General features: G+C 44.4%; 1 protein-coding gene across 4 annotated transcripts; it reads left to right on the top strand.

Moving 5' to 3' along the window:
- The first annotated feature begins 17,822 nt into the window (after window positions 1-17,822).
- phactr4a (phosphatase and actin regulator 4a) lies at window positions 17,823-57,658 on the top strand. 4 transcript variants are annotated; one of them, XM_030120626.1, is made up of 17 exons: window positions 17,823-18,194; window positions 18,766-18,903; window positions 25,055-25,146; window positions 28,511-28,555; window positions 44,054-44,224; window positions 44,327-44,407; window positions 44,683-45,843; window positions 46,590-46,961; window positions 50,104-50,238; window positions 50,626-51,205; window positions 52,016-52,251; window positions 54,059-54,221; window positions 54,297-54,352; window positions 55,638-55,699; window positions 55,812-55,949; window positions 57,341-57,417; window positions 57,494-57,658. In XM_030120626.1, exons 4-17 carry the CDS (start codon window positions 28,543-28,545, stop codon window positions 57,507-57,509), a joined length of 3,261 nt encoding a protein of 1,086 aa, XP_029976486.1. In that variant the 5' UTR covers window positions 17,823-18,194; window positions 18,766-18,903; window positions 25,055-25,146; window positions 28,511-28,542; the 3' UTR covers window positions 57,510-57,658. The 4 variants fall into 4 exon arrangements, with proteins under 4 accessions (XP_029976486.1, XP_029976487.1, XP_029976485.1 ...); XM_030120627.1 differs by lacking the exons at window positions 17,823-18,194; window positions 18,766-18,903; window positions 25,055-25,146 and adding an exon at window positions 25,490-25,679; XM_030120625.1 differs by lacking the exons at window positions 17,823-18,194; window positions 18,766-18,903; window positions 25,055-25,146; window positions 28,511-28,555 and adding an exon at window positions 33,036-33,267.
- Window positions 57,659-72,089: the final 14,431 nt, after the last annotated feature.

The raw sequence follows: 72,089 nt of genomic DNA, 5'->3' as shown, positions 1-72,089 counted from the left end.
AGCGGGGGATGGGTCACCAGCACCAAGGAGTGTTTGGTTGAAGGAAACATTCTGGCTCATCTCTTTCCTCAGTGGGGCAGCGGTGACGCTGGGGACCAGCAGGAATGCTCCAGCAAAAAGCGAAAAAACAGGAGAAAGGAGTTAGCATCGATGGCTAATCAGCTAGCTGTGGCTAATCAGCTCGCTCTGCCTGCATGCAAACAGGAGACCACGACGTTACTTGCAAATTATCTTTGTTTGCTCTCTGTGAGCTTACAGCCAGCTGCTCCAGTAACATTAAAAATGTTTTAAGTCACGAATACTCACTAGCCGTGATCGAGTCGATGCCATTCTCCCTTCTGTTGCTGGCCTCTCTGCGGCCATAGATGGCTAAACCAGCTCGACTGGAGGCTTCCGGTCGAGTATCTGGTATGAGGGCACTAAAATGTAATGGAAACACACAGGGACCAGGACTGGACTAGGAAAGGCTGGGCTAAGAGGGGACTGGTGGAAAAGCGCCATAATTTCCCAACACCTGCACAAATCCCCTATTTGACCCACACCTCAACCCACCTAATCCCACCTGTCTCCTCAGCCCGGGGGCCGCATGCCCGTCTGGAAGCCACCGTGCTGCAGCCCATTAAAGAGCATTCGACGGGTGCGATCTGCATGGTAATGACGCCCTTCATTTGTACCGCCTCCTTAAACGCTCGTAAACACAATTAGGCGGCTAATCTTCAAACGTGTTCACAGCGGCCCCCGGGCAGCAGACGGCTGAAGTCCCAGACATTACCATCTCATCAGGGTTTAATGCGGCACCTCCTTCCCTTCAGGTCGACTTTCTCCACTCTACACCATTACAATGACCGTATTCTCAGAGGAATGTAGATTCCAGCGGGCGAATTCCACCTCGGTCCGAACACTAACATGTCATCACTGTACATGTTGCGGGGAGGGAAGCGATCCAACGTCCTTCGGCTGTTTATCCTCTTCATAAACAGTGCAGACACCTCCACCTTATCAGTGTCCATTCCCACAAATTCCACCACCTTTGTTTTATTTTTCAGTCTAAATATATCTGACACTCTGCAGATCTTCCAGTTAACTAATTATAGCTTTCAGGAATCTCCCATCAAACTCGAGACAACTGCCACAAAACAAGCCTTTTCCATGATGCACGGGCTCCGACCCTGACTCTTATCAGGAGGGGACGCCCAGGTTGACGGCCTTTATTCAGGGTGACAGCAGAGGGGGTGGCTGGAGGAAGGGTGGAATCACTCTCCACCAAAATATGGCACAATGTGGGACTGATTGCACTAGAATTAAACAATGTCACTTTTTTGTTCTTCTAACAAAGAGCATGGAGTTTACCATTCATCATCTCTGAACAGGACTTTAGTCTTTAGTCTCATTGGGGAATTTGTTCTTATTTTTCCCTAGATTAGCTAATAGTTGCCCCTCGGTACATGCTGTTCTTGGAAGATCATCTTTAACTGAATAATTCCAACAGAAGAATTCTTTGTGCTCGGAACAGGAAGCCAAGCAAAACCCGAAGCCAATGTGATTAATACCTGAATAAAACCTAATAAAGAGGGACCAGATGCGGTTTGGTCGGTCTAATCTAAAATACTTTTTTCTTGATCACCACAGTTTTTTGTAAATTTCATGTTTAAGGACATATTTGGACTAAAAAAATGAAATGATCATATTATTATTGAAGTATTGAAACTTTGTTCAAGTGGGATGGATGGATGGATGGATGGATGGATGGATTATGGATGGATGGACTGATTAATGGATGGATGGATCGATTAAAGTATGAATGATTGGATTGATGGATAAATGGATGGATGGATGGATGGATGGATGATGGACATATAACAATATCCCAAAGTTTCTCTTTCTACAGTTCATCATACAAAATTGCAAAAACTGCTGAATAAAGTGAAATCTGCCAAACGATATGAAATCCAGTGCATCTCTGGGACTTTAATGTCAACACTGCTTCACCAGCAATAAGTAACGTTCACTGCTGCTGACCTGAACTGATCTCTCAAAACAAACGGCAACATCTGGTGCCGAGTGCTTCCCCTCTTTGACCGTCTCCGCGGACACAAGGGAGAAAGCCACATGAATAATCTTGCACTTGAAATCGTTAATGTTCATAGTGTATTGTTGTCTTTGCACATGAGCACACATTTGTTCATGTTTTCTCTTGAAACTGGCAATAGTCATGTAAGTGGAGTCTAAGACAGGTTAGTTTCACTCTACCCGTGATGTGTAGTTGCAATAGTAATCATCTTTTTTTCTACACTTACTTTTGTTCCAGTCCCTCAGCGATACCAAGAGGAAACATTGTAAAAACAATGCAATAAATGTTTACGTATTCTCAAGGATGGAATGATTAGAGCGCTTTGGCCAACAGTCATGGTCGCTGTCGCGGTACGGAGCTTGTTATGTGGTTATTACTCACACATTTGTTTGTTATGACACAGTGGAGGTTTATTTAAGATGGCTTTGATTGAGTCACAGGTCTTATCGCTTCCTAATGCTCCTCTGCAACGCTGCTGGAAAGTATTCTCTGAGGACATCAGACGAAAATAGTGATAACTTGAGTTTACCAAAACATGAACCGAATAGCCTACACTCCTTTCTTTGAAATCCAACTTCCTACATGCCCTGTCAAGGAGCTCTTGTGAACCAGCATCATGGAAAGTTTGGCTATCGATAATAAATAATAATTATTAAAGGCAGTTTTACATTATGAAAAGAATTGAAATCTGATATGTATCAGATGACCTCAGGGCAACACCTGCTAACATGAAATAATAGCAAATTTTTTTATATCAGTCTCATAAAACACACTGAAGTATTTATTAGGAATTTGGATTAATAATTAAATTAATAACAATGACTAAATTCGTGAACTTGACAGTTCTTGATGCCCAAGAGGTTAATGTTTCATTTATCTTTGTGTAAGACAAGCGGTGTGATTAAGAGGCAAAGCAAACAAAACACTTGGACTCTATAAATAATTCAGGTGTGTGTGTGGGTGTGTGAGCGTGAGTGTGAGAGAGAAAAACATTTGTAGAGAGCAAAAGAGAGAGACAGGCAATCAATGAAGTGTGTTTGAACTTCAATTCAAAATGCCTAACTAAAAAAAACTCCAGCTGGCCATTTAGGGGAGAAGCAAGATGGCCGCCTCCGGGACAGACCGCATGGTCAAGCCAATAAAGGAGGATTTCCCTTTGTTGAAGCCATCTGTCTGCATCTGTATTGCTAAACGTCTGGAGTCGTTGTCTTTGGTATGATATGTGCAAATCCGCGACTTAACAAGTTAGTAAGTAAAGATTAGCCTGCAAGTGTCAGTGTGAGGCAACGCTAACATTACTTCACAGGTGTGTTAGATAATTCTAATATTAGCAGTAAAACTCGGTCACAGGTAAGAAAGTCAACACATCTTCCCTAAAGTCAAACAGCTCGGTGCATAGCAGTGTTGCAAAACTGACCTCGATCCAAAGAGCTGGTTGGTTAGATTTAGGATGAAGCTTCAGTTTGCTGGTGCTGTCAGCTCCCGGCTCTCAGGGCGCTGAGTATCGTGTCTGATCACACTCATTGTCCATTTGGTGTATTCATGCGTGGATATTGTGTTCAGTAATGAGGTGAATTGACTCTATGATGATTAAATAGCTTATAACACATGATTTGCTAGGCCAGAAAGTCATTGTGTTCTTTATGATTGCATCTCCTCAGCTGGTCCACAGCAGTTCTGATTCATGGATGCTGTTATCAGATATTTCTAGTTTCTTATTCCTCAATTTTTGTCTTTGTGACAGCTCAACTTCAACTTAAATTCATTGATTTATTTATTTTATTTATTTGTGTATTTATTTTAATTGCCAAATTTAGATTGATATGCTATAACGTTTTCCTTTCAGAAAAGTTTTGCATTTATATTGCAACGTTTTATAAGTGAGAGTGTTAAGGAGTCATGACGCTCCAGAGAGAAATGTTTTTGTCCATCTACTTGCGCATGTATAGAAAAAGTATTTATTTGAGCTGTGGTCCACATGCACAGTAGTAGAATCTCTGCTGTCTACATGGAGACGGAGACTGAGGGTTTTCAGAAAATTACATTGTTCCCTGTTTACACAGAGATGGAGTCAGATTTTCGTCAAAAGGTTCCACCTTGGAAGACATTTTCGAAAATTTTCAGGGCCTCCAAGCACCGTTGTCATGAAAACAGACACCCGAAATGCATCAAATATTTTTGATTTTCACTTGAAAACACTGTGGTGTAAACGGAGCCTTGGTGAATCACTGAAGCTTAGTATACTTTATTGAGAATCGATTTAGTCTTCATTTCTCTATTAATTTGACCATCAAGGTTACCTGAGTTCTTAAGATACAACAAGTTGTTGTTTACACCAAGGAAGTTGTGTGTTTAGGACCCCGTACAACACTTCAAAACCGACATGATGTAAAGAATTTAATTTTTATGTTCCTTTCCACCCCAAGTTCAACTCCTGGTCCCACTCATGCTCTATATTACTCCACAAAACCTCTCCAGATCCGTCCCTGAACAAAGCCAGATCGCTCCACTGAAGGGTTGGCAGCTGATCGTATCAAAGGGAAAATATTTAGCCTGGGTTTGGTGGAGAATGAAGCCTTTAAAGCTTCATTCTAACAGTGAGGTCAGACTCAAAGCTATGCAAGGCTTGTTGGAAAAAGGAAGCCACTGGAGCACAGAAGCCAGAGTGCACAGACTCAACAATGTCCTCAATAATAATGAGCTGTACCACTTTTGACAATCTCCTATTTCTGTTGGACCAGCTGATCGGCCAGCCGACTGCTGATAGCACATAAGAATATGGCGATTCATGTTATCCACTATGTGAAAACAGTGATTCTTTTGCTTCGTTTTTTTACCCCAAAAGAGTAAAAATGTTTCTGCAGAAAAATGTTTTTCGGAAAATGATGAATTTCTTTAGGAAAATCCAAAATATGATGTTGAGTTGAAGACCTGGTCAACCATTCATCCCCTGATTGTCCATTTATTATTCAGAGCTCAGAAACACATATTCAAATCTTTGCATATAAACATTTAACTGCTTTTTCTCACAGTTACCTGAGCAGATCTTTTGATTTCCCTTTAGTCTTTCAAGAGCTCAGGAATTCACTCAATCTCCAATAACACATATCTGAAGACCTACCCATCATACCCATTCAAGCCTGCATGTGTTAACCCTTTATGGAGCATTTTCAGGGCATACCAAACATTCCAGAGTCTTATCTAACACTATATCAATAATTAAAAGTCAGTGTAAAACACCCTGTTTAATCATAACAAACACACTTAAAGGCATTGTCATGACCAAAAACACACATATATTTGACTACCTAAAGCTTAAATGTCTTTAAAAAGGACATCATTTTCGCTGAATATTGGTGAAATATTGGACACATTGTTCTTCAGCAAGGTGCAGTTACTTTGTTTAAAAAATACTTTGAGCAGGCATGTTTTGCCATACATTTTTAATTCTGTCTTCAAGGTGAAAATATCAATTAGTGAAAAGAAAAGATTGAAAAAAGAAGTTTTTTTTCCAAATGTAAAACAACAACACCCATCTCAATGTCTGACATTATAATTTGATGAATTTATTACATGACTGGCCTCTCGTAATAAACTGAGGGCAAAGGCAGAAGATACTATTTTATTTCTATAGCACAAAACACAGAACAGTCTTCAGAGGAAGATCAAGTGGAAGAAGCCTGCAGAACCAGAGATGGAGACTTTCTAGAACTCGACTCAGAAGTGGAGACTTTCTGCTGTTCTGGTTGGTGTTCGGGGATAGAAATAGAAAAAAGGAGAGAACAGACAAATGGACAGTGGGGAGGGATTCAAAACCTGGTCCAGGTGGGAGGTCTGGATTAAGACCCTGGTTCCAGTAGGGGATCTGGATTCAGACCCTAGTTCCAGTAGGTGGTTTAGAGTCAGGCCCTGTTTCTAATAGGGGATTGGTATTCAAACTCTGATTCCATAAGGAGGTCTGGATTGAAACCCTGGTTCAAGTAGGGGATTAGATTGCAGATCCAGGTTTCAGTAGAGGATCGGGATTCAAACCCTGGTTCCAGTTGGAGGTGGTAGCTTTGGGCGCATTTGATTACTATATGATTTTAAAAGGTGATTCAGTTATGTGACAGTTCCAGGTTTCATTTATTCCACGATATGACGACAAGTTTCTGAGTGATTTCATCCTGAACTCACCCCATTAAAAACCCAGACAAAGGAAGAATACAGTCATTTTTAATGACTTCTATCATTCCGCAGCTTGTTCTTCGCCCTCTTCAAAGGGAATCAGCTGAAGTGTTGTGACTAGACCGTCAGCGCCATCGCTGTTTGATGTTGCGTTGCATAAATCTTCTGGAAGCGTTTGTTGAGTACAGTCACATCTCGGTGAGCAGACGGCGTGTCAGCGCCGGCAGACGGAGCGACTGACCTCTCCGGTTTATTTGTTTAGAGAAGAAGCCTCAGTACTTTTCCTCGACCCCTTTTAACAAGTCGCGCTAATGTTCTGTTTGAGTGAGCGGTTTCACGTTGCTTTCATGTGGCTTTGGCTAAACTGCAGGTAACGTCTGACTAAACGATCCCGCTGCTCGCTGGATTTGACGGTATTAACAGGAATCGGGGCCGATCTGTGAGCCTCAAACTGCTGGATAAGATAACAAAAGGAGAGTATTAGCAAGTTGCTTGAGGGTTGCATCACGAGTGATTTCTATCACTTGAAGCTCGTGCGCTGTTTTCAGTTTTCCCGTCACATCTGAGATCCTCCTCTCTCATCTCTTGTCAGTTGATTAAATCCCCTTCGTCCTCACTCTCTTGCCGAACTCTTCCTTTATGTGTCTCTGTTGCACTGGCAGCTTTCATCCTGCAGACGGCAGGTGCTCAGACTGTCCTTCACACTGCTGTAAAGTCATCCATACGCTTATTCCAGCAAGGACGGAGCCCGAGCTGCAACCCATGTGAGGAAACCGGAGGTAACGGCGTGTTTGTGCTCTGTCGGCTCTTTTTTTTTTTTTAGCTAAACTGGAATGAAAACGTAAGATGTTTATTAGTGTCCATCTTTACTTGTTTAGGTTGCTTATCAGTATATTTTTGATATTTTCCTCACTACTATGAAGCATTTTGTTTAACTGCCTTGTGTCTAAATGTTACAATAGAAAAAACATGCAGGAAAAGAAAAGAAAACACACGCCAAAAAAAAAAAAAAAAAAAAAAAAAAAAACCCAAAGGGACTATACGTTGAAGGAAATGCAAAACAATTATGCAAAAACTGATGACTTCCTGGTATTTATCATGAAAATTACATTACAGAATAACAGAGAAACCTTCAGAAATGTTAGATTTACTACACATATAGTGTGTTTATATACAAAATTACAAAAAGTATTGTTTTATTTACCTATATAATTTGTTTAAATTGTCCTATCTCAGCTAAAAAGTGTCATGACTCCCAGTCCATATTCTCTGGGATTTGATCGTCATATAGTTGAGCCGTCTGGAAAAGCAATCCAACACGGTCACGTGTCCTTGGGCTCGCCATTGTTCACGTGTATGTTCTCTGCATGTGATTTCACTGCAAAAGCGACATCGTTTTAACAATTTCTCTGTAAACAAACACTGTTTTCAAAACGTTATTGTGTCAACGCAACACTTTTCTGAAACGGAAACACAAAAACTATGCATTTTCACTTGAAATGTTGTCATGGAAACATATAAACAGATCGCTATGATATTAAAGCCGCAGGATTAAATCAGCATCATTAAATGGCTTCTCGCCGTCGCTGAAACATTGCGATGCACCATAAACACGAACTTGACTCCGCAGACTCGATGCTTTGAGTTCGACTCGTCCCCTCATTGCTTTTTGAAGTGTTTGACCTCCCGCCGCTCTCAGGCCACACCGTGAGCATCCTATCGAGCGCGGGTTTGAAAACTCATTTGTTTCTGCCGCTGTGGGATAACAGCACCATCGGTTTCAAGTGTCTGAGTGCTGATTGAACTTAATGAGCCTGTGCGGTGATTGCGGCGTCACTTCGGGGGTGCGCCACGGGTCCATGCAGGTCTTTAAAGGCCCGTAATGAGGTTGATGATCGTGAGTCACCCTTAATCTGTTCTGCAGGATTGCTGCAGCTTATCTGGTGTTCGAGTGAGATCGTGATACGCCGTAATCAGCCTCTGCGTCCGCGCTGATGAGCTTATTGTTTTCCTGTCTGCTTCCTGCTGGGCGACACGAGGAAAGCGTGGGCCGCGCTATTATCTGGCCTGATGTTTCCCCTCCCTGCTGTCTATAGCACACATTTCTGTTGTATGTTGTTTTTTTTTTTTTCTTTTTTTAACTTTTTCCACTCTTAAAGCACGGTCAGTTGTCATTCTGAATTGAGGATTTAAAGGGGAGGTTTTCACAATTTAGCTGCGACCCGACCTAAAAACCTGCATCACTGCTTTCTAAAGAAATCGTGTGAATTAAGTGAAAATGCGTCATTTCTATTTCAGAAAATGTTCTGAAATGTTTTGAAGACAATACTGTTATCATCTTGGGTCACTAGTAGGGGCTGTTGGTTGTTTTTTTTTTTTTCAAATAAAACTTCACACATACACAGAAGTATTTGCTGCAGTCGTAGCAGCATTTCACAAAAGTTGCATTTTCTCTTGTTTCCATTAATATGGAGTCAGTGTTTCAGAAAACGTGTTTTTCCCTTGTTTCCATGGAATCAGAGCATCTCGGAAAGTTGCAGTCCTCGCTGGCCGTTGTGAAAAACAGACACACAAAACACAACAAGTTTTCAGTTTTCTCTTTAAAATGTTACATAAATACTCAGCATTTCTTTCTTTTTTTTGCTTATCTCACCTATAATCATTCAACCTTTTAGCTTTTTTTTCTAAACACACGTTTCTTCCCTTTCGATTTCTGATTAAAGCAGAGCAGATTCACTCATTCTTTCACTTCCATTCATTCCACCCTCAAAGACATTACAGAAAACATGTTTTTTTTTTGTTTTTTTTCAGACTGACAACCTTCCATTGTTTTTATTTCCACGAGTTTGAGTGGAACAAAGCACGAAGCTCCTGTGGTGCCTTGAAATGTTTTAATAATCTGCACTTTGACAGGTAGACGAATGATCTCATCCCTCTCATTCACCCACAACATTTATCATCAGACCATCCAGTGCTGTCGCAGGAAATGAACATCTAAAACGAGACGACACAAAAGCTGAGCCACAGTCCGACGCACTAATAATAGAACAGAAGACATGGGTGTAACTAATCAAACAGCGTGGCATTGTGCAGGTTCTATACAACGTGCAGAATGGCCAGACGATCCGGCATATTTATAGTTTGACTTTTCAGGGTGCACAGATGCCAGTTTCCTCTGTTTGTTCACTGCTTCTAAGTTTAATACGAGGGAGGGCTGTGCGAGATCACGCCGCTGATTTTTGGGAGGAAATGCACCCAAGAAAGAACATTCTGCATGATTCAGCCAAATCTGCTAAAAACAGAAAAGAACGTGCTCTGCTGCATAGGGTTTCATTCTCTTTTCGGCAGTGTAAGTCATCGTGAGTTGTGAAACTTTTCAGGCATGCATCAGAAAAATGCAACATTGGCAGAGATTTTAATGCAAAAGTCTGCAAGAAAACTATAAAATCCTGAATGTTAGGACATGGGCGTGGCTCCGTCAGTGTGTCGTTTCTATATGGGAAAATTATATAGCAGGTTTGAGCCCCCATTCTACTACTGCAGGTATGTTGCAGAGTGATTTGAGCAAGGCATCAAAGCCCAATGGCTCCCCACGGAGCGCCTTGCGTGGCGGCTGTAAATGGATGAACAGACTGTAGGTCTGAATCAACAAACGCGGGACGTGATGGTAAAGTGTCCTTTGTGCCAGTAGACGGTATTCACATGAGGTTTTCCTTGAAGATCAGAGCGGCGTGGGAGCTCGAGCTGGGATTTCTGGCTCTTTGAAGGGAGCCGGCTCATGAAGAGTCGTTTCCTTTCAAAGAGCCGCTCAAAACACTGGCTCCTTGGCGAACGTCACATGATCTCTATTAGAGAAGTGCCAGAGTCAGTCCATTATTTTCTGACATCTGACTCTGCTACTGTTGGTCCTGAGTTTTCCTAAGATGAAGCAAGTTGTTTGTCGTCCCGGATTTGACAGAGATGCTTTTCTGACAAATATTGCATTGTGCTGTACCTTGTTTGTCATCCCCAGAAAAGCGAATCCAGTTGCTGCTACATGTCCTTTGACTGGGCATTTCATGCTTTCCTGTGTGTGTCTGTGTATGTTTTCCATTGTTAAAATCTCTGATAAAGCGATCAATATGGTGTATTAACTGGTTTCCATGTTAACTGGTGATGGACTTTAGCATTTCCTGATTCTTCTGCTAGTAACAACAGATGTTGAAATCAGACTCATATAAGATCTAACACGGCCTTTTTTAACATCCACCAGCAACATGGGACATGAAATAAAGTAGGTCTCCAGTTAAAAGGGAAACCAATTAGTCCGAAACACCCTTGACCAATAACATTTGCCTGGTTTTAAAGTGGCGACTCCCACGGGACTATGCCCAGTAAGGGGTGTCCTCTTCCCTGAGTCACACCTAAAGGTGATCACAGACCCTGTAATCTATTAGTTTTTGTTTGGACCCAAAGTTTAAGGGTATATGTTTCATTTCTTGTTTTCTTTTTGAGATTCTGACTTTATCTCTGGTTTCATTCTCCTTCACTTCCTCTCCTGGTGTCAGATTGCTGCCCTGATGTGTTTCACCTGTGCCTGAGTGTGTGATCCGTGGTTTATACTGGGGTTTCTTTTGAGTGTCTGGTTGTCGGTTTGTCCTGTGTTTCTGCATGGATTGCCTTCCTGTCCCTGCATTTTCTGAGGCTGTTGGTCTTCTGTGAGCTCCAGGGTTTTGGATTTTTTTCTCTTTTGCTCCTAATATAATGACGATGCCTGGCAGTTTGAGTCTTCCTTGCAGCACTACCAAAGTCTTTAAAACATATTTTTGGTGACTCTAAATCAGTACAATAGACGTATTAATGAATTCTCCTTTTGACTCAATAGTCTGCTTTACTTGGAGAATGTGACTAGTTGATGAGACTGTTGGTTTTGTCTTTGGTGAGATGTGGTTTGATGCTCCATTAGACCATTGCTATCTTAATATGACTGGAAGTGCTCGTGTGCTGGACTCCTAAACTGTTATGGAGACTCCTTCATTCCAAATAATGCATTATATTGGAAGGATGTTGAAGAATCTGCTTGGAACTTCAAGTTATCACCTTTAGATTAGTGGTAAATATTAACTAGGTAGTCTTAATATTATGGCTGGTTTGTAGACTGGGCCTCTTGAAACGTGCACGGGTAATTGCTCCCATGTCTAAGCCCTTGCGGAGCCTGGTGGCAGACTCCACTCTCTCAGCTTTAATGCCAGTCATAAAAAGCTGCTATAATTAAACACAGTTGAGCGGGTGGGAGACCTCGTCCGGGTGGCGGAGGGTCGGACTGGGTTCACGCTAAAGGTCGCAGACGGGATCGCTTTTGTCTGACTTGGCCTTCGCGGCCTCCTCCAGTGCAGTTAGTCAGCAGAAAAAAGAAAACACGTTGAGACCGTCAGACTGGGAATGCGTCCGTCTGCTATTCTCACCGCGGGCAGCAGGGTCGCACCACGTGTTTACTTCCTCGCTGCAGCAAAAAACAAAGGGCTCATAAATGAACTGAACAGCTTCACTATCAGGTCTGGCATCTCGTGCCTTGTTCTTGGATAACTTTAAAAAAAAAAATGTCTGTGTTCCCTTCCTGTTTTTCCTATTAGATCCGGATGTAAATGGCAGAAAACTTCTTATGCGGTGGAAAGTTTGGAGCCGTGGTGATGAGAGACGCTCAGATCCAATCTGCTGGTGCAGAAGCAGAGTCTTTACCAGTCCAGCAGAGGGCAGACAGAACCAGGGCCTCTGAGAGAGGCCGGCCCACGCTCTGCACTTCAAACACCCAGGAGAGATCACAGTATTCAAACTTTTACTGCTTCTTCTGAAAAGATAAAAACACTTTTTGATCCCTCACACTTGAAAGCACATAATAAATCTGGAATGGATACGAAATAAATTTTACAGAGGGATTTTTTTTTTTTATTATTTACATCAAATTTCTGTCTACTTTGCCACTGAACCCATTTCATTGACTCGAACCTGAACATACTAAGCTTGTAGATTTTAAACTGGAGACCTCACTTTTTTTGGCATCTGTGACAGGCTACCTTTTTTAATTTATTTATTTTTCTGCACCTGCAATATTATATGATTGACAGATTTTTTGTTTTTTTTACACCTGAAGTAGAAATCTACTTTAGATGGCGAGACCGCAGAATAAGACTTGACAAATGTGCAAGGCAGCCATGTGAAGTTTGTCTTGTTTATCTATTTTGCATTGTTTAATTCATGTATGAGTGGGTAGAATAGAAGGAGATTTACTTGCGTTTGATATCACCTGTAACCAGTGTCGCATCTTCTTTTTTATCTAACTAAAGCCCTACAAGTTGAAAATGGGAATCTTTCTCAGTGCTTTGGGTGTGTGTTTACAGGACAACGGTGCTCAGAGCCAATGAAAATGCAAGTGTTTGAAAATGGATTCTAGGGAGGAACCTTTTGACAATGCTCGGCTCCTTTTCTTTGGAAACGGAGAAAATAATGCAACTTTTTTTTAAAATATTGGAACTGTGCATACTTACATAAGGTACATAAGGTAAGTAGTTCTTCTACACATGCTCAGCAGATGGACGATAACAGCAATGTTTCCCTCCAGAGGGCCAACGCACTAACTGCATCGTTTTCATGTATTTGGACATCATTTTCAAGGTATTGTCACATAAAGGCGAAACCTTTATGAAACAAAAACGCACGAACGCTTTCACTTGAATCGTGGTGTAAACAGGGATGTGCTGAGCTGACCTCACCTGCCGATCCGGCGATTCACGCATAAAGCACACACTCTCACACTCCGCTGCCCTTGTAGCACAGTTGCTGAAGTCTTATTTAAACATTTTCAGAAAACAAGAAAAATCCCAGCGACTAAAACGGCTGAGTCAATGAGGTGAGAGTTACTTTGTACTCCCCTGTCACACAGTGAACCAGTCACACTCACATTCACACTGAGGGGCAATTTAGGTCCACCAATCACTGCTCCACGGAGCATCCCCTTATGACAGCAAAATAAAAATAAAAATAATGTTAAGCCCATAAACACCGATCAGCACAACAGGCTGGATTTCAAAGGGGCCATTTGAAATTCTCTTTCAACAACTAAAGTTGGAGGCATAAATTTGTCAAAAGTTATCAGAATAAATTAAACCTTTGAGTCAGTGAACATCTTCATCAGTGTGATCTGACACGTCCACACCGTATAAAACCAAGTTAACAATCCCCATCAGCGCCATGGTGTGTCTGTTTTATAGCACAGAGCAGCCGCCGTGTTTACGGACTGAAATATCGGAGGACGACCCCGGCGGGGGTACTCTGGACTATTCCCGCCCAGGACGTAAACCCAGAGCCACCGCTAGTAAGGAATCTGGGCGCTGAGTGACCGTACGGCTTGTGTTGTACCATAAATCTATGAGACTCCACTGCTCACACAGATCTCTGAGATACTTGGTCTTTAAACGGCTGACGGCTGAGCTGGAGGCTAAATCCGCATTGCTCACAGCTCCGCCTTTCGAACCACTTTGGCGAGCCATCCAGGACTCCTGCTTTCGCTCACGCCGTGTTTCCACCGGACGCGGTGAACGCGACTGCATTCGCGCAAATGAAATCGCTGCTCTGTATTTGGCATGAAGAAGTGAGCTTCGGCTGCGGGCGAGGCGTCGGCATCGTTCTGGATGCATGCTACCCTACGGAGGCGGTATGAGCTCGGTGAGTTCCACTGTCTTCTGCAGGAGCTGCGCCTGGACGACGGCCGGTTCCAGCGCTACTTCAGGCCGACGCTGTGTTTCCACCAGCAGCGGTGAACAAAAGAAATCGCGCTCGCCGTGGCATCACACCAACAACTGCATGCCCTACATCAGTACGTCCATGACAGCCTCCTGGCTGATAGACTGTCCTGGCGCAAATTCGCTTGAAAAGTTTAATTATTTCAACTTGAGAGACGAGCGTCGAGCGATGAAGCGGCCGATGGCGATCCTCGGGCGGGGAGCGGCCAGGGGGGTTCTCACCTCGGTGTGGGGATCTCCCCGGTCTGGCGGGGCTGGGGGGCCGGGTGCTGACAGGCCAGTAGTCGTTATCGCTGGAAACCTACGACTTCTCTTGGTGTGGACGACCTCAGTGGTGGTGTTCTCCATGGTTTCAGCGCCATGTCTCTGTACTGTTAGCAGCAGTAGTAGGAGAGTGTGTGTATATGATGACAGTGAAGGTGTGGCTGTGTGTGTTTTACTGTATTACACGTTTTTATTGTATGTTTGTTTTAAATATTGCGAAGCACTTTGCGTTGTTCAATATGAAAAACATTATACAAATAAAGCTTCGATTTGATGTGTCCTTCGAAGTGGATGGAATGAGGTTTTAATTTATGTTATATGGATTGATTTTATCCATCTTATATTTAGTGTGGCTGTAAAGCACTCTGAATCTGAACCGGCCTTGTCTTGCCAAATCAAATCAAATCAAATAAAGTTGCATAAACTTTGAAAGTAAAGCATACACTTGTTCATAATCAGAACTGATCAGCCTGCAAACCTTCAAATCACTGCGTGCACGTGTCTGCAGATGTGAAAACATTTGCTCCAGGCTAATTTCATAAGTCAAGCTGGTACTATGACTCATGAAAACACTGCAATAAGCAGCGGTGTGAAAACAATACTTCAACGCTGAATAAAAACCCATCAGCACGATAACGTCCATTAAGAGCCAATTGAGATTTTTAAAATCTTTTTTGATTGAATTACTGAAGTTTGAAGCATTATTAAACAACACTGGATGCATTTGACTCTTCTGCAGAGTATAAAAACACAAACAATCAGTTTAGTAATGTCAAAATAACATTGGTGTCTCGGCCACATCTCACTCCTCACACTACCTCCAAACGTTCACCAGCGTTCCAGTGAAAGTGAGTGCAGGTGTGCAAAAATCAAAGTTTACAGAGTGAGAAGGGAAATGGCCGTCTCACACCCACATGCATCTGGATAGAGAAGCATAACATACCAGGCAAGATGGCTCTGGCTTGAACACCCAGTACAGGTTCTTTTGATGGTTTGTTTTCCTGCGTGACCACGCCCATTTTCTGCGTCAGCTGTTTGACAGTTATTGTTTATGTGTGAAAACTCCAGGCTTGATTGTACTTCTTTTATTTTTCCGTGTAAAGTGACTCAGAGATCAACGTCAGCTGTCAGCAGGTTGCTGGAACTTTTGTTTGTGCTTGTTGTCTAACCATGGTGTCGTGCAGATCTGGATGAACTCTTCCTATTCTGATATTTCTTACAGGATTTGTTGTTAATTGCCTGCCAAAATAAGGCTTTGCACACAGCTGAAAAACTGTTCCCATTGGATTCCATGTTTAATTGAGGTATTTTGAACCTCCTGTTCTCACAGTGCAGCGCCTAAGGTGAAGATTTTACTTTGTATTCTTGTAATACGACTCCTCATCTTTCAAAATCAAGGTGGAACACTTCCTCGATTTTTTTCTACGACTGGAAATGCAAGTTTGGTGCAATCTTGATTGCAAAAATTGCTCCTGACTGACGGATATATACTGTATATTTGGGATATATTTAAATGTAAATCTGATGATGAAGAAGCAATTTTATTTCTGAACAAAGAAGTCATTGATTACAGGTTTCATAATTAAACTTCACAATCTCAGTATGATAGTAGTTAATTCAAGATGATGCCCAAAATGGCCACAGATGACTACAACTGCACACTGATTGATCATATAATAGCTCCATATGACCTGTTTTATTACTTTTTTTAATCATTAGTGATGTGAAAAGTAAACATTGCACTGGATTTGGACCATTGATTTGAACCATTAAGAGATCAAACATGTGAAAATTACCCTCATCTTGAGGCAGGTTTGATTGGCCAGACACACCACTCAATTTGAACATTTCTCAAACAACAGAAGCTCAATCTGCGTCCACACTATATGACAGACCGATATCTAGAGAATGAACAATCCCAATGTGAAAGAAGTTTCATCCTCCTTTCAGCGCTCGTAAACATATTCTGCCAAAGACTCTTTTACACTAAACAACTTTGTGATACCCAAAATACCCAATCCCACAATCCACAGTATAATTATCTCTGACGATTTACCTGGTCCCATGCTTAGATGGCTCTTCAACACCCGATTGCTGGAAGATAAACTATTTTTAAATTATATGGTTATGATATGGCAAAATATAGTTATTATCCAACATAACAGCATGAGCCTGATGGAAAAGAGATGAAGCGTAAATGTCATATACAGCTCATAAAAGACAGTAAGAGAGAAAAACAGAACACAGACGAGAAGGAGAGGTGAAGAGACGACCTGCTTGATGCTCATTCTCACACCAACTCAGGAATCAGGGAACTGCTCAAAACCAAGCATGAATCAAACAATATAATCAACAAAATGATAATAAAATCAACAAATTCCTTCCAAATCAATTGAAACGATGGACAGAAAAATCAGTCAGTGCATCATGTAACACAGAAATCAGTTGAAATAGATAAACACTTCTAGATTTTATGACACAAACCTTTATGATCCAGATCACATTATCACCCCATAGAAGCTGACGAGCGTCAAAGGAATGCCTAACTACAAAAACTGTGTTATTACCAAAAAGTAATGTAAGGTGCAAATTAACGATGAGAATAAGAAATAGTGCAAATCGCAATCAGAATAATAATAGAAAACCAAAATAGAAAGATCTAACTGTATGTACAACATAAATCTTAAAATATAACAGAAACTATAATATATACAAATATGTACAAATATGTACTTAGTGCAGCAGAGTGAATGGTTTATAAAGTGTCATTGATTTCTTATGGGGGTTAAAAAGTGACCATGGTTGCAGGATATTATGTCCAGGGTTATTGCACGTATTCTGTACAGTAGAGTTGTACAGTCTGATGAAGGGCCTGCGCTTTCCTGCACTGACGGCGTCTCAGTCGGCCACTGAGGGAGCTGCTGAGCTCCTCTACCATCCGGTGCAGTGGCACCTCTCACCCACATCTTCCACAGAGTCCAGTGGGCGGCCCGGGACAGAGCTGGCCCTCCTGACCAGCTGGTTGAGTCTCTTCTATCTAGTATTAGAGTTCACTTATTTTATTAATTCTCCCTTTATTTCATTTTTTTAACTTCTACTTTTATGCCTTTCATGGCTTCCCCCCATCATTTTAATGTATTTTCTCGTTAAACACTATAAATTGTCTTATTGTGTCTGAATAGTGTGATTGAAATAAATATGACTGGCCTTGTCTTAACTTGCCTCTCTAAATAAATAAAATAAAAAAATACAAAAGCTAAAGATTTGATAGTAATTTAGATGCCTTCATATCAAATAACAAATAAAACAAACTAGTCCTCTCTAAAGACATAGAAACACAACCCAGGACATTTAAACCATCTTCAGGCTGTTTCTTGGCCTTATCTGCACGTCCCGTGTTGGTCCGCGGGCCGTGTGTTTGCCCCCCGTGATTTAACCCCCGTGATTTAACCCCTTCACCACCAAACCACAACAACCCCAAAACACCGCGGTCACGTGGTTTCTGAGGTGTGCGCGCAGTGCGCATGCGCAGAACTCTAATCCTCCTCCCAGCCAAGTTACCGTGCGACACCTTTGGACTGGCGAAGTGTGGGGAAACGCTGGTACTCGCTGCTTTTTTAACGCGTGTCCCGTCAGCCGGAGCGGTGTCCGGACGATGCAGCTGTGCCGCAGCGGCCCACGGACGTTTTTAAAAGTTCCATTTTGAGGGTTGAGCTCGGGTCCGGGGAGGGAGGTGGAGTGGAGCTAGTTCCGCCTCGTCTGGGTGATGGACAGCAGCCGCGACAAGTGTCAAAACTAACCACCGCTCCGACGCGAACAAGGAAAAAAAAAAAAAAAAAAAAGAAACAGGCTGAGGAACTCCGTCTGCGGCGTCTCCACACAGGTGAAGCGGGTCACTGTGGGGGGGAAAAGAGGTGAGAAAACTTTGTTCACCATGTTTCTGCGTTAGCAAACAAAGCTAAAGCTACAGTAGCCACCTGTTGCTGCCTCCTGCTTTAACCTCAGCGCGAGGATTAGCATCGCACACACAGCCACCGAGATCTGTTTAACTGACAAATCGAACTTTATGAGGAGAAAAAACATGAAAGAATAGGATAGAAACAATATGATCGAGTGTATTGAAGTCGTTGAGAGTGTAGACTTTTCTGAGTCACTACCTGTGCCGTGGTGTACCTGTCTGCTAGCTCCTGGTTGAACATCCGGGAGCAAACCATCAAAAATAAGTTTCTGGTCATTCTTATTTAAGTTTATATTGATCTGATTAACTCTTAATAACACATTAAAACCTGTTGCTGTGGGTTTTGCTCGTGTTTTTATGTGTATCAGAGCTCTTAAGGTGTCTCAGGTGTCATATTATAAGGTGATACCAGCAGGACCCGGATGAAGCTTCAGGTGTGAATTATTTCTCTCTCTCTCTCTCTCTCTCTCTCTCTCTCTCTCTCTCTCTCTCTCTCTCTCTCTCATTCCTCTGCATTCCTGTCACAGGCCTGTCTACTTGTTCTGACAGGCAGCCGGGCTGGAGGCAGAGATCTACGCCCTGCTGGGACTGCACAGGCTCAGAAACGAGACAAAAGGAAACTGCACTTTATTGTATTTGTTCTCGATCGGCTGCATTGTGATCAGGTCAGTCATGCTCCTCTCATCTCTCCCTCTCTCTCGCTTTCCCTCCCTCCCTCCCTCTTGTGCAGAAAGTCTGTGCATGTGTTTGCAAGGGTTTGTAGGTATTTTGGACGGTGGGAAAGGCAGACCTAACCTTGTTTACCAGGCCACAGGGAGGGTTGATGTTTAACTTGAAGCCAAGGAAAATAGCTCGCTAAATCAAGCACTCTGGAGTGGGTCGATCTAGTTTAAAACACACTAGATATGCTGTGCGAGTGGTTTTCTGCTGTCCTAGCTTTCTGTGGCGATCACAGATCTTATCTGAAAATGGCAGAACTGGTATGATCACTCTGTGACAACCGTGCATAAAGGTGCATATTTAGGGGCTCTTGCCGCTGTGATAACTTGTACACTATTGTGTTTTAGTGTTTGACTGTTAAACACAATACAACATTTTCATGATTTTTTTTAGGAATCAGATGTTCTCCCCCTATTTTCTATCAAAAATAGGCAGAGACCATCATTAAAAACTTGTGAGCACATATTATCTGGAATGATTTATAATGTTCTTGTTGTGTTTGAAACTTAGTTTTCCACTGAATTCATCATTATGTTTCAAGTTTGTGTTGTTTAAAGCTTAATATTTTTCATCCACGCTGCGTATTTGATTTAGTTTGGAAGTTTTTTGGTCTGCCATGATAGTGAACTGAACACTTCTACTGGGTGTTGTAGAGTTTTTTCGTAACACTAGTACATTGTTTAGTATTTTTTGTGACATTTTAAGGACCAACAAGTCAGTGATTAATCCAGGAAATAGCTGATGCATTGATAAGGATGATGTTTGTGGATAGATAACAGTGTATCTCAAAAGCACAGAAATAACATGAAATTTATTTTAAAAATGTGTTTTTTATGCGAATACAAGAGAAGGATTGGAACATATTTTCAAAGCTGCACAGAAGTGTGATTTTATTAGAGGAGAAATGCTAAATTTTGTTATTTTTGACCCACGCTACCTGAATTCAGTATTTTGATTCTTGTAAGTTTTTTTTTCCTATTTTTTTCCTTCTAAATAAAGTAAATCAAGATAGTTAAAAGAATGATGGAAATAAATTTAAATTCTTTGCATAACAAGTTGGATATCCACGAATTATTCCTCATTTTAGGATTAATATATTTAATTCTTTTTGGCACTTTCTGTTAAAAAAACAATCAAATCTGTCACAGATAATGTGAATCTGGTTAGAAAATATCTGAGGTCCACAGAACATTTTGTGCAACATTCTGCTACTTCTTCTCTGGTCAATTTTGAGAATATTTGTATAGGTATTGAGAAAAAAACAGACATAGTTTCAATGTTTCTAGTGGGATGTACTGAGTTTGCTCTCTCTGGAGTGAACTGCATTAGTGTGCTTGGCTTCAGGCTCTGCAGAATGAACTTGGCACAATGGGTGATTGTGCTCCTCGGGCCTCCACGCAGCTCTTTATCCGATGAACTGGGAGTTCTTAATGAGCTAATTGGGAGCTTACAATGAACAAACAGTGCTGTGTGGAAGTTTCTGAACTTCCAGCTGATTTTAAGCGGTGGCTGGAATAGCATAACCTGAGACACACACGGATATATCTAAAGAGGAAACTGTACTTCAGCAGGTTTCCTTCAGGTTGTTGGACTTTGGTATGGATTGGATTTTATATTCATGCCATTAATCACCGCGAACTGAGCGGCGGTGCTGAGCTGTTCCAAGTCTGGACGTGCAGCATTTTTCAAATTTACATACATTTGCATTCATTCATTCGGTGGCAGACACTTTTGTCACAGATTAGATGCAGTGTGAGCTTCAGGAGATAAAGTGCCCAAACACCCATCCTCCAGATTCAAGGGGAGCTCTGAGGCTGGTATGAAGTTTTCCCGTTTTAATCCACAAGCATGTCGACAACAAGGTGCCGTCAACATGGCAGCTGCTGAAATTGCATTTTATCAACGGTTAATACTTTAAACAGTGTTACACTCCTGCAGTAGATCCTAGTGTTGTTGTCAAGACCCAGACCAGAGCATCCCAAGACCAAGGCCTTAAAGAGACTGAGGCAAGACCAAGGCAGAACCAAGGCTTTGAGGGGCCAGAACTGAGTCAAGACCATGACATTAAGGGACCACGGCTGAGACTGAATCAAGACCAAAACTTTCAAGACTCAAGACACAACTAAGATTTTAAAGGGCAAGGACTGAGTCAAGACCAAGACATTAAAGGAGCATTAAAGGGGCGGAGACCGGCTCAAGACCGAGACCAGAACATCTTGATACTGACCCCTCGTGCACACTGGATGCGTTCCTGCTGCAATCCGGCTCCGGTCCGGTAGACCGCAGCACTGTGATTCACACCGCCTGCGGTGTCTCTACAGTCCGCTGGAGAAGGTTGCCAGATCTGTCGTTATCCCCCGTAGACAATATGAAACCCGTTTTACTCACTAGAAAGCAGCCCAAACCGCCATCTCGGTTGAAAATGCACGTTAAAACCGTATTTGTATGATAAAAAACACGTCATAAACACATAATCATTTCATCAACACGTCCGATGTGTTAAAAAAAGACGCTTGATTTGGAACAAATCCGCCCAATCTGGCAACACGGAGCTGCTCCGGTCACAGAGCTGTTTTGAGCCATTTTGGTGTCATTTGACTTTTCAGCAGTGACGAAGTACAAAACCGTTCATTCTCCTAATGCGTATAATGACTACATCACGTTGTTTGTTCTATATTCTACCAGAAGAAGTAAAAAAATAGAATATTAAGGCAAAAACACGGCACAGATTTTATTTTGAAGTCACTTATTTTGGAACACGTATCGCGTTTCCTTCCAGCACCCAACTTTCTTCGGTCTGAATTGACGCGGTAGGGCTGCGGCATCCGGAAAAATAGGATCTTCGCGGAAAGAGACCGGAGCTCCGCAGAGACTCCGGAGCCGGACTGTGGCCGGTGTGCACCACAGCATTGATTTTAATGACTATGGATCAGCTGTCCGGACCGCGGCTGTTCTGCAGCCGGACCACATCCAGTGTGCATCGGGGGGTGAGTCAAGGCCATGATTTTAAGAGGAAAAAAAAACAAACTAAGGCCAAGACCACAGCCTCCCAAGACGAAGATATTAAAGGTCTGAGACCGAGTCAAAGACTGAGACTTTAAGGTGCCAAGACTGAGGCAAGACCAAGGCAGGACCAAGACTTTTAGGGGCCAAGACCAGCTCAAGACTGAGACCAGAGCATCCTGAGACTGAGTCAAGACCATGATTTTAAATGGGTCTGGATGGAGTCGAAACTAAAACAAGAGCGTCTCAACACCAAGACTATGCTTTTAAGAGGCCGAGACCTAGACTTCAAGCAGCTGAGACCTTAAAGCCCTTGAAAATGTGATCTTGAGTCCTACAACACTGGTAGCTGCACATTTACCAGGCGTTTTGTGGAGCACAGCTTTTAATTAAATATAGTGGGACACGAGGGGTGAGGACTGACCCAATTATTGAGAGAACGTGGAAACTGCCCCTCCCCCCTTAATAATCATAATGCCTTTTTATGTAGCTTAATAATGATTCATGAAAGCACATCATTCAATCCGACAGATCTACTCACTTTCAATGGGGATCGTTTATTTTTTTTTACACTCTTGACTTGACTATCCTGAAATCAATTTTATTAATTCGCCAAATAATTTATCCTCCGGGAACATTTCTGGTTAAGATCACTATGACCTGTAAATGCTGCCGAGCGACTTTCTCCTTTGCTACAGGTCTTACAGGACTAAGGACATGTCAGACATTTTTATTAGGACTGCAGGATGAATCGATAATTCACATCACCGGCAGCAGTGACCAAGCTGCACGTCGGCATATGTTGAAGAAGGAGTTAAGTCTGGAAATAAGTGGATCCAAGGGGTGAAAGAACACAGTTATAAATTCTAAAATGCCAATATAACACACTCAAGCGTTTGTGTTTTCAGCTTTATTACGATGGGAACACAGCAGCCTTGTATAATTGCATAGTTGCATAAGTAAGAGTCTCTGAGTGTCCATTTATAATCCAGGGAGCACCAGAAGGGGCCCCATTAGGAAGTGCATTGACAGTTTCTTTTTGTTTATTGGCCCCCAAAGACTGAAAAAGCATGCCGACTCTCTGGAGAACCAGCAGCGTATTAGTCTGACAGAAGCTCAAACAAGTCATGAAACAGGTTTGAGGTTTTTTTTTCGCAGAATGGATTCAGGCTCCTCCGTCACAAAGCGTGCCCAATATTGTTTCATTCTCGGAGGTATTTATTGTAGCGAACCAGGCCTGATCACTCGCTCCCATTTCACAGATAAAAAGGTCTACTATAGTCATGTGAAAGTGCTGAAATACCACAAGCTAGATCCGATTACCGAACCTGAAAATCTGGCTCCTGCTGTACTTTAAACCTGCACCGCATTTTTTTTTTTCTTTTTTCTTTTTTCCTGCCGTCGGTCCATGTGGGGCTGAATCGGAGGCGAGGCCGTGTCCCCGTCAAGTAGTGACAGCACTGGGGGTGTGTGTGTGTGGAGGCCTCCGGCGCGCCGCCGTGCACGTGCACGTGCGCTCACCCGTCGCAGGGTTACCTGAGAGTGCAGCAGGACTTTATCTCCTGAATTATTTGTACGTATCAGCCGGTTGGATATGCTGCATAATACATGATGAAGCTGTGTTTTTGTTTTTTTTTTTGTTTTTTTTTCCCTCTCAAGAAGCGAGCAGACTAAATCAAGTTCTAATCACTTTTAAATAGCTTGCGATTTGATAGATTATGCGATTAGTAATCAGCAGCATCCATTTATTTAAACGACTGCGTTAAATGAATCTGACGTTTCACGGTTGTGCCCTAAATTATCTTTGCTCCTCTGCACAAAACGTAAACAAGTGTGTGTTTTGCCAGTACAGTGCTCAGGCCTTGTTTACGTTGTGTTTCAAGAGAAAACACGCAATTTTTGCTTTTTTAAAGTAGTAATAGTCGACTACGTGGAGCCCGTACTGACTGGTTGGCTGTTTTTCCACTGTTCAAGTAGAAACATTTAATGAGCGTGTGTTTCTATAAATTAAGGTCTCGTAATTAACATTGAAACCTCTCTATTATCTATGATGTATGGCGCTCTCTCTCGTCACGTGAGTGTAGATTAAATAACCTGATGATCGTGGCTGCAGCTGGAGCTGATGGGTTGAGGAGAATGGGAACGATCATTAAACGTGAATCATTATGTTTACATTCATGCGTTCATTACCAAACACGCGAAACAAACGCGACCCGTGAATTATTCAAAATACAATTATCAATTCACGTCTTACACATATATACCATACATTAAAAAAAAGTAGTGAGAGGAACTTATTTAAGCAGTAAAGAATTTATCTGAGAGATAAAGTTATAAAGTTTGAAACATAAAAAACTGTCCGAGTGACCTGTAGATCTGTGCTTCAGTTGGACGCTTGCCATGACCGCTCCTGTTCTGTTTTGATCCTCTTTATTGTGGGTGTAACCTTTTTAATGTGTCGTCAGCACTCGCAGCCCTTTGTGTTTGGTAAAGTAGGGCACATAGCAGCTTCATCGATCTCCTGAGTCCCAGGAAAAAGTGTCAGATTAAGACTTTTTATTCAAAAACCCAGACAGTCTGTCAACCTGGCCGAGCAGCGTTTCATAGGAACTTGTAGAAAACACGTCAGTAATGAAGATCTTATTGTTGATGACTGAGTTTTATTTAAAGAGCAGTTTTGGAAAACCCAAGCACGAAAGCAGTCGAGCGGCGGCGGCGCCGTACAGTGCAGGTCTGAATATGTGCGCAGTGTGTTTCTGGTGTGTACATTACAACCTCAGACCTGTCGGACCAGTCGGACTGAACCAAAGCTGACCAGGCGGCGGGGGGGAGGGGGGAGGGGGGCGGGTTCGGCCTCCTTCCTCCTGCTGCTCCAGTTTAAAGCTCAATTCTTCTTGTTTTGAAGGTTGAAACAATACTTCTCTTCATGTTTTTGTGATGATCACCAAAGGATCGATTAATGCTGCAAATTAAAGAGCAGCTCACTCAGCAGGGTTTCTTTTTTTTTTTTTTTTTTTTATCCCTGTAGAGAAGCTAGAAGGAAGTTGACGATGTGTCATCCTGATTCATGCGCCTGCATGTTTTTCCTTTCAGGAGTGATCACTCTGCTAGGAAGGAATCCTGCTGGAACCAGAAGACGCCGGCAGTCTGCAGTTCTGATCGGTGATCAATGGTTTTCAGTCAAGGTAAGCTGAGCCCCCCCCCCCCCCCCCCCCCCCCCCCCCCTGCTGGGCCCACTCAGTGTCACGGGTCGGGTCGAACCAACTCGCTCTCCGGAGGCTCTTGTACATTCCAAAGTTCAGCTGTGATATGAAGCCACGCCTCCGCCGACGTCACCTCCTCGCCGCAGCCGCCCGCCGCCTCCGACCAATCGCACGCAGAGCTGCGCTTCGAAATAAACACAGAGTCAGCTTGTTGTTGTTTAGTCGCCCTCATCGCCCGGCTCCTCCCCCTCCCCCCTCACCTGCGAGGACTTTGACATTTGTGAGTTAGCAGCTAGATCCCGTCGTTGAGCGCAGTTGGTTTGAATTCCTCCTCATCGAGGCGTCTCCCGTTTCCATGTACAGTACGCCTCAGTCTGGACTTTGGTTTTTTTAAAACTCGCTGCGGTCCCAGATAACGGCGACCCGTCTGCCTGCGGCGTTTCGTGGACCAGCTTGTAAGGAGGAGAAAGCCCGTTCTGCCGTTTCATGGAGTGAAACTGGACCTAATGAGGCTGGTAAAGAAACCCTCGTCGTCTTCGTGAAGTCAGAACTTCTAACAAAAATCAGCTGGAAAAGTAAAAACTATGATTAATTACACTTACATTTATACACACGCACGCAGCTTGATTTTCTTGTAGCTTTAAGTTACTTTAATTTGAAGCCAAATTAGAGTCTTGACAAGAGGAAATGTTCATCATGATCAGCGTGATCAGCATCAAGTCAGATTTATCCTCGTGTGTTTTCCTGTTTAGTTTGTGGGCTGATTTATGCTCCTTGAGAGGAATTTTAACAACTTCAATGTTCCCTTTAAACTCTTTGTGTTGGGAAACGCTCGGTGCTGCTGTTGAACGTCTTTCTAGGCAAATATGCAAATAATAATAATGTATTGACAACTTTCAATGCTTTTTAGAAATATTTCAGCCAGGGGTGTCAAACATAAGGGCCGGGGGCCAAAACCAGCCGGCAAGAGACTCCCAATTCAGCTCGCTGAACCAGCAAGAAAATTATAACCATTTTAAACTTTTTTTAAATATTTGAACACATTTGTCACACTGAGACCTGCCGAGGTGTCAGTGCTGCCATGACAGATGGCAAACGAGCATCATCCTCACAGCCATGCTGTCCGGGTGAGTTTATAAAAAACATACATAACGCAGCGGCTTCAGGAGACACTTTTTGGACGTTTCACTGTATTTTGCAGCAGAAGGTTTCATTACAATTGGCTTCTTGTTGAGATCATCGAAATATCCAGTTGCAGTTGTTTGGTTTAGCAGGATTATAGATATTTTCATCAGGTTTTCCTCGTGCTGCAGCAAAGGAAAACTGTAAAGTTTAAATGTAAAGGTTAATATGGCTCCGTTTTACCCATCTGGCCCACTTGAAATGAAATTGGGCAGCATGCAGCCCCTGAAGTAAAATTGGACACACCTGATTTAAGACATGAGCTTGTTATTTGAAGTGATTAAACTCTCAGGAGATGAAGTTCTTTTGCCATGTGTTGTTTTTGTAATATCCCAAAAGGTAAACTGACATCAGATCTCTTACTTTATTAAAGGATTCATTTGGATTTCATTGTTGTAGAAGTAATGAAAAAGTGCTTCTGATGATTTTTTTTTTTCAAGGTACATGTCTATACCTGATATGCTTCAGTGTTACTGGGGTCAAAGGTCATGATCAGAGACCCATGGAAAGGAAAACTCTCCGTTTATTCATTAAAACAGAAATTGACAGAGTTGTCATCATTTATAGGTTGAGAGGCTGAATGTGACTCAGACTGAAATGAGTTTGACTCTCTTGACTCCCAGCCTCCACTGTCTGGAACCAGATCTGTGTAATTTATTAAGGAAAAAAAAAAAAAAAGTCTTAAAATGTGTTGAGAAGTCAGTGGGTGAAACGTTGACTTTCTATTTCCTCTAGAAGTGCTTCTCAGTCTCAGACGCATCTCTCCCAGTCTGATCCAGTAAACTGCATTACAGGCGTCTTGGAGCATCTTCAGCACCAACAGTTGGAACAGTCTCTTCCGTGTTTTTACTTTCTCTGTCAGAATTTACTTTTCTGAAACGTTACGCTGGCAGTGGAGGACGTGATGTTCACTGACAGGAGATGACATGATAAGAGGAGATCCGTGGTCATAATGTCACGTCTTATCAGCTCAGAGTGGAAAGACTTTGTGACGGTAGCCCTCATAAAAACCACCTGCAATAAGATGCTTAGGAAACATAAAGGCTCCTAAAACAGGCCAGCTTTAAAACTAATTCAATGTATTTAAAGAACAGAGTTTTCATTTTCATGGGCACCTCTGTTAAGACAGTCTTGAATACAGATATTCCACATCCTGTACCTGTTTCAGAAAATGTTGAAAAGGGTGTACTGCATGCAGTAGTAACTCAGAACTGGAGGATTTTAATAAAACATCTAAAAATGCGTTTTTTCTGGCAGATGTTGCGATTTCAATTCGGTTTGCAAGATTTCAGTGCAGTATTCCCCGTGCACACTGACAGATTCAAAACATGATTTTACATCAGACCGTCGAAACATTAAATGCGTTTTAGACTTTTAACGTGCTTGAACGTCGGTAATAAATGAATATGCCAGAGTTGATCATGGTAGTTGTCCCTGTCGGTCTCCTATCAATGCAACAGCTGTTTGCTTCGTCGCGCGGTTTGGAAATGACCTTGTCGCCACACTCCCTTTGAATAAACAGAGCTTTCCGTTTGGCTTTTCAAGGACTTCTGCCCTGCAGTCCAACGTCCCCTCCTGTCACACAGTAGCAGTTATTACAAGCTACTCATTGCCAGATGTGCCTAGGAAGCTGTGAATGTGTGTGTTTGTGTGTGTGTGTGTACGACTCAGACAGCGCATCAGCAGCACAAAGGGAGAAAAGGTTTTCATTTGAGAGCGCGCACGGCTCCGTCTTTTGTTCATCCCCTTGCCTTTCGTCGAAGGGCCATTCTCCACAGAATGAGACCGGCTGATTGGCTTGATTTCGTCTCAAATGGATTTTTAGTTAGTGCTTTGATTAACTCAGCCGCCATTAAGTTCATTTGTGAAAAATAACAGTTTTTTTTTCTTTCTTTCTTCAAACGCCAATCTGCTCCGCGTTAGCCTCAGAGAACATTTAATCTGCTTGAAGTGGCCTGAGAGCCACTCATTGATTGAGCGGCTAATAAGAGAAAATGAACAGGATTCGCTGGCTGGAGAAACTTATTTAACTTCTTCTTCTCTGGTTGTGTTTTTAATCCTCTTCAGTAGAAAAACCTTTAATAGCTGTAAGATCTCTAATATACAGTTCTTGTAATGAAACTGGATGTTCTGTTTACAGAGTGTATCTTTGTGTTTGTTGCAGGATCTGCTGAGTGCTGAGTTCTGGACACGGTGATGGAAAACCCCGGTAAGAACGTTTGGTGACTTTTTTTTTTTTTTTTTTTTTTAATAGTCTACCAAGGTTTATGGGGCCTGGAATTGCTATTGGCTCCGAATATTGAAGTCTACATTTTACAATATGACCATAATGCTGCAAATGGAACAATACTCCGTCCAGAGAATCGAATCAGCGGGTTGCAAATTGCCGCAGTTACCCAACGAAGCCAAAAAGTACTTTTAATAAAGGAACGCAACTGTATTTTTTTGTGGCACATTTCAGCAGCGAGGCAATTTAAAGTGCTTTTCATGAACAAATGCGGAATGAAAAAAAAAAAAAAAAAAGAATTGTTGAAAACATTGAAGATAATAAAAAGACTAACAAAAAAGTGTTCAAGCAAGACATTATAAATCTGCTGAATGTAACCAGGGGTGATTGTTTTCAGCGTCATTCTGCTGAAAACGTCACAGTTGATCAATACACACATTCAGACTGTGGACAGGTGTTCAGTCCCATCCTGCTTATGGTAAACATGGCGGAGGCATCATCATAGAGTGGGGCTGCCGGCGCTGTCATTCCTGGACGTTACCGATACATCATGTTTCTGTTTTCAGAAAACAGGCCTATGAGGTTAAAACTCTGGAGTGAGGGGTGTCAAACATGAGGCCCGTGGGCCAAAAGAAGCCCACAAGAGGCCTTTTTTTTTTTCTTTTTGTAAACACATTTCTTGAGATATCATTGATGCTGCCATGAAAGATGGCTAAGCTGATTGGTATGAAGCTAACCTCAAAGTCATGCTGTCAGGGGAAGTTTATAAAAAAAAAAAAAAAAAAAACACAATACTATCGGAGAAGTTTTTAGGGCTTTTCTCTGCATTTTGTGCCAGAAGGTTTCATAGAAATTGTCTTGATGTTGCACCCCAACAAGGACAAACTGTCAATTTTCAAGTTAAAGGCTATTAAGCCAGTGTTTTACCGGTCTGAGTGACTCAAGGTGGAATCAGGCTGTTTGTGGTGCCTGAACTGAAATGTGTTGGGCACATGCGTCGTTCTCTGGTTGAAATCTGGAACACAGAGTAACGGTTGTTAAGGAAAACCATGACTCATAGTTGATGTAGTTTTGATAAGCCGCTGTTCCTGCTCATGTCTTTATCAAGCCTTTGTCTTGTAATGGAGATTCAGAAGTAATTCTGGTGAGTTATGCGCGTTTGTCTTTCTGTAAAAAGTTGTGAAACCACGAGGGAAGTGGTGTGTCTTGGCAGAAGTGGACACAGGGGTCACGGAGCTGTTTGCTCAGGGGCTTGGCCATGTGACACGTCACACTGTGTGTCCCTGCGGCCGTCCCATTGGCCCTGACTCACAGGACACACCTTCAGGTTAGCAGAGCTGCCGGCTTCTCTCACATGTCGCCGCTGACCCCGATCATTTCACCTGCCCGCTCCCCGTGGGGCCTCGGCAGCTGCCGTTTCCAGTCGCGGCGCTGTAGCGGAGACATGGCCGTGCAGTGTGAACACATCCGTGAGTAAATATGTTTTTGGTTTTGTTGATTATTTTTCCAGTAGATTGAAGGTAAATATCCGTTGAAGTGGCGGGACAGGGCGCTTACGGAGACCTGAGCCGCCGCAGGGACAGATTAGAGCGGCTTGATCTCCTCATCCCTGCCCGTCCAGGGCAGTAAAAATAAACCGCTCCTATTGAGCAACCCTCACACATCCTTTTATTTCGTCACCCGACTCGTGTGTGTAAGGAGGACGGGATGTGACAGTGACACGCTGGACTGAAACTCCCCTGAGTCATCAGCTTGACGTCTCTAAAGTCTCACTTCAACCTGTCAGGGTTGAAGTAATGCGTTTGTCTCCATCTGCTGCCGCTGTTTGGAAACGAGCGGGCCGAGTCTGAGCGCCGTGGCGCGTCGCAGGTCGCCATGTGCGTTTCTTTTCCCTGGGATTTTCAGGAGGGGTTGTCCTGATTCCCAAAAAGCGTTGGTTTGACATTCCACAGATTCCTGAGAGCTGTGCGGCCCTGCTGTAGCGCTCGCCGTCCTGCAGAGGGAGCAACTTCTCTTCCAGTCAGAGGACCCGTTCCCCTCCTTTCCCAGTTTCACTTTCTGGAACAACTAAGAGTAGCAGCAGAATACTTCTTTTAATATACAAATATTTATCTGTTGACTTGCTGAGGAAAGCTCCCCCACACTAATTGCACAAAACCAGATCACGCTTTCCTGATAAAGATGTTTGAGGTGTCTTAAATTCTGTCCTCTGAATGAATTTTAGGCAAACAGTAGGCTCTGCAAATTCAAGAAAAAGTGATTAATATGGATTAATTCACAAAAACTTGAGCTAAAAAAAAGTATTCGGTCCATTCATTTCATACTTGGAAAGTACAAATATACAAAAATCCTTCCAAAAAAATACTAAAATCTTCAAGAAACTTCTAATTTGAGGTTGCATCAAAGCAAAGTCTATGTAGTAAGTGGCGAGATCTGCCTCTAGAATGTGTGACAGTGGTCTTGAAATCAGACGTGCAATTAAAGTGGATTCAGCCGGGAAGGTGAGTGGAACAGCGAACGCCGAGAAGGCGCACTTTGATGAATATTCAACCCAGCGGCTGGCGGCTCAGCGCGGATCCAGCCCGGTTTAACCAATCCACTCATAGGTCACGGCAGCCGTTTGATTTCCATTCACCTCCGCCGGTTTCAGTAATAGCGGCTTTCTCCTGGACGTGTGGTATCACCGGCGTGAAATGAGATCAGAAAGCATAATTTAAAGATAAAATAACACCTTGAGGTCATGTGAAAATACGCACAGTTGTTACAAATAGCGTTAAGTGCTTTCATCACACCGCTCTGCCTTGAGGTTTCTAAGTGTGTGTAGCATCCATTCGCAGATTCACTTTGATCTGGGGGGAAAAAAAGAGGAGAAACAAAAAATGTGTCGGCCAATGCACCAAAAAATGTTTTCTCTCATTCGTCAACACTCTTCCTCAAGTGTCTGTGATTCGTGTGATGAAGCTTTAACATCGTGAAATATGTGATCCGCACTCTAACTTCCTGTTGTGTTGTTCATTATTCTTACCTCGTTTGCTACTGCTAATTTCTGAGATTCAACAGCATCTTGTATTTCCTTTTTTTGCCAAGTCTTCATTTATGGCTGCTCTGCTGAAGCTTCATGACATTTCAAGTTCTCGTTTCAGAAAAGTCCCCTGATTACATGGCAGCATTTTTAAAACTATATCTGTTTACATGGAAATGGAAGAATTCCTGAAAAGCATTCAGTGACGTGGAAACAGATGCTCAAAAGGCAGCGAAAGTTTTTTAGTTTTCACTTCAAAACGTTGTGTTAGCATGACCTAAATATAAAATAATTAAGCAATTAATTTGATTTTTTTTTTCTTTTTTTAAATATATTATTTTCACTTTTCTTCCCTCGTCAACCGACCGAAATGACCAATGTAATGAAAGTAATGGCCAAGGTGCAAGATTTGCTTTTATTTCAAAGGAGGTAGATATTCTTATTAATGACAAATGTCCAATAAACACGGACTCAGTACACTGTATTAGTTAAGCAACACAAAGATTTCAGATTCTGGAACAGAGAAGTCTCTAATCAGCTTTAAATCCAAAAGTTAAGTGATCAGAGGTTACAAGCTACGAAGAAAGATGACTACACAGATAAAATAAATCAGACTGTAAGACGAGCGTCGTGTCCCACAGCCGAGGGGAATATTGCAGTGTCCTTCTTTTAAAGTGCTCAGACGGAGCCGCCGAGTCTTTGAAGTTGAAAGTAACGTTGTGTGTCGAGTTCCTGGAGGACAAACCTGTTAGTGGACAGAGAAAACAAACGCAAGAACTTCTCTGACGGAGAGCAGATTGTCAAAAGAAAGAGAAAAGAAACACGCAATCTGCTGGTTTTCAGTAGAAGACGTGGATAAAAGTTGTCCTTCCTCACAGATCCAGGAATGGAAAATACGCCTGCAGCATTTCACCAGCTATCTGTAGGATCATCCGCAGTTTAAAAGGACAACACCCCCCTCTCCATGAGAGTCACCGGACACCTGCGCCGTGTCACTTCCTCCTCTCCGCCGTCGAGCTCCACCTCGGCCCGGCTCACCTTCCACTTCTCCGGTTACCTCGGCCCACAGGCCCCGCCCCCTCGCCCTTCAGGGAATACTGTTTTGTCAGTCTGTAAAATGGTGCTGGCAGAAGGTGGCGGGGGGGGGAGTAGCAACACCCACCTCCCACCAGTTGCATCGCAAATCCCTCAAGGCTTGACGGCCCGGCCGGCCAAGCCTCAAAGCCCTCCCGCTGTGAACTTTGCCCCTGAAAAATCTGCTCTGGGGAATGAAAGGCATCCACGGCAGACTGCTGGATTACCTTATTGGCGTACCTTATTTATGAAGTCAGAGCTCCATGAAGGGAGGGACCTAAGAAGTCAGTGAGAGAGTGTGTTTGTGTTTTAAAGGAGGAGGAGGAGGGAGTAAGAGGAGTGGGGGGGGGGGGAGCAGGGCAACACTGTAGTGACAAGAAAGAGTCAGCGACGCAAGTCAGCAGTCAAGACGGTCTTGAGTTACCGGAGCCGTGTTTTGTTGAGGGGAAAGAGACGCGAGGTGGCTTTACGCTCTGCCTTCCCGCCGCGGGCCTCTGGAGAGGCAGCGCCCGGCAGGCCAGCGGGGACAGGAGCCATAGCATGGGACACAGCGCCAGCAGCGAGACTGCGGCGCGGCAGCCGGCCCAGCTCAGCACGGGTGAGTCGGAAGCTCCACTCCGGGCGAGGGCTCGCCACCGCCAGGTGCGCCACCTTCCCCGAGAAGCAGGAGAGTCGCCGGAGCGTTACGTACCGAGCAGGTGTTCAGCAAAGCGGAGAGGCACTGCAGGGCGAGCAGGCACAGACAGGTGTAAGAAGAATGCACCTAGATGGAATGTGGCGATTGTGAAATTCGCAAAGCGCACAAAACCTCCCTCTGTCTACCCCCGGCTCCGCGGCTATCTGCGGAGGCACGCCTGCCAAGCGGGAGGTTCGCAGGGGTGCAAGGCACCAACTGACACCAGCCCCACACATGCTTTAGATTTCTGCCGTCGTCCACGTGTCTACGGGAAACCACAAGGCTGTCTCTGTCCGTCTGCCTGAGACGATAACAAACTGTCTGAAGCAGAGTTTGGACAGTTTGTTTTTGCACAGAGTTAAGAGTCCGGCGTGTTCGTCTCGTTTGATGACTGATCCCGTAGCATCAGTTTCACCCCAGTGTTTTGATCAGACCGCATGATGCAGAAAAGTGCGTCCCACGGGGCAACGCCACCTCTTGTAAACAAACGTGACAAACCAGGTGTGTCGTCTGATCTGGCTCTAGTGACTTCCTTGTGGTTTTTTTTTTACTAAACCGCATTTTCCCGAACAAAATAACTGGAGGACTGGATTTTACTGCATTTTGAACACATCTGAGTAAACTGACTGATCAGAGTTGTCAAAGACATTGTGGTTCCACACATCTCCACTGGGCTGGATCAGTAAAATGACACCTTAATAATCTTTATATTTAAAATTTAAACTTTCTTTGTTGTGGTGCAGAGTATACTTGATGAAAATATACCAAAAGTGACTGCAATGTCAACACAAAGTGAATTTTAATTCAACCTTCTGGTGCATTATGCTTATTTTTACAAACTCACCCTGATAGTGTGACTTTGTTGTGTTGTTTCCTTTGACATTTTTACCATTTGCCTGGCATTTTAGAGTGTCGTACAGGCCGGTTTTGGCCCACGGGCCTCATGTTTGACGCCCCTGACATGAAAGCTTTGTTGCCGTGTTCTTGTTCGGACACAGCACGTCCTGGATGTTTAGCTGAGCGGCAGGGGAGGAATCTGAAGGAAATTGTGGAATTCACAACAATGTGGCTTTTTTCCTGTTATTGTAGGTATTTCTCATGTGGGAAAATAAACAAGAAAATTCTTTGATGGTAATCTTTAGTTTGTTTTGGTTGGTTGGCCAGTTTGGTGTGAGACTTCTGTTCAGTGGATTAGTAATGGGGGAGGAATTTAAGGAGTGCTGGTCAAGCTCAGTATTAATGTACATTAGATGTATGATAGTAGACTTGATGTCAAAAAATCAGTGAGGAAAAGCAGTTCTTCATTCTTTTTGTTTTTGATGAAGTGTAATTTTGTGTTAAAAGGAAGAAAATGGACTATATTCTTGAACAATATTGTCATAGTTGTTGTATAAGTCCATCAGGGTTCAAGCAATTTTACTTTTCACAACTGAATTTAAAGCAGAGCAGCCTCATGACTGCTGTGGACCATAGAAACCTCTTTCCTGAAAATGTAGACTTTTTTTAATTTGTATTGTTGAAATTTCATGCATCCATGAGATGTTTGAACATCTAAAAAAGCCAAACTTCATAGAGATTAGTGCTGCCCAGACTGTCTCCTCAACTGGTCTGACTTGTGAATGCTGTTGGGTAAAACCTGCCGGAAACTCGGATTCAGACCTGTAAAAAAAGAGAGAGAGAGAGGAAAAAAAATGTCCACTGCTTTCATCCTGCGGGCTTTTATTTTGCCAGTTGAAGTTTGTCTTCTCTGTAAGGGCAGGTTGGAAACCTGGTGTTAAAATATGTGTTGGATTTCTTCACATGTTTTCCAACAGCTTTTCCAACGCAAAGCCAATGAGCCCGTCCTCTTAGTTACATATTTACTTTCAACACCAGCTGTGTGCTCGCTCTCTTGCGTGGCGTCACTCGGCACGTGACGACGATGCAGGAGCTGGTGGTAGATCTGAGGAGGATTGATGACTATTCCATAGCGTCATGTGATTGGGATGAGTCATGTAGACCAGAGGGGTCCTCGCAGCGCTGCATTAGCAGCAGCTGCTTTCCTGCTGCTATTAGTCCTCACACTTTGATTGGCTCTGCACTCGCAGCGGCCGATGACGTCTCCCGCAATCAGTGGGTCTGTCACTGCAAGCCTTTCTTCATCAAGTGGCTGCACAGCCGTGCGGTTCGCCTCTTTATTGTCCTTCAAGTCACCCCGTGAGTGGTTGGCCTCTTCCGCTCTCCGCAGTCGCCTCTCTCCGCTCGCTGTTATGCAAGGTCGCGGGGCTTCTGTGCCAGCGCGCGGCCACTCCTCACAGTTTAACGCCCGCCGGCGGCCGAGCCGCGTCAGAAATAGCGCCGAGAGCCGGTGATCGGAGCAGAGTTCACGGCCTTCTCTTCGTCCACTTCTCACACGTGAGATTTCACACATGCGTCAGTGACGGCCGGCCTCGCTTCACATGCTGCAGAGATGGAATGATCCAAATGGTTTTTTTTTGTTTTTGTTTTTTCAGGATGCATTGGATTTAATGGCCATCAGCAGATGAAACCTGTTTTCTGCTCAGCATCAGTAATTCTCTTCGCAAACAGCAGCATGTTTTAGTTGAAAACATTATTATATACGCCAGCTGATTCAGGAAAGATCGGTCAAACCAATTTAAAAAAGCTCCTCTCTCTACTGTCATTTGCACGGGGAAAATACCAGGGATGCACTCGCACATGTGCACTGTGGTTGTAGATAATTTTTTTTTTTCTGATTCCAGAATGCTGTTTGTGCTGCTGTTTTGAAATCATGAGCACTTCTTCCACAAAGTGGACATTTCCATCAACCGCCACGGTGATGACACAGATGGTTCAGAGTGGCGTATTCGCATCTGTATGTTTCTTTAAACTTGACTGTGAATAACTGCATATTTTAAATGGAAATGCATCGGTCCATAAGAGAGGCTTTTTCTGAAGCAGTGGCGAAAAGCACAATGGTGTCGATTTGGGATTCACTGACACCGCTTCTTCTAAAGGACGCGTACTCACTCCATCGGTGTCGGCGCGTCGCTCGCATTGATGTTCTGAGATACAAAAAGATGTTTTAGGTTCATGAGAAAACTGGTGATACAGATTGGACTGAGGTGGGATATCGGTGGATTCATCCCTCCAATAACTGATCTCATGAGTCACATTCATATATTTTTCTCTTTTAAACATGTTTTCGAAATTTACTTATATTTCTTCCTTGAACAATTCAATTCTAGTTGACTAACGCCAGATTTTAAAAGGTCAAGACTGTCTTGGACGGAGAACTGACTGTGAAAACAAACATTCCTCTCAGATAACCGATAGAAACTAGGAACGCATGTGAAGCTTTCTGTGCTGGTATGTGGTTTATGACTCAGTGTACAGTAGTTTGTAGTATCAGATAGGAAAAACCGTGCTTACCGCAGCTGACTGACAGACGTTTGGAGTATGCACATGCTTGCGTAAAGGCCGACAGCTTTACTGATAGCAAGATAAGGACAAAGAAGGAAGACCTGACGTGATCCCAGGGGAAGAAGTGGATTTCACAGAAACAGAGTCTTCCACTCTGTTGGGACGTTATTGTGAAGTTTGGGTGGTTTGGCTCCAGCACAGTCCTGTTTGGTTTGCTTTCATGCTGAACTTTTGAGATTGGCCCAAACCAACATCAGGCATGCAGCAGGAAATGTTTTGATTCTGCTTTCTGCTTCTTTGGATTCCTGCTTTTAGCTTTATTTACTACCCAAAACACACTGCGCTCTACGTCATGTGCGCTGAATTATCTGCTGGATTGCTCCTGTGCTTGCAAGTGAACCAAGACCGTTGCCTTTAGGTGGACCACAGTTTTGGTGAGCTTTCACACCTGCCCGGATGAAGCCGACTATCCCTGAAACAAGCACTGGTCTGAACATAGGAGAGAGTGATAGTAAGATAGAGGATGATTGTTTGACATACAGAATAAGAAGTGTATTTTATGGTGAAATGAATGAGATTTGACAGTCAAAATCAAACAGCTGTTTGTCTTAAACGGGTCTCACACCCTTCAAAGGGAAGTTTTGGTTTAGGTGCTGAAGTTAATCCTCTGATCCCACCATCAGCAGTCCGAACATGTTGAAGCAACATTGAGCAAGACTTGAAATCCCAGAGCAGGCACTTTATGAGCGGCAGCTTTGATTAAAACTGTGCTGTGATCTGCATACGTGTGAATGCAGTCGCAGTCGATTCACCTCATCGACTTTCTTTCTTCATGGGTTTTCACATCTTGGAAGAAAAGCACTATAGCGATTCATCCATTTTCAGTGTGGATCTCATTCATTCAGCACGTCGTAAAACGGCGTCCTTCACCTGCGGTGTCTGCCGTCATATCTTTCTGTTTGATTCAGATGAATGGGGTGTTATTGAGTGTCTGCAGAGCTTCACGATGAAGTCCAGGACACACGGCGGTCTGCTGCAGTCAATCACGTAGCGGAATGGGCAGCGCTTGAAACAGAGCCTAACTGAAGTTTATGTAAGAGTGGCTTTAGCTAAGTAGAAAACAAATAATGTCCCTCTCTGCCTCTCACACCCATTTCACAAATGGAAAGCTGTTGTCATTGTGTCCACTGTGGTTCAGATTGTGTAACACAAAGCGGTGGTGTTACACTACCAGAGCATTTTTCTCAAGATTGAACAAAATGTTTCGGTCTTTTTTGTATTTTTTTCAATTTTTTTTCTGGTTCAAGATTAAGAGAAATCTCTCTGTTTTCATTGTAACCTTTTCTCTCCAGCCGTCGTCTTGCCCACCTGCGGAATTGGAATTGATCAATCAGCACTGTCCTTATAACAGTAAAATGTTAGGGAATTGGATTCCTGCCACGAATCAATGGCGGTTCACGTTTGCCGTCAGCTGTTTTACACTTGACAGATCAAATTCTAGTAGATGATTAAAGCGCCATGCATTAATCATTAACCTTCACTCGGTACACTTTTCTTTCCCTCCCCCTGATGTTTAAAGCTCCCCTCCCTGCCTTCCTGTTTGCTCACCCTGGACACAATCTTGTTCAGCTTTGAAAAACGCATCCTGGAGACATGAGGCTCAAATCATGTATAAATGGTAACGCGTTTGACAAAGCAGCAGCCTGTGGTTTGAGCCGCGGCTCGGCCGTCCCCCCCCCCCCCCCCCCCCCCCCCCCCCGTCCGTCCATCCGTCAGGTACAGCTGGGCTGGAATCAGTCAGGTGTGGTGTTGATGAAAGAATCCTGTTGATGAAGAATTCCTGTTTGTCTCCTTTGACTGTAATGGTGGGGAATGGATCGACTGACGTTAAATGACAGGGAAAAAAAAGAGCTTTAAGCTTGTAGAAATAACTAAGCAGGTGTTGGATGAAGACGGCTCATTCAGCTCCTCTTCTCAGTTTAGATTACCAAACAGCAGCGATTGTTTGGGAACTGGAGTTGACTTATGTAGTGCTTTTCCACTGCTTGAGTGCTTTACGCTGTTAATCACATCCACCCACCACCCGTTGGGAGCAATTCTCAGATCAATGTCTTGCTCAAGGGCACTTTGTCTTGTGGGGGGATGGGGACTCGAGGTTGGAACATTAAGACTGAGAGATGACACGCTCCAAAGGAAAAACAGTATTTTAACAAAAGTACTCAATCATTGAGGAGCTTCTGACTGAACTCCAGAGTAAACACTGATCTGATGAGAGATTTATCACACATGTGGAAACCAACTTAAACATCATGATACTGTTTTTGGTGAGTGTTGAGTCTATTGATTCCAGAAAACTCGAGATTTCCTTCGGTGGCTGGATTTGCTACTTACTCAACTTCTTGACTTCCACCAGTTCTGTGTGGAAATCTTGGCCGTATATTTTGAATTAACTGTAATATTTATTTCCTTTTAGTATGACATTATAAATTGATATTTGGGATTGTAAAACGCTTTTTTTAATCTTGCTAATGGCGGTATTAAATTTGATCCAGGACGGTATTAGCGTTTAAAACTGAAGCACCAGTAGGCTCCGTCTGGAAGAACAAAGAGGAATCTTTTTCTAGAATTTGACTTTTCTTTCTAAGCACTGATCAAGCAAATGTTTTGTAGACTTCATGCATAAGTTATTGCTTTGTAAGCAATCAAGGCTTCTAACTGAATGTGATTGTCTGCTGACGTGTAGCGGAGACAGAAAATGCCATGAAGTGCAAATACTGATGTGCCTCTCAGTTGTACAGGGGCAAGAGTGCATGCAGTTCAGACAGTTCAGAGCTCTTCACTGATGCTTTGTTCGCAAGGACACCGTGTGCCTTTGAAAGGAAATACATTACATTTACAATCAGAAAGATTTTAGCGGAAGAGATAGATCCATGTGCTGATGCGCATACTGGTGGACACGCATCTGTGAGCATGTACCACTGAAATCTCACATCTTCACAAGCCTCTAAACCTCAATTTTACATTTAACTCTTTTAATACGATCAATCCGTGAGTGTGTTGTACGGCGGAGGAGCCCGAGACCCTTCAAGTGAAAATTAAGCTAAAGTTTTGTCTTTTCACTTAGAAAAGATTGTCGTGTAAACGGAGCCTCGTCATCCCGTCAGCCCCTCAGTATATCTACTGGGAAACTTGGGAGCCTGATTATAGGAATTTTATATTTTCAGACTGTAAGAACAATAATTTCAGTGCTCTTTGGATTTGGCCTTTTGATGATGTCCTCCAGTAGAAAGTAATTTTTAACTACTTCTTTTAGAGTAGATTGAAGTTGGATAACACTTCTAAATGAAGGTTATCTATCAAGTATCATTTATAAAAATATGTTTTCATATAGTTGTCGAGTTCACTTTTTGATAGATGTATTTGAAAATGTAAACGGGCTGTAACAGCCTCCATGCAGCTGCTCCCTTTTAGCTCAGCTGAATATTTACTGACTGGATCTATAGGGATGATTGACTTTATGTGTTTATGTTGAAAGCTCCCAAGACAATAATTTACATGAAGCTAACATCTAAATAGTTGGACAAAAACAGCCAACCAGCCCCAATTTTTCTTTTTTTAGCTTCTCCTCATTACAAAGTTTTGTCGTTCTCGTCCCCCTCTGGATCATAACATCCGCACTGACATCAACTTTTCCCACTAAACAAACTGAATCCTGGGAGCTTCGGGAACGGAGTGGGTCATTATCGTGACATTGATGTTGCTAAACTGAGTTAGTTTGTTGTCAGTGTTGGAAGGCAAACCGATAACATCAACGCGTGACTCATGCTGATAACACGTGGGGAGTGCAGCAGCGGACGCAGCTATCCGTTGACATTATTGACCTGCAACGGTGCAGCGGGTAGATCAGAGAGGTACGGATACTCAGAACTGCTGCTGCTGCGAAGCACATTTCATGTGTCTGATGAAACACGTAACAGCTTTGCGCCCGAGTTTGGGTAATGTGTTAGAAACCCTGTTTCCAGCAGACTGGTGCTCGGTGTCTGATGAAGTGTTTGTCGTCCTGAAGCAGCCACTTGTGGTTACCGTTTACCGCGCGGCTCATATTTAATAGGCGCTCTGCTTGTTTCTGGCTGATGAAGTAACACTAGTTGACTGTAGGTTGTAATTTTTTTTTTTTTTACTTGTGCTTGTAAATCATGTCTGCGGTCTATTTTTAGAGGCGAGTATGAGTGAAATGCTCCCGTCACGTACAGTGTGCTCAAATGTTTTCTTGCTTTGCCTTTGGATTAAGAATTTGTACGTCTTAGAAATCTGTTTTTCATGGCCATTGAGATCTAGTGGTGACACGGGGGAGTGATGAGTGTAGCGGCTTAGTAAATGAGCTCCCCTGTCCTCCTGTAAAGCACATCCTCCAGGCTGCTGCCCTGCTCTGTTGCGTAACCAGCTGCTGCCTTCCAACTCATCACCCAAGAATTATAATAGCCGAGTCCACCCAGTGACTGCTGTCTCTCGGTTTTCGGTCACGTTAGACCAGCTCTGGTATTTTTGAGTCACGGTTTCTGTCTCAAATGGACACATATTGTTCCTCTGTTCCTCTGTCCTCTGTTTCAATAAAGGTTATATATTTAGTTTTTTATTGAGGTTGCAAGTGGTTGTATTGGCATCACCGCTGTGCTAAAAGTCCCATTAATTCACAGTATCCTGTGAAAAGACAGTCCATTTTTCACTGTGGCAGGGAGCACAAGCGGAATTTGGACCGGCCTTGTTTGGAGGTGTGATCCTTGATCGTGATGGACAAGTGTGCCAGCAGCCTGGAGCCAGAGCCCTGCCCTGCATATGGAATTTAACCTTGTGACTGCTGCAGCCAGAAAACACACACACACACACACACACACACACACACACACACACACACACACACACACAGTTTTGTTTTGAGTCCTCAGAGCAGTTGGCAGCAGAATCCAGTCTTGACTGGATGCTTTTGTGGTGTTGCCTCATAACATATTGTTCAGTTCCACTTTCTTTTATTGCGTGCCAAATCTCCGAGAAAACAAACTCAACTCTGACAATGTCACCGAAGCCCAAGATGATTTGATTACCTTTTTGATATCAAAACATTGTGGCCCCCTATTTGTGAAGTTTTTGTAACTTAACTGTGTCACACAAACGCTTCCATTTGATCCATTTTTTATGTCAGTATTAAACCTACACTAAGGAACTTTTCAACCTTAATAAAACATTTTAATGTCTTTTGTGATGATACATCGACTTACAACTAGTTGAATGACCCCTCTGTCACGGGCTGAGGGCGTCAGTATTGCTTTCAGTTGGACTAAGCAGCTGTGAGGAGGGTGTAGGAACCCTGCACACTGAAAAACTCCAAATGTGCAGACTGCTTTACGGCATGCGTCACATCATGATAGAACATTGTTTAGCCACCATTAGATTCATTACCTTCCATCCTTCACACAGCCACTGGAAACAAATGAAGGCGAGTTCAGTCCGACAGCATGCCACCGGGAGCAGCATTTTACAACGCCACGCGCTAGGCCTCATGGGAACTGTAGTATTCCTTCAGGCAAAACACTACCGCTTTTGTCCACTGGCGCCGCCAAAATCAACGAAAACTGAAAGTTCCTTAGTGTCGCTTTGACTTCTCAAATTGTTTACTTATTTTTCTCGACTATTTATCAAGGAATTTGTCTCCATGTTTTATGACTGAGATGCATGACGTTTTCAAGTGAAAGCGTATTAAATCCCCCGTGCTCAGGAGCTATTGACAATGCAGCTTTTTGAAAATAGCTTCCAAAGTGGAACTTTTGCAAAATGCTTTCACTCCACCTCTGTATACGAAAGAAATATGGTCCCACTCTGTCTCCATGGAAATGTGGATAAAGGCACTTTTATTTTGAAAATATTCTGACTCCATGTAGATGGAGGGAAACGGAACTTTTTTTTTTTTTTTTAATGCTCTGACTCCATCGCTGTGAAAACTGATGAAATGCAGCTTTAGTTCTTGTGCACATGGTCAGTAGAAGGACAGTAATGTTTTCCTCCAAAGTGTCATGACACCATGTTCCATAGTTTTATATTTGGGAGTCACCTGGAATAACGATACAACTTCGTCGTCTTTCCATTCGGACGTCCGTGTACTCACCCTTATTGATGTTTATATCGTGTTGTTCTCTGTTTTTGTAATGAAACCACACACACATCTGCACAGACAGCAGCACCCCCTTTTCACACATCATTGGTGCTGTGGGTTTTATGCTTCGTTTCTTCAGATTTTACCCCGACCAAGCTCTGGTAGGTAGACTCTCAAACATTCATTATAAGTGATGCAAAACCTTTCAGAACAGCTGTTCCACTGACTTATAGTTGTCACTTGGATGAGGCTCCACTGTAAATGTACCTGTAATGGTTCAGATTATCGCTTTTGCAGAGACTGATGCCTCGATTGAAAGCAGTATTTCTCTGCTTTTTTGCGTAGGTGATTGCAGTTATTGTACAAAGAACTGTTTCAAAATGCTTTTGGCCTCAAAACCTGGAATGTCTCCCTGTCAGCTGCGGGCTGATTGCATGCTTTTTACATTTTAACAAAATGACAAGCAAACACTTTCTTCTGTGATTCAGTGAAAGCAACAACTATTACTTTTAGCACTTTGATGGGGAAAGGTTTAGCTGTTGGACTTGATCACTGCCCTGAACGGCGTCTTTTGGTTCATGACACATCGTATTGACTGACTTAAGCCCCGTTTGCACGACAACATTTCAAAACTTTTACTGAAATGACAAACAAACGTAAATGCGACATACCAATGCAAAACTTCAGTGAAACGTGAAAGCCATGTTTTCACTGGAAATGTCACAGAAATGGGGTCTTTTTGTCGGTTAAGGCAGGAGTCATTCTTCAATTCGTGATACTTTGTTTTAAAGATGCATGTTGGTTTGTTTGTTTGGTTTCATGTTATTTATACAGCAGTAAACAGATGAATTTCATTTGCATGCTTCACATGTTGTAATCTTACAGGAGTTGTATCTTCTTATCATGTTGTTTTATATGCTGGAGATGTGGAAACATAAATATGGTGACCATCCACCACTAAGCTATCTGTGCTTCATTGGGGCACACGTATGTTGTCATTACCATAATTCTATTCGGTTGCGTCTTGCTTCATGCGCCCCAACAGCTCAACTCTGCGAAGTGATTCTCTTTGCTGCCATGTTTTCGTTTTCTCCATCGTCTACTCGACAGATTTTCGGGTAGATGTGTCAACCTGTGAACTCTTCTGTGTCCGTACAGAGGATGAGGTCGACCTGCAGCAGAGCTCGACAGGAGGCGAAGAGGGAAACTCCAGTGGAGGATCGCCGCCAAGTAAACGCAAAGGGAAGTTTTCCAAGATGGGACGAATCTTCAAACCCTGGAAGTGGAGGAAGAAGAAACCGAGCGAGAAGATCGCAGAGGCATCTATAGGTATGAATTCTGCTTTCTGCGATTTATCTGCTGTATTTTTATGTGTGTGTCTTCCCTCATTTTTGATTTTTGTGATGTATTTTTTTTCTCCCCTGCCTTCAGCCTTGGAACGAAAGATTTCTGTTCGGAAGAGTCGACAAGAGCTGATTGACAGAGGAGTTCTCAAGGAAATACCAGAGAACGGTGGGTGGTGACACGAGACTGTAGCATGTGTGGGCTGTTCCCTAAACGTCAGAGAACATTGTGTTGATTAAGATTTCATTTTTACGCCAACGGTTCAAGTGAAAACGCATCAAGCAGCAGCGTTTCAGAAAAGATGCGGTTGTCAAAAAATTGCTTTTTCAGTGGCTCCAGGACAAAGTTTTGTGTTTTCAGTTTAAAAATGGGACTTGAGTCGTTCTGTTTTTGTTTCTTTCACACTTTCTGTGTTTTCTTTTTTTGCTTCCTGTGTTGAACAGAGAGCAACGATGTGAACCACGTCAAAGGCCCACCGGTTAAAAATGGCCACCCGGTGCCGATGGACGTGGACAAGCTGCTGGAAAGCGCGGAGCGAGTGTCTCGTGCGGACTCCGACCTGAAGGGGAACGCCCTCAGGGTGCCTCAGCCCGAGGAGCGGGGTCGGGGCCGGGCGTCGTCGGACGCCTCCCGCAGCAACCGGGCGCCTCTGGACGTGGACTCTCACGCGCGGCTCGCCGTGGACGCGGACCGGCGGATCCGCCTGCCGTCAGATGTGGAGAAGAGGGGAGGATCTTTACCTCGAGGTCCTCAGCAAGACGACCGGTACCGCAGAGACGAGAGGCGAGACGGAAGAGACGACAGGAGGGAGAGGGAGGATGCGGAAAGGAGGGACTGGCGGGACGAACGGGAAAGAGATGGAGGCGGTGACCGGAGAGAAGACAGAGATTTTAGAGAGAGGCGCGAATGGAGAGATGACCGAGATAGAAGAGACGAAAGAACAGACAGAGACAGAGAACGGAGAGACCGCGACGAGAGGGAAAGACGGGATCGGGACGAGAGAGAGCGACGAGATCGAGAAGAGAGAGAAAGGAGGGATCGGGATGAAAAGGAGAGAAGAGACCGAGACGAGAGAGAGCGGAGGGATCGGGACGAGCGGGAGAGAAGAGACCGGGACGAGAGGGAAAGGAGGGATCGGGATGAACGAGAAAGAAGAGATCGGGAGGAGAGGGAGAGGAGAGACCGCGACGAAAGAGAACACCGAGACAGGGAGGAGAGGGAGAGGAAGGAGCGCGATGACAGAGACAGGAGGGACGACAGAGATCGGCGTCCCGACAGAGACAACCGAGACGACCGAGAGCGAGACGACAGGGAGAGGAAAGACGCTCGAGCGGAGAGAGATGAGAGAGACAGAGAGCGGAGAGAGGACAGGGACAAGAGAAGCGAACGAGAGCGTCGTGAGGAGAAGCGGGAGAGGCCGGGCCCTCAGCTGTCTCTAGACGAGTCCCGACGAGGCTTCAGGCCTCAGTCCGACATCGACCTGAGGCCTCCCCTCCAGAAGAGCTCCTCCGAGGACGCCAAGAAGACCCGGCCCGCCTCGGAGTCGGACAAAAGGACCACGCTGCCCAGATACGCCCCGCCAGCGGAGTTCAGAGAACGTGCAGGTGAGATCTTCCCTCAACCTCGCTTAAACCAATCAACCGACATCTAACCCACTCAATTGGCAATGGTGTTAGGTACCAGAGATAGAACGGCTTAGGGCTCTATTAACTGTATTGGCTTCACTGTACTGTTGGGTACAACCACCTGCGCCAAGGCCAATGTTATTAACTTAAATACTGAATGCTTTGTTGTGGACACCCTGGATCGTTCAGGCTGGATGGAAATGTTCTATTGGTCTGACCACAGACTGGAATGTCCGACTGCAGTCCAGACTTCGTGGAGCATCGGTGTGGATATTTGAGCTCGGTTCAGAAAACTGCTGTATTTAACAGGTTTCCAGCTGCTTTAGCCTCGAGTATGAAATTCAGCACACGGTTCACTTACGGCAGGTTGACATGTGACAAACCACAAATGTGTCCTGTCTGCATTTTTCAGACTTTTTCTCAGTAGACAGTCTGTGAATGTTTTGCTGTGATGCAGTCGTCTCCTGACGGTGCTGGGTGAATGATTTAACATCAACTCCAGCAGGGTCGTGGAGCTGGTAGGGTCAACCCGGGGCTTCGATATTTAAATTCAAGCAACACAGGAGTCATTGAAATCTTCCTGTGCACATCTTTGACCTTTCTCAGTGTCTGCTCTGTGTTGAATGTACAGTCTACCCTCCCTGAAGGTTAATTGTCTGACTTCCTGACCCTTCTCCATTGGACCCCCTCCCTTGTTGGTGTGTCTTTGTGTGACCCGTCTGTAGAGTCCGCCGTCGTCCGCTTTGTTCCCGAGCCGCGTCCAGCGCCGGACTCCCAGCAGGACCCGACCCCGCCTCACCCCAAGCAAGCTCTGCTCCCTCCCAAATTCCTCACCAGCCAATCAGCTGACAGAGCTCCGACCCCGCCCTCCTCCTCATCCTCCTCCTCGTCCTCGTCCTCTTCCTCCTCCTCCTCATCCTCCGCCGCCCCGGCCGTGGCCAAGCCGCCGAGGACGGTGTCCCTGATAGTGGACGACCAGTCTCGGCCCGCGCCGGTGCCCGACTCCGACACGCCGCCCCCCGTCCCTCCCCACGCCAAGCAGCCTCCCGTCCCCCCACCCAAACCCACCAACCGCAACAGCAACCCCGCACTGCTGGGTGAGTCTCTCGTCTTCCGTCTCCCTCCGCTCACAGCCTCTCTCTACAGTCCGCTCCCCCGTCTGTGTCTTCTTCATGGTCGAAAAAATGTAGGAGAAGTGTTTGGAAGTTTCAGAAAAACAAAATTATTCAGACAGTGACGTTTAGACGACGATGATTTCATTTGAGAACAGTCACGTAACATATCTTCTAGGCTCAGACGTTCTTAACCAAATCATTCAAGGAAACCTGAAACTCCAATTTCTTTAATTAACGTGACAGTTTCAGATGTGTTCAGTGAAAAAATACCAAACTGTCTCATGATAATAATAAGGATGAGGTGAAATCAAAGCTGGTTTCCACAAATTTGATTAATCTGTCTCTGTTGGCAAAGGACATCTAAGGCTCGTCAGCAGCTAAAATAACAGCGAGGCTGGTGTCAAATTACACACGTTAGGCTGCAGCGTGTCAGGGAGACTTTAAAAAAAAAAAAAATACTTTTCTGTGATTTTAGTCCCTCAGACCTCATTAAAACACTTGGCGAGCCGTGACAGACGGATTTAAAAAGTTTATTTTCCATACTTGTAACATGAAGCTTCTAGAAACCCACATGCCATGGAGCTTTAATGTGCACCGAGTGACACTCCAGCGCAGGGTTGGGAAAGAGTCAGCTTTATGCTAATGTCCTCTCCCGGCGCGAGCCAGAACGGCGAGCAGAGCCAGCCTGATTCGCTTCGGGGTCGCAATGCCAATTAGCGTTAAGAGCATTACTCTTGCAGTAGAACTGGTTAAATAGCAGGTATTGTTTCCTGCGTGTCAAAGCATCCTTTGTATTGCTCGCACAGCAGTGGCCTGTTTACATTGGCTTTTCAGTTGAAAGAGGTTTTATTTTCTCACTGAAAGAAATGGAGAGAAAAAAAATCGCCTGCAGTGTCTTTACCTCTTGGCCTTCCTCGCTCCCGAGCCGGGCGTTGCTGCTGTGTGGGCGTTTTCCACTGCTGGCGGCGCGCATCCGCCGTGTGCGTCCGTCCGCCCGCCTCTGGAGAGCAGACACGCAGCGGCTTGTCGGCGCGTCTCTGCAGGGCGGATAGAGAAACCGGCAGGAGTTCACGTCTCTTGTGCCCCGGCACGCCACGGCGGCTCTTCCTGGGAGCGTTTTTTTATTTTGAAGTCACATGGTCACCGTGACACGTTCCACAGCCGTTCATTAGGGGAGGTCTCCGTTTAGCAGGTGTCAGTGTAGTGCCGCTTTCTGCAGCAAACATCATTCATCAAGTTTTTCCGAGCTCATTTACCAGAGAAATCCCTGTTCGTCATTTACTGTCAGTATGTTTCCCTCCCCTGCCTTCGTCGAGTTAATCAAAGTGATTGATTGACATATTTAACAAGCGGTAATGAGGGATTTTCGATAAGAGCTACCGTTTCCATGGCATTTAAAAGATAAAAAAATCTATTTACATTCACACACAACACTACAAAATAAAATATTCTTTGAGTCTCGCAAGATTATACGTCTGGCCAGAGCTGCTAACTATTTTCCCCAAACAGTACGAATAAATTCTTTTCTCTTCTGATGGAGTGATTTCACAGTTCAGTCTGCAAAGCCTCACGATCCTCTGTAGTTTGTGAAATAGTAAATAACCGCTGTTAAATTTTCCCAGAACACCGTGAAACGGCCTGAGCAGCTTGTTTTCTCAGTGTTTATTCTGTCTTTTGGTTATAAAGGAAAGTACACCCAGTGTGTCGTCCTGCACGCCGGAGATCAGGTGAATTATCGTTCTGCTCGGAAAGTGTCGAAACATGTCGGCACAAAGCGCTCTTCACTGAGAACACTCGCCGGCAGCGGTGACCGTTTAGCCGGTTCACGCTGCCAGAAACGTTACAGAATAAGCCACGCTGGTATTAAGAGTAGTTTAGTCATCGCGGCCTGAACTGTTGGTGGTCTTATTGGATTATCGGTTGCCACACCGGGCGACTTGGGATTTCAGAAACGAAAGGTCGACCGGCCAATGAGTCGGATGTCGCAACCCGGCACACGCTGCTTCAACACGTCGGGATGAGGTTATTCTGTATGTCTCCATACAGCGAATACATGAATAAACAGAACTGATGGCACAGTGATCAGAGAGATTGAAATAAAGGCATGTCTCTGGCCGTAAACAGCTAAAGTCTCACGTTTCCCCGCTGCTCTCAGCACCACATGTTATTGATAAACTCCCCAGTAGCCAGCTGCAGCTGCCGGCTGAGGTGATTCTTCCCATTTATCTTACTGGGATCAATGCTGCTTCGTCCCCTGCTCACATCCTACTGACACACTCCACACAGTGGCTTATAAGACATGGACATCCTGACTGGTTCTCTGTTACGCGAGGCTACGTTAAGGCCCCCTTTACACCATAAAATCATCAATTTTGAGTTTTAATTTCAGAAAAGTTTCACTTTTATGAAAACTGTTTATGTGTAAAAAAACACTGAAAACAGTGTTGTATTCATGTAGGGAAGAGAACAATAGAACAGAGGTTTTCCACTCATTTACGTCATGTTAACGGGACCCGAGTTGATTGTAAATACATTACTTAATAAGAATCTGCCTCAATCAAAATTAAAGCTATAATACATGAAATATTTACAATTTTCAGTTTTGAAATACTATATTAAAGAATCGAAATGTCAGCTAGTTTTCTGCTGAGAGGGGATTTTTACAGCTCAAACATCCTCTCAGAGCTCAAACTCTCAGGAAAAAGTGAAATTCCTTCCTTATATCTCAAAGCTACGCCGGCATTTCTTGGCTGCAGCTTCTTTCTGTGCATCAGCCGGGAGTTACACCCAGTCCAGATCTTGACAATGAAGTACAACTGCTCTTGTTTCTCGTGAAGTCTTATTGTTAAACTCCTCAAACGAGTTGGAAATGATGGGAATGAGTGTTTGTCATGTCGGAGCGCCACGCCGCAGCAGTCGGTTGATACAGCAGCCTCTTATCTGTTGCGCAGCTCTTTCTCCACAGAAGTTGTTTACCGCCCGGTGATTGATGCTCGCTCTCGCTTCTGGACAGTGTAAAGCCAAGACAAACACGTATCGGAGGAGCACCCTCTCGCATTTATCTCCCGGCGCGGAATGTAAACCCGCCGCCCCCGTCCCTGACATCTCCGCTCACTTTCGCCAGCTTCCTCCTCGCTGCACAGGGGCTCAAAGGTCCGGCAGCCTTGCTACTGGACCGGCTGGAAGCGGCACGGCGAGCTGGGCCTCTACCTGTCTCTGCCCGTGTACCTGCGCCACACGGCTTGCCAGACCTACTCAGGTACCCAGCGTGGGGCGAAACGTCACTCCAGCATTTTAATAAAGGCCGCAGAGTGGCGGCGGCGGCGCACGTGGAACCCCTCACCTCCATCTTAACTACCACACCCGCACTGCATGAGTGGTGTCGCCGACGGAGCCGGCTGGAGCTCAACTAACGCATGCTCTACTTAATTGTTTTGAAATGAAAGTTTTTTTTGTTTGTTTTTTGTTTTGATGTGTTGTTAGCTTCGTAACACCTGGAACATCACGCTTCCCTCACTTAATTCATTCATCCATCCACGGTCTCCTGTTCGATTGCCATTGTTAATCAGACTAACTCCACCCCCCTGTGTGGCGCCAGATGTCTGTCTCTGTTACTGATTTCTGCTCCGGCTTCTGTGTTCCACAGCGGAGCTTTCTCAGGGCGGCAGCGGCCTCATCGTCGTCCCGGCGCCTTCGAAACGTTCTCCCCCAACCCCGCCGAAGAGGATGACCCCCGTCACCAAGCGGCACTCTACGGATACCTCCCCACCCAGACAGGTCCCGGAGATACCCGCCGCCGCCGAGCCTTCCCCGGCCCCGGCGCCCGCTCCCCCCGCCCCCTCCAGAGCGGACAACGGCGACGACAGGATGAACTTATCCCTTCAGGCCGCCGCCGAGCTGCTGCCTCCTCCGCCCTCACACATCCCCCCGTCTCCGCCCAGGGTTCAGTCCCTGCAGCCGCCCGGCGCTGGCTCCACCGCCGGCCCGGTGCCCACGGTGCACACCGACCCCCCGAGCCCCACCACCGAGCCCCCCAGCCAGCCCCCGGCCATCCCCCTGCACATCCTGATCCAGAGGGCTCTGGCCAGCCCCGGCCCGGTGCAGCTCAACCCGGACAGCTCCCAGAGGGCCCACTCGCTGCTGTTCGAGTCTCCACCGGACTTCCTGACGGAGGCCGGGACCAACCCTCGCCACTCGCTACCCATCACCATCGAACCGCTACGCCTGTGAGTATCGGGTCAGGGGTTAAGTTAGGGTTTGGAACCAATCGCAGCAACTTGACTGTGAGATTTTTTTTTAACTGCAATTCTAAATCAACTTTTACATATCCAGACAAACCTCAGAATAACCGGTGAAAAAGATACTTCAGTCCATGGTTCCTCTGTTGTGCACGTTGCGGCTCAGTGAGGCTGTTTACTTGCTCCTCTGTTGACGTTCCCCAGATTCCAGCAAACCACAAAAAGCGTTTCAACTCAGTTTGCTCCGGAGGAAAAAATAGGCATTTGAATTTTTAATAAAGGATGAAAACAGGAATTGTTTTGCGTGACGCATTCAAAACACACAAAGCTCAGATGATGCATTCTGGGCTGAAGCCGCGAGTGGGTTGATTTATTTATTTTTGTTTTTTTCATACAACTCCAAGACATGTCAGTTTGCACCTCTACCAGTTTATTATGATCCGACGCCACTGAACTATTACGCGTTTTTAGTCTCAAACCTCCCATGCTTTGACTCACAGGACAGTTTTCGTTGACATCCGAATTGTTTTTCACATTGTGGAATATGTTTTCAACAAAATGATTCTAGTTTTATCTTTTTAGAAGGAAAAATAACTAACGGTGGTAAAGGCCGTCCCTCTGACTCCTCTGTATCCTGGTGGAAGTTTGCTCCACTCTTTAAAAACTCATCGGCCTTAATCGAAACAGCTTTGCTTTCCACTCATACATTTTAAATCCGCATTGACGCTGAAAACCCTGGGGTCAGATTGAATGGTTTTTCATTCTGTGTGATTCATGGGAGCGTTTGCTGGTTCGCAGGCCGGAAGACGACGACTTCGACCTGGAGGAGGAGATGAGGAAGCTGCAGCCTCAGAGGCCTCCTCGCCAGCTGGAGGCGCGCAGCCGGAGGGCCATGGTGGGAGACCCCCGGGTGAGCGTCATCCCCGAGGGAGGGGGCCCCGGGGACAGCGAGGAGGAGGAGGAGGAGTCCGACTCCGACGGCCCCATCCTCTACAGGGACGAGGACGACGACGAGGACGAGGAAGGTCCTCCGAGTAAGTTCCTCAACAGCGTTTCGGCAAGGAGAGAAATGTGTGTGTGGCTCCTGAATTACATTAAAAAAAAGCAGCTTTTCCACATCAAACCACCTTTTTTTTAATTCGATCCCGAACCCTTGACTCGCAGCTGCAGCCATAAATGCTTAATGCCCCGCGTCGCCCTGTGTTGTGGCTTTTAAAGCGTATTTACTTGAAATGGAGCTCTTTCAGCGTCGCACGCACGGCGCTCCGGGGAGCTTTGATGAAATAACTGGTTCCAGGAATGAAAGGACGGCTGGACTCGGCCCATCATTTAATCATGAGCAAACCGGCCCGGTGTTTTTGTTTCGTAGCCGTTTCTCTTGAAGAAGTAGAAATAGACGGCGAGCCGCCGACGGTCCGCGGTGCGCCCCGCCTCCTGACCCTCAGCGAGACGGAGCAGCGCAGGGGTTAATGGACGCTCTGTACCGGAAAATACCGGTACAGAGTACCGGTACCAGTCACAGCCTCGCTGGCGATGTAGATTTTAATAGCAGTATTTATGTTGGTTTGTTCTTTTGTGGCTTTTTATGAGAAAAAGTGAGAAAATCCTGTTTGTTCATGTAAGTCGCTAAAAGCAACTGTGCAACAATGTCTACTGGAATATTCACAATGTAGTCGTTTTATACATGGCATAGAGAACCCGGAGACACCGAGTATATTCGATTTATCGCCCAGCGCGGCTTCGAAGAGAAAAACCAACTTCAAGATGATTCTTCTGGAAATTTCCATTGTTCGAGCAAGTTGACAGTAATCAGAGCAGCACATGAGGATAATGGTGAAAATGTTTCACAGAAATGATGGTGGTGTTGAATTTAATCACCCGTATCATCATTTTTGACAGGAAATTCTGAAAATTGCTGTAAACAGCCAGTCACAGCCCACATGCAATACCACAGCAGACCACCAGGGGGCCACAGCACACACTTCAGTAACCTCTGAGATTGACAAATGTTTTATTTTTAAATGATTTTTATTGAGAAAAACTGATATTTTCCTCCATCTTTACTGTTGAGAGATGAGTGGGAACCCCAGTGTGAGACAGAGGTCTAAAGTTTCAGAACTGGATGGATTTTCTGGATGTTTCTTTTCGGTCGCCCGCGGAGAAGCGAGCGTGCTGTGACAAGAAGCAAGGCAGCAGGGCCGTTAAACCGAGACCCATCGCACCAGGAATCCCTGTTTTCATTCCGCAGTTGATTTAACTTGAGTGGGATGGATGTTTTCCCTCCTTCACTGTAAAATCAGCACTTTATGAAATCCTCTTTTCTAACCGAGCGGCTCATCTTCACCTTGTTGGCTGATCGTCGTTTTTTTGAGTTTTTCATCACATAAAAGTTTCATTTTAAGACGGCGGCATTCTGCAAACGACGTCTGGAAAAACTTGTGTGAGACATTTTTATGCCTCATGGCAAATAGAGACGCAAAATAACTAACTGCAGCGTGATCGGTAACATAAAGGAAGTGGAGGTTGAAATATAGCAGAAATGTTCACAATAACAATGTTCCACATGTTTTCAACAGTCTCTCAGTGTGTAGGTACACGTTAGGTCCCTTGAGGGCCTTTAGAAAGATGTGAACGTTGCCCACTGTTCAGTTTTTCCTTTCACTGGGCGACTTTGAAAAGCAGAAAACATGTTTTTGTGTTGTTTACGTCTCTCACACTTTGATGTAAACATCTCTCTCCTGGAGGACGGACTGACAGGTAAGTGCCGCCGCTTCTGCATCAGGGACATGAGGGAGCTTTTAACCCGTGTGTGTGTGTGTGTGTGTGTTCGCTGTGTGGCAGGCGGTCTGGCCAGCCGGGTGAAGAGGAAGGACACGCTGGCCCTGAAGCTGGAGAGACAGGAGAGGGAGGCGCACGACAACCCGGAGAACCAGGACGGCATGAGCTGGCAGAGCCGGGAGCAGTGGGTGGCCGTGAGGGACAAGATCGGCACCACGCTGACACGGTAAGACCCGCCGGCCGCGGCCGCCGAAACGGTCTGAGTGGATCCTGGAGCCGAGCGTCTGCTCTGTCTTCCCAGGCGGCTGAGCCAGAGGCCGACGGCCGAGGAGCTGGAGCAGAGGAACATCCTCCAGGGTGAGGCGCTCCTCCTCGCACACACACACACACACACACACACTTCTCAGCTCAGTCACTGCTTAAATCAAGAGCCCGGCCATCTTAATTTCAACTCTGAGCTTTGAATGAAGAGTAACTTCACTTTTCACAGATTTAGAATAATCGTCAAGTAGCGAATTCTCATGAAACATTAGATGTGATATTGGTGTAATTGTACAAATATTACTGCCAAAGGATTGTTTACATAGCTCTGTTTGTAGTTAAGAATTACTGTGTGTTAAAGGATTACTGCGTTAGGCATACAAAAATGATTAAAAGCCGAAAAATAGAAATCACAGGGTACTAAACACAGTTGAATTACAAGTACCAAAATCCTGTAATTCATTTTCAGTCAGACGCGTGATGGAAAAATTAATCGGTAGCAACAAATCTGACCAGAGAGAGGATCTGAAAATGAACAAAAAGCAAAAACAACCACAAAGAGGATGTAAAAGTACACAACACAGCCACAAACACAACGTAAAAATCATTAAAAGGGGATACAAAGTCATCATAAAGTGATAGAAAATGAGAATTAAAAGACAGAAACAGATTAAATATAGCAACAAATCCAATAAGTAATAACATAAGTGAACTAAAGGACGTTTGAAACCCAGAAGTGAGCAGAAATTCACAAAATAGATGAGTCAAAAACACACAATGTGACCAAAACTTACCAGTCCAGTATAATAGAGGAACGATAACCTTCACCTGCAGTATAACCTGTTTGCATGTTTGAAAAGGAGAGAGCAGAAGTAGAACTTATTGAATCCCGCAGAGTCTCTACAATGTGTTTAATGATCAGTTCATTTAAACACATCAGAACTATTATATTAGGAGTAATTAGATGTTATTTTCTAATGTAATATAGTAAGTATAATAAAATAGAGTCAATATTACAGGAGGACGTTATTCAAAATACGACAAAACAAAAGCTGATTGGACCGTCTTGAGGGCCGGATTTGGCCCACGGGCCTCATGTTTGACCCCCCCCCCCCCCCCCCCCCCCCCCCCATCCTGTTGTATTGCAGTGTGAGGGAGAGTAGAGGATCTTTTACATGTTTGTCAGCACGTTCTGTTCCTGGTCCCCAAAAACACTCCCAACACTCTGCAAACAAAGCCGGGCCTTATGCCGGCTCGGCGCCGATTAAAGATGGCCGCCGGGGCAGCGTGCCGACGGCAGCTCAGGTGAAATCTGCCTGACTGGCTGCAGTGTTCCTCCCCCCCCCCTCCTCCTCATGGAATCTCTTCTCCCCCCCTGCAGCCAAGAACGAAGAGGATCGTCTGCTGGAGCGACGCGAGATCAAACGGAGGCTCACCAGGAAGGTCAGCAGGCAGGATGCGACTGCAGCGTAGCGTTTAGTATGAAGACGTAGAGACTGACACACTCACACACTCACACACACACTCACACCTCTCCCGATGGTTTTGCCGCCAGCTCTCCCAGAGACCCACCGTGGCCGAGCTGCAGGCCCGGAAGATCCTCCGCTTCCACGAGTACGTGGAGTCCACCCACGCCCACGACTACGACCGGCGGGCCGACAAACCCTGGACCAAGCTCACTCCGGCCGACAAGGTGAGGACCACACACACACACACACAGACACACACACACTCTCTCTTTATACCTGCAGCAGCTCAGCCACAGTGAGCTTAAGCCCCCTCCGCCTCCCGAGGGGATTTGCATTCCGAGCAGATGGAGTTGTTGGAGGAATCCTGGGAATGCAGCGCAGGAGCAGGTTGGGTTTGATCAGAGGAATTATCCGGTCCAGCGGAGCTCGGAGAAGATCATCGGAGGAGAGGAGGGAGGAGAGTCCGTTTCTCTCATTCTGGACTGGAAGGGTTCCGTCTCTCTTTGACAGAACCTCTCATTTCTTCTAGTTTTTTGAGAAACAGTGGGGATTAACAATTATTTGACTCCTTTTTTTTTAAATCAGATATAGCAAAGCGCCTGTTTTCCCATTTCTGGCTTAAATTGGAAACAATTAAAGGTCAAATTCGTCAGAAACAGTCTGCTGGCTTCGTTCCCAGACTGTTAGAGGTAGATTATATTTACCCATTAATACAAGAAAAAAAAATGAAGGCAGATAATCAAGTTTTAGGAAGTTTCTGACCTATTAGAGAGTGCTGGAGGTTAAGTGTGAGTTAGGTGACTGTGCCTCGGTGCAGCAACAGACAGACGGCGTTGAGAAGTGGACTGCAGCTACGCCGAAGCCATTAGGACTGAGAGTGACAGGCGTGCAGCTCTCCCTCCGCGGCGCGGCGCGGCCCGGATCTTCAATGGGTTCAGTCGAACGGCGACTCCGGCGCAAAAGACTAGTGAGGCTGTAAATGTCACGTCAGCAGAGACGAGCAGTTCGCTGTGGAAGCGAGTGAGCTTCGAGAAAACCTCATCAGTTTGAAGCCCGCTGGTTCAGATCAAGTCCCAGAACCAAATTCAGCAGGAAGGAGTGTTCTCTGAGGGACTGGTTAGTGGGCCTGAGGGTGAACTCAACGCGACATTGAGGGGTGCTGCTGCAGGGAGAGAGTGAAAACATGCAGGAAGGGGAACCTCGAGGACCGGAGGGGGACACCCCTGTCTTACTGGAACTGTCCAGACCAAACAGTGACTATTAAATACCTGTTGGGACTATTCCTTCTCTACGTATCGGGACTGTTCACAACCATGCTCCTATCTACATGCAATAACGCTGTAATGATACAGACTGTAAAACCTTGAGAGTTTTCTAGAATGATGTCTTTCTGATCCGTTTGATTTCCAGCTCGTGGTACCGTCCTACAAAGCCAAAGACGTCTGTTTTATCTCAAGAGAAACACATTGGTTGTCTTTTTTCATCCGTGTGATGGGAAGTGGCTCGCACTAAATGCTGGATTTGTCAGAGAAACAAAGATGTGAAGAAAATAAAGTGAACACGAGACGCTTTGATCCCCCGTGATAAAAGAGTCTTTCATGTCTCCTCGCGTCAGGCCGCCATCCGCAAGGAGCTCAACGAATTCAAGAGTTCGGAGATGGAGGTTCACGAGGACAGTCGGATCTACACCCGGTGAGCAGCGCTCGCCTCGTCGCTGCCGGTTGGTTTTCTCATTCTAGAGCTCCCTGACCTCCGTCTCCCCCCACAGCTTCCACCGGCCCTGAACCGAACCGGGTTCCCTCAGACCGGGTCAGGATGGAGGACCGGCCCCCTCCCAGGACCGAGCCAAAGCCGGAAGGAGCTCGTCCGGTGCCAAGAGGAGCGTCTCCTCCTCCTCCTCTTCCTCTTCCTCGTGCCTTCGCCTGTACATTACTTCCCCTCAGAGTTTGATTTTAGCCCTGCTGACGGTACGAACACTGTACGGAGGTGCGCCCGCCTTACCCGCACGGACCCGACTCACCTCTCAGACGAAATGTGAAAGATCGTATTTAAAATCGGCACTGATTCCCAGACGTACAAATCCTTGGAGTGCTTTTTACTGATCGTTCCGCACATATCACTAGACTAACGAGGCACCTTACGTTCCTTGGAAAAATTTAAAAGAAGTTTCTAATTAAAGTTGTTGAAGCGGGAAAATGTACATATTTTGATTTTCCTGGCTCTTTTATGGTACTTTATATATGCAAGCGAGTCCGTCACTGGCTGCAAGTTGTATTATAGATCGACTGTGTAGATTTGATTGACTTTATATTGTAAACTACTGAAATGTTTTAATTGTAAAGTATTTCTCAAATGTTATTTTCCACTAGAGATGGTTAAGATTTTTTTTTTCTTTTTTGATACAGAGACCTTTAAACTGTTTTTTCTTTGTTTTTTGTTTTTTTTTTTTTTGTTTTTTTTGCAACCACACTGTAACTGAACAATCTAAGAATAAACTATCATGTGATTTTCATTGGAAGGCGGCCTGGTTTGTTCTTGGTGACCAGATGAGGGCAGCGTTAGGTCAGTCCAGTTAAACGTCTTTCACTTTGGTTTGAGGTTTCTGAGCGGATTTCTTTCAACTCTGACATTTTCAACATTAAAGCTTGAATAATATCAGTATGTGGTGTGAAATCAGACCGAACAGGCTTATAGTTGATAGTTTTTGCTAGTTAAAGTCTAGCAAATTATGTTTTGCTTTAATAGTTATTTGTAATTATGCATGTAAAGACGGAGTTGGATAGCTAGCGTACGTGTTTCTCACAGACTCATTTTTACCACTGAAATAAACAATTTAAACATTTAAACTATTTCTCAGAAAAGTCAAAATATCAAGCTTCTCATGACTTATTTGACTTTTTGGAGTAAAGTGGATTTGTTTTCTTGGGCATCTGTCATCCAGGTGACCTGCTTTTTGTTGTTTTGTTGACATTTTATGACATTTCACACCTGAATGAATCAACATTTAATCCTGAAAATGAACAACAGGCTCTCTAAAACGGACGACCTCGGTGAGCATCGCCCTCAAACAGACCTTTGCTCTATTTGTGGAGGGGGGCTCTTGTTTTTTACCCAGCATGCCTTGTTCTTTGTAACTGTTTACAAAGGAAGAAAAACTGATTAAAATCCAATTTCACAAATAATTCAAATGACGAATTGGAACCTGTAAGAATGCAAACTATTAATTAAAAACTAGCATCAGTGATTAGGCTGCACATAATTGCCACTTTTAATGCATTTTGATAATAAATGCATCTAAATTTACCTGCATTGTTAAGATATTTGGGGGAAGATGCTCTATTATCTGCAAATGAACATTAAAAAAAAAAGATTATCTACTTAACGATTTCTAAAGTCAGCTGAAGAGCTGAGACTCGCTGCTGCACTGCAACAGGGGAGCCATGTTTATTGTGTGGAAACGTCTCCGTCATTAACTGGTTACTCCGACGCAGCGCTGATGGAACATCACTTTGATTCTCCGGCTGTCGTCATGATAGAAGGTGATTGTCTCCACCGACACACCGATGAGGTGTTGTCATCTCACGGCGTACTAACAATAGTAGCGTTTCAGCTCATCTCAGCTTTATTTATATAAAACTTTAAAACAGCTACTGCTGCACAAAGCCATAAATATAAGTGCAAGAATAAAATGCAGTAAGAACAAAGCAAACAACAGCAAAAGAGACATTTGAGAAAACATTAAAAATGGACAGTGAGGGGGGCCGGTCTGATGCGCAGTGGCGACTCATTCCATAGCTTAGGGGTCACAACAGGAAAAGCTCCGTCCCCTCTGAGCTGACGCTTGGACCTCGGCACCTCCAGGAGCAGCTGATCAGCTGACCTGAGGCACCGAGCAGGATTTCAGGGTGTCTTCGTGGGCCCCAGCAGGACTCTGCCAGTAGAAGACGGATCAGAGAGGAATCCTGCACGGCGAGAAAAAAAACAAAACAAAACACAGCAGCTCAAAGAGACGAGCTGCTGAGGAAGGAGTCGTTCAGGAAGGAGCCGCTGAAAATCCGTCTCTGCGGTGGAGTCAGTCGCCACTCTGTACCTGCTGTCTGTTCACACTCTTCAGAGCGAGACGTGAAGTTCAGGGCAGCTCGTTCCCCGAGTCAAGAGTCAGGGAGGACAAAGAGACGAGAGGAAAGTTGAACTACTTTGGAAAAAAAAAAAAAAGACATGGTTCAACCAGATTCTAATCCATGATGTTTGGTGTTCTCTCTCTCTCTCTCTCTCTCTCTCTCTCTCTCTCTCTCTCTCTCTCTCTCTCTCTTTTACACACACACATACATTGTTGATGTTTTGCTACCTCAGAGGTGTCAAATATGCGGCCCACGGGCCCAAACCGGCCCCTGAGGACCCCGTCCGGCCCGAGACGGGACGCTGATCGGCTGTTTTCCAGCCTGTGAGGCTCCAGGACTGAACCGCTGTGTCTTTAAATAACAACTGTCCGGTTTACACAACGTCTGGGTGGGTTTTTGGTGTCTGTTTACATGAAGACACTGCTGGAAAACAACTCTCAAGGTTTGCCTTTTCGAAAACGCTCTGACTCCATTTCTATGGAAATTGGAGAAAGCACAACTGCAGAAAAAAAAGTAAATTTTTAAACGTTTACACGGCGTTCAGCACATAGACTCTGTTTTTAATATGCTCATGCGACACTAAATTGTCAATAAACTATTAACAGCGCAGCGTTGTACGCCGTTTTGCTCTTTACATCTCCACAAAATGAACACATCTGAATAATTTATGAATTTCCATGTTTCTGATGTAACAATTGAGTTGGAAAATGCGTGATGCAGATATAATTACACAGCCCTGCTACAGTATCCAGTTCTCTGCGGAAGACTTCAGGCCATAAACACCTCATCCTCACTTCCAATTACAGAGAATCAGATACAAATAAGTCATTAGAAATGTAAGCAAGCTTCACGTAGAGGAGAATATTATCCCTATTATCCTGTCTTGTCTCGGCGCTGAGATGTTTCCCGATGGAATGTAATCTCACATCAAAACATTTTTCTCTCGGATTGTCGGATTGTGTTACAATTTTGGATCTGAATACTAAAATATGCTTCTGTTTAAATTTGTTAAATAGTTCTTACGAGCTAATTTCTTTTCATTATATTGTGCGTATTTGCTTTGCAAATTTCCCGGAGCCGTGCGGCAACACGTCGCTGTCAGTACATAAGGTGTAAGCCGAAAATATAACAGGCAGGAAAACAGACACCCCGGTTTAATTTGGTTTGGGGAGTGAACCGGCTCAGCACGTCTTCTCTGTTCTCTACCACAGGTTAGTGGAAGGTCGTTAAATCGAATGTAAAAAGCAGACGTCAGTGGCTGAAAATGTTGATTGAGGGGGTCGTATCCGGTTGGTCTATGAAGAGATTTGTGAGAAAACGCAGTGAAGACGGTTTGTTAGTCAGTCCTATTGCCGGCGGAGCTGGATAACCTGGAGCAGCGTGTGAGAGAATCTCACCAGAAACTACTGAGAGACGGTTCTTGCACTGTGATGGTTTTAATGTTGAAAGTGTGTGTTGTGGATACCAAATTAGAAGTGTCTTACTGGAGGCGACAGTAAAGAGAGAACTGCGTACTCTGGTCAGCCTTTGTGTGAACTTTGTTGTGTACTGTAATCAGTATATGCAGGAAACAAGTTGAAAATGTCACAGTGCTTAATTTAAAATGCATTTCATTGGGTTAAAAACCAGGATTTTGTGAGTAAAATGTGTGAATTGGTTTATGTATGGATTATAAGACAATGAAAAGTGAGAGAAACAAGTAAATGAGACCCTGGGTCTCAATGGGATAACCTGTATAAGTAAAGGTTAAAAAAAAAAAAATCTTAGTTGTACTGTTCAAGTAATTCTTGTAGGGACATGTTAAAGCGATACTTCAACATTTTGGCAAATTGGCCCATTTAGCGCAATTCCTTAGTCATTTCGAACAGCATACTTACTTTTTTTTGTGAGGGCGAGCTGTTGTTTATTCAGAGGCGAGTCGGGGAAGGTTTTCGGGACGGACACAATGGAGGTGAATGGTATTTTTGTTCCCCCTCGTCAAACTCATCAAATACAAAATCCAACAACCCCAAAACACTTTGGTGGACACGTTGTAATCCGCACATTCACTACGCAAAGGGTTCTACAGCAAGTCCCTCCTTCCCCGAACGGATTTACCGAGTGAAATCCCAGATTGACATGTGAAGCAATCCGTTGCTGCACATATCAGTGTGGCTTTCGCCAAGTTAAGATTGTCCAAAAGGGAATGTTATGGCCAGTGTAAAAGAACTGGGGCTGAATATGAAGGCCATCTGATACACTGCTGCCTTCTGATCATACTGCCAGATGGGCGACATGTACAGCCCGATGACCATTAGCAATTGATTTATTAGAGGAGAAAATGTGAAATAGATTTACTTTCTGTTAAACTCCACCTGTTTCGCCTCCATCATTTCCATCCTCAAAGTCAGAAATGATTATTTATTAATAAGAAACAAATTGAAACGCCATATCTGCTGCTCAAAAACTCCCAAAAGCTCAATTTACTCGAACCATATGTTTACTTTCAGTAGCTTCGCAGGTGAAAATGTTCTCCTGAACCCAGCTGAGCGTTGTGTTTGAGAATAACAAAGAAGAATACTTATTTTCACAAAGGAAAACAGCCTGAAGACTCTGCGGCGAGCAGCCATCTGCCTCTGGAAGTGAGAGCGCAGCAAGAAGAAACCGCAGCAGTAAACAAGAGGGAGCGTTTGTGGAGTCAGCGAGTGCAGAGCTGAGAGGTCTGCAGCGAACACACAGAAAACACCCCGCTTGGTTGAAAGCCAAGCCTTCACAGGACAGCGTATGACACACTGCAAGAGCCATCAGATCTGGAAAAAGTGTAAAAAATAAAGAGGGGGACAGCATTCAGGTGAATCTGGATTTAATTAATTTCTATTATGAAATTACTCAGTCGAAGAAATTACTTTGAAAATGTTTCATTCAAAAATACATATCGGAAAACACTATTTCAAAATATTCACAGAGGTAAACTTGCAAAATCAGCAGGGGGAGAAAAAAAAAATGGCAGGATGTGAGGCTAAAACGAAAGACAAACCTTATGTTTTCATCAAAAGATCGGACAAAAAAATCCTGAAAAACTGGCGAATGAAGGTTTGAAGCACCAGACCATCAAACACTCTGAGGCAGAGAGGGAAGCCAAAGACGTTCTCCTGGAGAAAACCAGCTCCTTACCACAGAATAGAATGGGTCTGGTGGGCTTGGGGGGGTCACTCAGGTTTTACAGTGGTAAAGAAGGAAAGAGGTTGTGAAGCATGATCTCAAACTCAGTGTTGGAATAAAGATTGACATCATGGAGACCAAAACTGACATATGCTTGGACGTCACATACAAGCTGAAAATACCAGAATGTATTTTTAACAGAAACTGAGATAAATGGCTCATTTAAAAGCAGAAAGACCCTATCACTACATAAAATAAGATGCTTTCAACCCCCCAACGTTCCCCACCTGAACCGAGGGTTCTCTGACGAGAGGCTGTATAAACTACAGTTCATCTGTTTTTACTGCTTTAACTGCCTGGAAAAAAAAAAAAGCTCCTTTAAATTAATCACTGATCAATTTTTGAAGTTGAGCTTCCTCCTCGCATGAAATACACATAAATATGTTTGAAATTGGGGCTCATCACCCTTTGTGAATCTGAGACTTACCTTGAAAGTATCATGGAGGGTAGGGTCGTACGTTGGTTTGTGTTTTTTAAAGAGCCCTTCTCTGTGGAGTTTGCGTGTTTTCTTATATGGGATTTTCTATCACAGTCAAAAAGATGCGCGTGAATTTAATTATGAATGTTTTAATGCTTCACCCACTGTGTATTCTGAACGTAGGCTCCAAAAAAATGACACAAAAAGTTGCTGAGAGGATTCGGGAAGCTGTCAGATTTAATAAAGTCGCCCGGTTGGCAACACAGCCAACTACACGCTGAAAATTTTCATAACGTGTGGAAAAAAAAGAGGAAAACTTGTTCTCATTTGAAATGAACAAAACTCAGAGAGCAGGCCGAGCCCACAGACTCTGAGACACCAAGTTTTAAAGCCATAAATATAAGTTTTGAACTTAAAATTCAAGAAACAAGGTAAATCACTGTTCGTCTCGTCGTTCTGAATCACAGCAGACGACTTGTTAATGGCCGAGAAGCAGAAATAAATCAAATGAGTTTTTTGACGTTACCCTCCGCGAAAACACAGCCGAATTTTAATTTACAAACAAACCGAATCACATCTGACAGAAATATGATTTATACCTTTAATTTCCCACCTCGAAGACGCCTCTGCCCAAAAAAACCCCGCGGATGAAGAATCATCAAGCTGATGTGACACAAAACCGTCCTAACGGCGGCAAATGAGTAATTAGCTCTGATCCACGTCTGCTGACGACTGAGTTCTGTTCTGGTGGAACGGTAGGGAAAAAAAAAAAAAAAACAGAAAAAGAGCTGAACTCCACTTCATTCCTCCATTTGAGCGTTGAATATTTATGACTGAGCTGAGGCCATGAAAATTTGATGTCCAATCCTTCTTCCCGGGGAGCTAATCGAAGCGTGGATTTTTCGGTGGCAGGCGGCGTTTACGCGACAGATCAAGAGATAACCGCCGATCGAACCGACCTCGTGATCGTCGGCTGCGGATTATGTTGTCGGGATGGGAGTTAAGGATCTCGAACACGCGAGAGATTAATTAGTTCTCATTTAGCCGTCACGGCGCTCGCATAGCGATCCGCGGCTGCGGCTCTGATCGGGGTAGAGAAGCAAGAACCCCGGCCACCTCGCCGAGCCTCGAGGAGATCTGCTGCAGGAGGCCGCGGGGCTGATGGGATTCTGCCGTCATCGTTAGGGATCCTCTGGGGTCTCACAGCGGCCGCTTCTCGGGGGAAGCCCCGACGCCAAACTGTAATTAGATTCCAGTGTAACAAAGCCGGCCGCCTGTCTCCCGGCGGGAGGGGGAGGGAAACACAGAGGCAGGCATCAATTTCAGAGACGTCCTCTCCCCATCGAGGGGGGGGGGGGTCTCAGCGGCTCCCAGGTTGATGCTGTTTCTGCTGGGGATGTGATTTCCTGTAAGGTCACGATGAAAGAATCTACGCTGGATCTGCAGAGGGAAGCGCCGAGGCCCCCGCAACCGATTCCCCCGCCGAGGACGGGGTTTGATCATTATACCCAATAAAATCTCACTCATAATTACCCCAATTAGATGTCTGCCCGTGAGAGCGACCCAAGGAGACGGGGAGCCGGCTGAAGTTATTGTTATCGGTTTTTTGAAAGGTCAACCGACTTCCCTGCCCAGAAATCAGGTCGCACAGTGCAGATGAAATGCCACCTCTGCTCTTGGGAATAGTGGATGTACGATGTGGGAGTAGAAGACACACACACACACACACACACACACACACACACACACACACACACACACACACACACACACACACACACACACACACACACACACACACACACACAGTACATCCTTCACTCCGTTCAGTGTCCTTGTTTACGCTGCCTGTTTATTTACAGTCCTGCTGCAATGAGGACTGGAACCATCGCTGCATGGACCAGTTTACTCTCTACAAACACTCCTTTCAAAAGTCGCTTTGTGATCATTTTTGCATGGAAGAAGTCCAAACCTAACAGCTGTAGGGAAAAATGCACAACTCCCAGCTAGTTAAACAAATTTGGATAATTTGATGATTCTTCTGAAACACTTTCAACTTTCACTCTTATGGATTACACCAAAGTTTGTTTGTTTTTGTTTGTTTTTTTTTCTAAAAGTTTAACTTATCTCTACTATACTTAGAGTGATTTTGGTTCTCCAATTATGTGTCTTTAGCATGACTGATTCTCAAAAATGTAAAAGTAAAAAGAAGTTAAAAACAAAAATCGAGCCAAAGATGTTTGGGTAAAAGAAACCTTAAACACTGCTTTGTTGTTATGGTGCTACAGTGGTTTGCAAAGGTCTTCATACCACTTAGATTTTTCCATATATTGACAAATAAACTTAACAGACTTCACCAGCTTTGCACATCTACTACCCATTCCTCTTCGCTTAACAGCTTCAGCTCAGACAGATAGAAGCAGAATGGTTGTGAACACCAACTCTCAAGACTTCCCAGATATTCCAGTTGGACTTTGGTTTGGATCTGAGCATGCTTTCATCCAGACCCTTCCCCTGTGGCCCTGGCTGCATGCTTCTGGTCATTGTCTTGTTGGAAGGTCAATGTCCGCTTCGATCTCAGGGTTTTTCCAACAGGATTGGCCTGTATTTGTCTCCATCCACCGTCCTATCAACACTGATCAGCCTCACCGTCCCTCCTGAAGCACAGCATCCACACAGCATGATGCTGCCACCGCCGTGCTCCACAGTGGGGATGGTGTGTTCAGGGTGCTTTCCTTCCACTTTTTAATTATGTGTCATGCTGCGTTGGCCTTAGCACATAAAATCTCCCCCAAAAAAACCATGTAAATTTGTGGTTGTAATGTGATAAAATGTGAGTGATGCAACTGTGCCTGATGTCTTCTAATATTATCCCATGTATCCTCTGAGTAAATAGAGTATTTGTAAGATGAAGTTTTAGATGTACTCTATGTTTGATTAAAACATTAGCGACTAACCTTGAGGAGGAATCAGATGAAGGCTCTTGCGTTTGTGCATTGGTATGCTGTAGTGCCTGGTTGTGTCCACTCCTTTTCTCAGAGAGCTGGAAATGGCTGATTTAAAGCATGTGCAATCTCCTCCATCCATCCATCTTCTTTAGGCGCTTTATTAGGCTCCGATTACAGCGAGCTCGATCCAATCTGAGCTGACACTGAGTGAAAGCACAATACATCCTGGGATGGTAACCAGTCCATTTCAGGGCAAGTACTGAGTGACACACACACACACACACACACACACACACACACACACACACACACACACACACACACACACACTGAAGTACTGCAGGCGGCTGTGGTCTGAAACTGGTCCAGGCCGGTCTCCAGAATGATCATGCGAAAACTTAAAACAGGTAAATAATACAAAGAAACCATCAACTTCATTTCACCAGCACATGGATGTACTGTCTATCAGTCAAAAGATCATTGGTGAAATAAGATTTGCGTGACGGCGAGGGCTACCTGTCCACACTGCGCCCAGACCACCATGGCTGTGATTGGTCCGTTCTGCTACGTCATCCAGCGTTAAGAAACTCCACCTGATCCAGGGGTGGTGCAGTAAATGTCTACTTCATTGGAAAAGGTGTTCAATGGAAAAGTGAAGGGCACACTCCGTCCAGAGGCGGGGGCAAGAAGTTTGACCTAAGGGCGACACCGTGCAGGGAGCTAGCTTGTGCCTCGCCGCTCCAGGCTGATGGTTTGAAACCCAAAGCTAAAAACTCACAGTGTCACTGTTAATCTTTTTGCTAAATCACTCCAATGGACATGAAACAAAACCCTACCCAGTTTCATGTGGTGTCGGCAGATCCTTCTACGCCCCCTGGCGTTATGGTGATGACCTACCTCGCATCATATGCAGTCTCAACGCAGAGCTTCCAGAGGTGAAGAACGTCGATGCTACGCAGTGGAGCGAGACAGGCTGATATTGTTTCTGGAGTTTCAACCTGTTTGTAGCAAAACTGCTGCAGTAATGTCAAACTCGACACTCTGAACAGCAGGAGGTAACAACCAAAAGCACCCAAACTTTAATGTTACGATCATCTCCACCAAAAGAATTACAGATGTGAGTTATTCAGATGTAGCTGTCTGTTTTAGCAGAAGCTAATCTGTGCGTAAGTGCAGCAAATAGCTCAACGTTCGTTCAATCAAAGACATGCTCTCAGCACCTTTTCTACAACTAGATTAATAACACTGTGCTGGGATCCGACCTTTGTTAGTCCATCGTGCAACCGCCTTCTGAGATATCTTGATGTGAGGAAAATCGGACGTGTTTGGGTAAAACCTGAACCTCAACTCACTACGTTCCAGTCACGGACTATTACCCTGTTAGCAACAGTGTTATGGCTTCAGTAAACCACCGTTGCTCTTGCCCACACTGTCCCTGCACATTTACCATTTGAATGGTGTGAGTGCTGTACGAGAAGAGGAGTGCTGCGCTGCTGAGTAAGCACTGTTGTGCAGCGCCTTATTTCATTCATTCATCTGTGGACTGAAGCTCTCAGAGAAAGATTGAATTTCAAGGCTCAGTCTGATCAGCATTACAGCCGTTTTCTAGAAAGTAGTCACGCGAAGTAAAGAGCTCCTTCCAATTGGTAAATGTGACCCATAATACGAACATCAAATACAGCGTTTTTGTGAGGTACAGAACAAATATCTATCCATCCATTTCCTGAATGACTTGATCCAGCTCAGGGTGGCGAGGGGGCTGGAGCGCTATGGACAGGCTGCTAGCTCAGCACAGGGAGGGGAACATCTGGAGAAAACCCAAAGCACTCACACAGGAAGAACATGTAAACTCCGTACAGAAAAGCCCACTAGCCTGGATTTTTTATTTATTTATTTTTTTGGCTGCAATGTGAGAATGCTGATGACCGCCATAGGCCTCGTCTGTACGAAGCTACACGTGAGAACGCATCATTTTTGTGTTTTCAAGATGACCTTTTGAACGCTGTGTGATGTGTGTTGACACTAATTTGACTTTCTGTGGAAACACTGTGTATTTTTATGACAGATGACACTTTGAGCTCTTTTAAATAGCGCTTGTGTTTTGATGGTGGTTTATTAAAGGAACACAGCAACTGAAAATGCTTTGTTTTTGCATGTTTCCCTTTTACACAGTATGAAAATGGTTAAAAAACTGAAAAGATGTTGTTATCATGCTGGGCCAGTAGTGGATGCTGTTGGTTACTTTTCAAATGAACTCACACAGCCTTGCAGAGAAAAATAAACATTATCAGTGGGAGACCGGGGACATTCACACAGACGACAAAGTTGGATTCCTATTAAAAGTTACTCTCAACTGTGATTGGCTTATTGGAATAATCCAATGGAGAGGTCTTTTGTAGTATTTCACCTCAGTAGAAATGCCAAATAAAAGTTAAAGTTACGAAAAATACAATTTTCCTTTGATAAAAATAATAATAAGATCTGATGCACAGAGTGGAATGGGATATTGAAGGCGTTTTGTATTGAGCTGCCTGACTCCATCATGAGTTGTCCCACATCTCTATTATGAGTCTTTTTGCTACTATCTGGCTGCTGGAAACTCATCTACAGCGGAGCCTTTGCGAGAATAGCTCTGATGAAAAACGGCAGCGTTAGAAAAAGGAATGGGAATTGCTGGGAGAGAGAGCGAAGCAGTGGGGGTCAGAGGGAGGGAATATATCACAGGAAAAGCCCGAAGTGAGAGGCGGGGAAGCGCTCAGAGGCACTGAGAGCTTGCCTGTTTGTATAAAGCCTTTCTCCATAAGGAGCGGTGCGACGTCCAAATGGAATGGATCTCCAATGGCTACCTATCAGCTCCGCTATTAGACCGGGAACACTTCGCTGCCCCACGGCTCGCATTTAATACATTTCACAGGAGTGCAAAAAGCGATTCGTTTCGTCTCCTGCCAAGTATTTCAAGACACATCCTTCAATTTTAGTGTTGTTTTTGTGATTACCTTTCCCCGTCGAAGTTCGTTCGTCGGTTCGTTCGTCTCCCATCACCTCCCAGACACAAACAGGCTGCTCGCGCCAGCCATCCTCTGCCGGAGACACTCGGAGAAAGCAAACAGGCGTGGTGGTGACTGCGGTGTAATTAGAGGACTGCCACTTCATGGCTGGCAATCTAGACTAATTAGCAAAGCTTTGCTGAGTTCTCAATACGCTGGGGCCCCACGCCAAGCAAACAAACCAAAATAAAACATGCTTAACTCACAGAGGGGTAAACAGTTCAGCACGTACTGTCGGATCTTCGATCTGTTGACTAAAGACGTGAGGGTTTCCCTGGAGGAGCGCCAGATGAAACGATACCAGACTGCTGCAGTCCAATGTCACGTGGCGAGACACTGTGCAGTTTGGGAGATTTGGTAGATAGCGTTATCAAAAGCGAGCTGGGAAACTCTCCGGTCGCTCCCAAGCTAATTTCATTACTTGCCTGATTTCTGATGTAAGAACCTGATTGGATTTGTCAAAATTGGAGAAAAAAAGAGCTCAATAAAATCTTAGGAGGGGTCTTCCAGTGCTCAGTATGTCATTAAAATCATCCTGCAGAAAAGCTAAATAAACCAGTTGGTATAATGCCATAAAAAGTGCTTTGGCTGGTTGTGTTACATATATATCAAAATGTATCATCTGCCACCACTAGATGTCACTGTTTGACAAAATCCTGAATTCCTAAAGTGCAAGGAAAAAGGATGTGGCAAACAAAATTTAAATCTACAGCAAAAAAGACTTAAGAGTGTCTCAGACTCTTGCATTAGGAGCAGATCGGATAAGGATCAGGTACAAACAATCTCCTGAAGATGTCGTATCTGGAAAAATTCCAGCCAACTGGAAATAGTGTGAGGTAAAAGGCTTTTTAAATGATTATTTTATCTCCCTCTGTACTTTAATCCTCTGAGGCTTCCACCAGCTTCTTCCAACCCCCCTCTGAGCATGAAGCTCTTTTTTTTTTTTTTGTGGACCCGGCGTGAACCGAGCAGAATGTGGCAGCGCCGGCATTGTTCTGCCCAAAGAGGCTTTTCATCAAACAATAAATGGAGTTCCACCTTGTTACCCTCACGCAGCTCCGGGTCCTCCTGCCTCCTCGTGGCTCGGAGCCTCTCGGACGCTGCGCCTCACGTTTTCCAGAATGGTTTTAACCATTTCCTGAATGTGTTTCAAGGCCTTCAAGCCGCCACCCGGCTTTACCTTCAGACGCTGCCGGTGTCGTTAAAAGACTGAGGCGTTTATCTGTAATGGCTCGCTCTTCAGAAATTCTGTTCAGTTCAACCACGTGTCTGCAAACTGGAAGCAATCTGCCGATCGATGCTGCGGCCGGTCGCACGAAAGACATGGCACACCGTGGAGGCGTCGCTGGGTTTCTCTGTGAGGGCTTCTCTGGTTCCTGTATGGCATCTGTGTCCCTGGAATGGTTTTCCACTGAGGAAACACACGGTGGAGTGCTGTCATGTGTCCTGCAGATATTTCAGTCACTTACTCATCTCGCGCCCGTGCTGTTTGGGTAGTAGATACACCGCTCACCGCACATCGGCGCTCCCAGAGGCATGCTGGGCTTAAAAAGAGAGGCGTTGCTGTCTCGAGGTAATAAAAATCTACTGTGATATTGAGCTGTTAAAAGCAGAATGGTGGCAGGAGCACAGGGCGCAGGTCAATTCGTCCAACATGATATTTGGACTTAAAGAATCATTTCATAGCAGCAGCAGGATCAGAGGAGGATAAAATGAATGCTCTGAGGAGGATCCTTTAATGTCCTTTCATTAAAACGGGTTGTTGTAAAACGTATCACTTCTAGGAAATTATTATGTTCAGGTAGAGGAACAAGAAGAAAACGTATTTAATACAATATGAACACCAAAGAAATGGAAATAAGGTTTTTCCTGAACGGTATTTGAAGTTTCTTTTGGGTGTTTATGGTAACCAGTCATTATCAATTAATTTTGTATGATATTATTATAACAATGATATTACCCTTTTTTTGTTTTTATCTCCTTTACATACACACAGTAAAAACAAATACATTTGAATGTATGATAAACATAATCAAAAATAATCAATCTAGACTTTGCAGACTGCCGGGACTCAGGTCTGTCCTCTCATGGTAAATCTAATGGGTAACTCAGATGAAGCTTCACTTGGTTTTCATCGTATCTGTACGTTTCCATTCAAAGTTGTCCTGAAAGTCATCTGTAAATCCAGTTGCACTTTTTGCATGCCTTCGTTCTTGGACACTTTGTTTAAAAAAAAAAAAAAAAAAAAGTTTAAATTCTCCACACACTTTGGACTCGGCTCGAATCAGATACAGTACATACACACTGTTAAACCTTGAACGCCCCCTGCCTTCCACACATACATCAGCTGGGATAAACTCCAGCTGCCTAATCTAGATGAAGACGCTCAGAGCCACGGTTGATCGATGGATAGAGGGAATAGAAGGCAGGGTATTTCTTCGTTTCATATTACAGCCGCACGCTCTCACCTTTCTAAACTTTTGGAATCTCATTATTCTAACTCGTCCAATGTTATTTCCTCAGGTGAGGAGATCTTCAACACTCAATCCTGCAGCAGCTGTCAAGTTTTACTTCTGTTCCCTAGCAACCTTTGGTACTTTTCTCCTTCCCGATCACCCAGGGAGTTTCT

The sequence above is a fragment of the Salarias fasciatus genome, chromosome 22 (genome assembly GCF_902148845.1).
Source record: "Salarias fasciatus chromosome 22, fSalaFa1.1, whole genome shotgun sequence".
NCBI lineage: Eukaryota > Metazoa > Chordata > Actinopteri > Blenniiformes > Blenniidae > Salarias > Salarias fasciatus.
Note: the sequence above shows the minus strand (reverse complement) of the source record. Positions and strands in the feature narration are given on the sequence as shown.

What these genes read in the sequence shown, in the direction of transcription:
- phactr4a (XM_030120625.1), top strand. Translation starts at nt 33,210, where the DNA reads ATGGGACACAGCGCCAGCAGCGAGACTGCGGCGCGGCAGCCGGCCCAG. An exon ending in GGCTTGCCAGACCTACTCAG is followed by an intron (nt 50,239 to 50,625) that starts GTACCCAGCGTG and finishes TGTGTTCCACAG; the next exon opens with CGGAGCTTTCTCAGGGCGGC. An exon ending in GGACGAGGAAGGTCCTCCGA is followed by an intron (nt 52,252 to 54,058) that starts GTAAGTTCCTCA and finishes GCTGTGTGGCAG; the next exon opens with GCGGTCTGGCCAGCCGGGTG.